Below are 72,089 nucleotides of genomic sequence, written 5' to 3' on the forward strand. Positions count from 1 at the left end.
TGTCCTAAACGGAAAAATATGTGTCTGGTTTGTCTCAAAACAGTAACGTTTCACAAAATTGAACAAAACTGTTGAAAACACACCTACTGGAGCTAACAAAGGCAGAGATTAGGTACAAATCAAAAGTAATGTGTTAAATATCACACTCACACCAGCTTCACATTCACAGAGTGACAGGTTGGTAAAAATTAAAATACATATAATGTGTTCAACGCTTTATTTAACTGAACTGTCATTGTCAACATATATATAAAAATTAAAAACAAAAAACACGTAACACTGAATTCAGGGAAATGTTTAGTTACTAGGGAGATTTAAAAAACGAAACGTCGGGACGTTTCGTTTTGAAGTTGTGGTAAACGTCATCATTTCGGGGGTCTCTCGCTGGAAAGGTGAAGGTCAACTGAAACGGAACGTGGAACGTCAAAACGCAGTCACGTTTTCCACCCCCAAAAAACGAACACTATTTCGTCAACTTTTGTGAGTATTTTTGCACACTAACAGTTTTATTTGTTGGCCATTTTATGCATTGCTAGATTCATCAACCCTTTCACAGTCTTTCAGCGCTGAGAATGTGTTCATTGGAGGTAGACAACTGTTGTGAACTGAAATATTTTGAAGGGTGCTGATCCTGGTACATTTATCCAACTTCATGGTGAGAAAGCAAATGGCGAAGCAGAAGTAGGTCATCGCATCGAATTTTTATTCTGGCTTCGTATGTGATTTTGTATAAACAAAGTCTGTGTGATTTATTTGGACTGAAAATAATCAAAGTATGCCCGATTCTGGACCACCTCCTAGGGTTTTTTTTCCATTCTGATCGAGGACAGACGTGACAAGTACAAAACAACCCCTAGTGATAATTTCACTTGAAGATTTATCGCCCTTCCTTCATTCCGAAACGAAACGTGAATACATCTAAATCTTGTCTGCGGCCTATGCCGTCTCGTTTCACGTTACCTTTCGCGGGGTGACTCATTCACCAAACGAAACGAGCTGCAAAACGAAACGTGCTGTCTTTTAAATCTCCCTACTGTCTTCAGCAGCACTAAAGTAAAACGAAATAGAAAAAAAAAGAAAGAAAAAAAACAAAAAAAAAACCACACACACATTACACATTTACAGGTTCACAATAAATGTTCTAAGGTAATATCAAAGTAAGCACTAAAGCAGACACCAGACTTGATCCCAAAAAGGAAAAAAGAATCGCTTCTCCAAACATAAACATACAAAGTTAGAAATACCATTTCTCGAATAACAATGAAATGAAAACTCACACACACTGAAGCAGAAATAATAGGTAATCTAAAACTAAAGAGCTTCACACATAAACATACAAAGTTAGAAATAGAACTACAAGTTCTTGAATAATAACAAAATGAAAACTCATGCACACACACTGAAGCAGAAATTATATGTTATCTGAAACTAAAGAGCTTCGGTCAATTTCTCCAAGTATCGCACTTTAGCAACGTCACTCAATGATGTAATGTACTTCTCTTTTGGCTGGTCGACCGTTTTTGTTCCTGATTTTGACATTATTCAATTAAAACACTCCCGAATCATCGAGCGGGGCACTGACGCTACTAGCCGTTCCGCTTCTTGCCCTCCAACCCATTTCTGCGTATCACGTGACACCGCTCCGAAGTACGCAAAAGGGAGACCTCCATTGCTACGCTGAAAACATAATAGCGATTATATAGTTGTTATGACCTTGATTTGTTGTTCCAAACTTACAAAATGACAATTTTTGCGTCGATGCGTTGATCTCAGGTTTTGATAGCAGACAATGTTCTTACGCGCATCATGTTCGCGCAGACATGCACACCGCTACACGCTTTCTGACTTTGGAAGAAAAACTGACTCCAAGTGCATTCGATTTCACAACACAGTTGTTGAAACAGCTTTTTAAGTTGTCAGTGTATGCTGTTGTCGATAGAAACATCGCCGCGTGGTACAGATGTGTAAACCGGAACCATGCGTCGGCCATTTTTCTCAATATGCTTTTGGATATTGAGTAAAATGGCGGACTTCGGCAGCAATATGCATTGATGATCTGGAGAGACCATCCAATCACAGCCCCCGAATTCCCCCACGTGTTCATCAGAATAGCTATATAACATATTTATATGTTTTTGGAATCAGCAAATGATGGAGAATACGATAAACGTAAATTTGGATCGTTTTATAATTTTTTATTTTTTTTTTACAATTTTCAGATTTTTAATGACCAAAGTCATCAATTAATTTTTAAGCCACCACGCTGAAATGCAATACCGAAGTCCGGGCTTCGTCGAACATTACTTGACCAAAATTTCAACCAATTTGGTTGAAAAATGAGGGCGTGACAGTGCCGCCTCAACTTTCACGAAAAGCCGGATATGACGTCATCAAAGACATTTATCAAAAAAATGAAAAAAAGGTATGGGGATATCATACCCAGGAACTCTCATGTCAAATTTCATAAAGATCGGTCCAGTAGTTTACTGAGTCTGAATCGCTCAACACACACACACAGACAGACAGACAGACACACACACGTTTTTATAAAACGATCCAAATTTACGTTCATCTTATTCTCCATCATTTGCTGATTCCAAAAACATATGAATATGTTATATTTGGATTAAAAACAAGCTCTGAAAATTAAATATATAAAAATTATTATCAAAATTAAATTTTCGAAATCAATTTAAAAACACTTTCATCTTATTCCTTGTCGGTTCCTGATTCCAAAAACATATAGATATGATATGTTTGGATTAAAAACACGCTCAGAAAGTTAAAACGAAGAGAGGTACAGAAAAGCGTGCTATCCTTCTCACCGCAACTACTACCCCGCTCTTCTTGTCAATTTCACTGCCTTTGCCGTGAGCGAGGATTGACGATGCTACGAGTATATACGGTCTTGCTGCGTTGCATTGCGTTCAGTTTCATTCTGTGAGTTCCACAGCTACTTGACTAAATGTTGTATTTTCGCCTTACGCGACTTGTTCAATTTTGGCATCGTTCACTCTAAATTTGACGCCTAAAACGGACTAGTTTCTGTCCACAGCCAAAGCTGTTATCACACAGAAATTGCTATATATATGACAGCTAAGACTGTATTTGTTACATTTTAGCAGTGTTGCCCCGAGTTTCTATTGCAAACAAAAAATATTAGCAAAATCTCAAAGTACGTGTGTGTCTCCTGATATGGACCACCTTCCATAAATCGAAGACAATAAAATCTAAAGGCAGTTTTAATCAATTTATTAAGATGCTTGCTGAAAATAACCTATTACTATCCCTCGAGCTTTCGAAAAAGTATAACAAACAGTCCTCTTTTCGTGGTTGTTGATAATTTTATTTTTATTTTCACTCTGTTTTAGATAAGTATCTTTAGTTTCCTGTTGAGCTTCAAATACTGTTCTTATCAAGCCAGAACAGGTCAATTTGAATCATATTTGAATTGGTCGGATTTGCAAAATAATTTGTACAGACAACGCCGCTTAACTCGAACTCGCTTAACTCGATTTTTCGGATACGTCGAAGTAAACCATTGGTCCCGGCCGGCAGCCTTCTTGTTATCACTAAAATTCCTTCACTTACCTCGACTTTGGATAGCTCAATTTTCTGCTCAACCCGATCTCATGCCAAGGTCCCACCTTATTTTCATCACATCGGTTAGCTCGATCTCCCACTTTTTTTTTTATCTCCATATGACGTCAAACGAGAAGTGACGCACAAATGTAAACGTCATTAGATTATGTCGCAAACAAAACATGGAAAATGTGACCCCCCACCACGAAATAGAAAGAAGAAAAACAAATGACGTTTTAAAATATGACGTCACAGGGCTATGCTAATAACGACAATGTAGTAGATCACATGCACTGGGAGAAGCGCCGATGGTCAACTTGGTGTATACTGTAAATGTTTTTGCAAGTGGGTACAGTATGCATTTAAAGATGGTTTTGATGTGTCAGTGGTGTTTGGTTTCCTTTGTTTGCGAGAATAAAGAGAAACAAGTCGCGTAAGGCGAAAATACAACATTTAGTCAAGTAGCTGTCGAACTCACAGAATGAAACTGAACGCAATGCAATTTTTCAGCAAGACCGTCAGTCCACCGCTCATGGCAAAGGCAGTGAAATTGACAAGAAGAGCGGGGTAGTACTTGCGCTGAGAAGGATAGCACGCTTTTCTGTACCTCTCTTCGTTTTAACTTTCTGAGCGTGTTTTTAATCCAAACATATCATATCTATATGTTTTTGGAATCAGGAACCGACAAGAAATAAGATGAAAGTGTTTTAAATTGATTTCGACTATTTAATTTTGATAATAATTTTTATATTTTTAATTTCCAGAGCTTGTTTTTAATCCAAATATAACATATTTATATGTTTTTGGAATCAGAAAATGACGGAGAATAAGATGAACGTAAATTTGAATCGTTTTATAAAAAAATATTTTTTTTACAATTTGCAGATTTTTAATGACCAAAGTCATCAATTCATTTTTAAGCCACCAAGCTGAAATGCAATACCGAAGTCCGGGCTTCGTCGAAGATTACTTAACCAAAATTTCAACCAATTTGGTTGAAAAATGAGAGCGTGACAGTGCCGCCTCAACTTTCACGAAAAGCCGGATATGACGTCATCAAAGACATTTATCAAAAAAATGGAAAAAAAAGTTCGGGGATATCAATCCCAGGAACTCTCATGGAAAATTTCATTGAGATCGGTTCAGTAGTTTGGTCTGAATCGCTCTACACACACGCACACACACACACACACACACACACACACACACACACACACACACACACACACACACACACACACACACACACATACACCACGACCCTCGTTTCGATTCCCCCTCTATGTTAAAACATTTAGTCAAAACTTGACTAAAAGTAAACAAGTCGCGTAAGGCGAAAATACAACATTTAGTCAAGTAGCTGTCGAACTCACAGAATGAAACTGAACGCAATGCAACGCAGCAAGACCGCATACTCGTAGCATCGTCAGTCACCCGCTCACGGCAAAGAGAGTGAAATTGACAAGAAGAGCGGGGTAGCAGTTGCGCTCAGAAGGATAGCACGCTTTTCTGTACCTCTCTTTGTTTTAACTTTCTGAGCGTGTTTTTAATCCAAACATATCATATCTATATGTTTTTGGAGTCAGGAACCAACAAGGAATAAGATGAAAGTGTTTTTAAATTGATTTTGACAATTTAATTTTGATAATAATTTTTATATATTTAATTTTCAGAGCTTGTTTTTAATCCAAATATAACATATTTATATGTTTGTGGAATCAGCAAATGATGGAAAATAAGATGAATGTAAATTTGGATCGTTTTTAAAATTTTTTTTTTTTACAATTTTCACATTTTTAATGACCAAAGTCATCAACTAATTTTTAAGCCACCAAGCTGAAATGCAATACCGAAGTCCGGGCTTCGTCGAACATTACTTGACAAAAATTTCAACCAATTTGGTTGAAAAATGAGGGCCTCAACTTTCACGAAAAGCCGGATATGACGTCATCAAAGACATTTATCAAAAAAATGAAAAAAACGTATGGGGATATCATACCCAGGAACTCTCATGTCAAATTTCATAAAGATCGGTCCAGTAGTTTAATCTGAATCGCTCTACACATACACACAGACAGACAGACAGACAGACAGACACACATACACCACGACCCTCGTCTCGATTCCCCCCTCTACGTTAAAACATTTAGTCAAAACTTGACTAAGTGTAAAAAGAGAGACGTAGCGAGAGAGAGAGAGAGAGAGAGAGAGAGAGAGAGAGAGAGAGAGAGAGAGAGAGAGAGAGAGAGAGAGAGAGAGAGAGACGCAGCAAAATAGAGAGAGAGGGAGAGATGAATGGATTGTTTAATTGTATAACCAGTGAATTGGTTTTTACAATGGTAAAACAAAAGAAAATGTACAAAAGCAGCATTTCACGTAATCAAATCAAAAGTATATACATGATATTACACTGACTTGATCGTTGATCGAAATTTTTTTTGACAGATGCCTGCTAATAAAGTCAGCATACAAGCACATACAAACACACACACACACACACACACACACACACACACACACACACACACACACACACACACACACACACACACACACACACACATACTCACACACACATCAGTGCCGCACGTAATATACGTACATATAAATATATACACCAGATATATATATATACTGGCCAGAAGGAGCTACACTGGAGACCAAGCTCTGGGGAACGTCAGAAGGACAACTCGGATGGTCTTCTGCGTAGTGGGTTGGCACGAGATTCTTTTTCTTCTTCGACAGTTCATCCTCCGATACTGTAGCAAAACGTCTAATCTTTTTTTCACTTTCGAGTATGCGGACGACTGAACTTGACCGCTAAAAAGTAGTCCTTTCGGAATCGTTACGCCGAGTCTGAACATGAGGTCTGAACATTGTTTTTAGGCAGGATCTAGATGAAAGCGAGGCTGTTCTTATCTCTGTGTACAGTCGAGAGAGAGAGAAATACATGTCGAGACATAGCTTTTTATTTTGACCCCTTCAGTGCCGGAAGAATTTACATACATGTACTTCTAAAACAAACAGAAACACATAACACACATCGTATGACAATCACACCAGGACTTAGAAAATGGCCTTCAAGGGAGGCAATCAACATGCTCCAACTTAAAGAGCAATATACAGCGGTTGTCTCCCATGTTCGAGTATTGATTTGTTGGTTCCTACCTGAGTACGTATCTGGTAGCTAGTGTGGCAGGCAAGGGGTTGAGTGAAAGGAGAGAGTCAGACACACAGACACAGACTGACACTAATTGTAGTTAGGAATACTAACTCCGCTCATCTCTTCTGATAAGACGTTACCCGGCCTCCGCAGGGCTGGTTACAAACTATTTGACTGTCGCAGGTCTGTACCAAATGGCTTGTCGCATGCGCAGTCAATCGACGCAAATGGAATCAGCGCGGAAAAGAGTTTTTCGCAAAATCCAACCTACTTGTCGCAAAAAATGAAACATAAAAGACAATGACCGTCTTGCCTTAAAGCTACGCTGGGTTGGTTTGCTAATCGTAAAATAACCGTTGGACCACGGTTGCAATTTCACAGCGAATGTAACCTCAGTAGTAGCTTGGTAGTAACAAACAGCCGATGGTCGGAAATAACTCTGTCGGGTTTGGATGGGTTGTGAAAGAGTGAATACTCTTGCTTTTAGTGAGGCAAACTTTCCCACGTGACATTATAGGCCAGTCACTTGCGAGGGGTGTGTCTGAAACACGTGACATTATAGGCCAGTCACTTGCGAGGGGTGTGTCTGAAACACGTGACAGTATAGGCCAGTCACTTGCGAGGGGTGTGTTTGAAACACGTGACAGTATAGGCCAGTCACTTGCGAGGGGTGTGTCTGAAACACGTGACAGTATAGGCCAGTCACTTGCGAGGGGTGTGTCTGAAACACGTGACATTATAGGCCAGTCACTTGCGAGGGGTGTGTCTGAAACACGTGACATTATAGGCCAGTCACTTGCGAGGGGTGTGTCTGAAACACGTGACATTATAGGCCAGTCACTTGCAAGGGGTGTGTCTGAAACACGTGACATTATAGGCCAGTCACTTGCGAGGGGTGTGTCTGAAACACGTGACATTATAGGCCAGTCACTTGCGAGGGGTGTGTCTGAAACACGTGACATTATAGGCCAGTCACTTGCGAGGGGTGTGTCTGAAACACGTCGAAAGGAGCTAGTGTTGATAGCTTGCATTACTAAACTAACAGCAACAAGAGGCGAAACCTTCAAGGTTCACGTAAGAAATCGACAAACAGTAACACAAACTCAATCACTCCGTCACACATACACACACACACACACACAGAAAGAGCATAGGTGAAACTGTGCAAGAAAGCGAGACACTAGAGCTAGATCTGTCTGTCTGCATGTAGCCTACTTACAGGGACACGACTGCTAGTCTCGGCCCGCTCAAAATAACAATGACCGAGACTTTCAGTAAATCCTTCGCGTGACGTCTAACCCTCTTACGTCATAATGTGACGTCAATGTAATGTGACGTCTTCAAATGTTAAAGTTTCTACCAGACATACACACTTACATACGCACGCACGCACGCACGCACGCACAGACAGACAAAAGTTAGCATCGCATAGGCTACACTTACTTACGTGAGCCAAAAACATTCACTCTTTCACAAGCCACACAAAACCTACTAAAGTTATTACCGGAGTTCGTCTATTGTGACCTAGCTTGGGATGTCAAGAAAATAAAGCCGACAGCTGCACCCTACCTGACATACACAGGCACACAGTAGCCATCCCCGGGGCAAAACAGGTGTGTGTCTGGACACACCGGGCCACCATCCGCCCTCTCCATGTCCAGCGGAGAGTACTCAACATTCCCACGGCCGTCGAAATTGACCAGGCGAGGAGGCGGTGGCAGGAAAATGTACTGAAAGAGCTTGACGTTTTTCTGACAGTCCGCCTCGTCCGACTCGTCAAGACACTGGACAATCTCGTCACAGCGCTGGTTGAGGGGCACGCACTGCAATGAAGAGTTCACACTTATAGGAACACACATCCACAACAATAACAACAAAGAAACAGACATCAATCACACACACACACACACACACACACACACACACAGACACACACACACACACACACACACACACACACACACACACACACACACACACACAGACACACACACACACACACACACACACACACGCACGCACGCACGCACGCTAACACGCACGCACGCTCGCTCGCACGCACGCAAAATCACGCACGCAAGCACTCACGCAAGCACGCACGTACGCACTCGCGCGCACACAACAACAAAAACAACAACAACAACAACACCACCACCAACAATAACAAAAACAACAACAACAGCACACAACAACAACAACAACAACAACAACAACAACACAAATCAAATGTCGGATAAGTGCAATATGTTGAACAAAAGGGAGGGCCCGATGGTCGTTTTTAAATGTAAACACATCTGACACCGTGGGGCCCAAATACCAACGTCTTGAGTATGTTGCTAACACGTTGCCTTGAGTATGTTGCTAACACGTTGCCTTGAGTATGTTGCTAACACGTTGCCTTGAGTATGTTGCTAACACGTTGCCTTGAGTATGTTGCTAACACGTTGCCTTGAGTATGTTGCTAACACGTTGCCTTGAGTATGTTGCTAACACGTTGCCTATGATAGCGACTTTCGAATATGCCAAGAATCAGATAAACGAGGGTTGTGTAACTTGATCAGGTATATGACCGAGTAATTCCAATCAAGGCTTAAAAACTACTTAACAAATTTGTCAATTAAACATGACTTGAAATCATAATCGCAACTACAAATGCAAACATTTATCATTTCCTAAATTCGAAAATATATACATTATGTTTTGTTATGATTGAAAACGTGATCAAAAATCCTGAACAATTTGTTTTATGCAAATTAGGTTTTGTTGGCTTCCATTTCCAAGACTACTGAATCAGCTTTGTCTCGGCGGAGGGTATTAAACCAACCAAGAAGTTACTGGTCTTGGTGAAACAAAACCTTTGCTGTTTGACCGATTGACTCATTTTTGGCTCACGTAAGTGTAGCCTATGCGATGCTAGCTTTTGTCTGTCTGTGCGTGCGTGCGTGTGTGTGTGCGTGCGTGTGTGATAGAAACTTTAACATTTGACTGAACACCGAAATACTAATTTTACCGAGTTATTATCCAAGCAACAGCTTCAAAGTATTGAAGCAATGATCAACATTTCGTCGGCACGTATGTAGATAAAGTGTGTATCCAAAGAAAACGGGTGGTGGTGGGGTTTTTTTTTGGGGGGGGGGGGGTAAAAACAGGTGACTGGTTTGTGTAGTGTGTGGTATGTAGACCAGATCAGGGGTCAAGGTTAGGTCAGATCGCGTGAAGCAATGTGGTATAGATTCACTTCTCAGTTCTAACCGAGCTGCATTCGCCGATTCGAAGAAGACGATTTCACATTGTTCGGTTTCGTAGCGGCTCCAGAAAAAATAGATAAAGAAGATACCAAAGGAGATTTCCTACAAGTTGATCTGCACATCCTCTTGTCAGTGTCTGCGCGAGGAAGCGCTGTCGTAAAAGGGCAGTGTCGATCTCAGTGGCAGTCGTGTCCCCGTAAGTAGGCTACAGACAGACAGATCTAGATCTAGCGTCTCCCACTCTTGCACTGTATCTATGCTTACTGTGTGTGTGTATGTGTGACGGAGTGATTGAGTTTGTGGTACTGTTTGTCGATTTCTTACGTGAGCCTTGAAGGCTTCGCCTCTTGTTCTTTATGAGACTTGTTTAATTTCTCTTCTCTCTTCCTCTTTCGCATTAAAGGCTAAAGCCCCAGTCCGTCTCAAATGGTTTACAGTACGATTTAACTCTTTTCATGAAAAAAGCAGTTCTAACCTTATTGAACACACTTGCAATAGCATTTAATAGCATACAATGACACAGTTCGTTTGATGGCTATTTAGCTCGCGTAAACCACACGCCTGTTTTCGTGGTTTATCTAACCCCTGAGCCATCGTGAACCCGTGTGATCCACTTTCCTTTTTATATTTAGTCAAGTTTTGACTAAATATTTTAACATCGAGGGGGAATCGAAACGAGGGTCGTGGTGTATGTGCGTGTGTGCGTGTGTGTGTGTGCGTGTGTGTGTGTGTAGAGCGATTCAGACTAAACTACTGGACCGATCTTTATGAAATTTGACATGAGAGTTCCTGGGTATGAAATCCCCATACGTTTTTTTCATTTTTTTGATAAATGTCTTTGATGACGTCATATCCGGCTTTTCGTGAAAGTTGAGGCGGCACTGTCACGCCCTCATTTTTCAACCAAATTGGTTGAAATTTTGGTCAAGTAATCTTCGACGAAGCCCGGACTTCGGTATTGCATTTCAGCTTGGTGGCTTAAAAATTAATTAATGACTTTGGTCATTAAAAATCTGAAAATTGTAAAAAAAAAATAAAAAATTATAAAACGATCCAAATTTACGTTTATCTTATTCTCCATCATTTGCTGATTCCAAAAACATATAAATATGTTATATTCGGATTAAAAACAAGCTCTGAAAATTAAATATATAAAAATTATTATCAAAATTAAATTGTCGAAATCAATTTAAAAACACTTTCATCTTATTCCTTGTCGGTTCCTGATTCCAAAAACATATAGATATGATATGTTTGGATTAAAAACACGCTCAGAAAGTTAAAACGAAGAGAGGTACAGAAAAGCGTGCTATCCTTCTTAGCGCAACTACTACCCCGCTCTTCTTGTCAATTTCACTGCCTATGCCGTGAGCGGTGGACTACGAGTATACGGTCTTGCTGCGTTGCATTGCGTTCAGTTTCATTCTGTGAGTTCGACAGCTACTTGACTAAATATTGTATTTTCGCCTTACGCGACTTGTTTTTTTCTTCTCACAATTTAGTAGTCAGTTTGGGATTTCAATGCGACTGCAATAGCACGTTATTGTGCACCTCTGAATCTAAAACGCAACAAACGGCTGCGAGTCACACGAAGCGAGCGGTGGCGGTTGACGGTTCAAAGAAACTGGCGACATGCAGAACATTCGTCAGCTACGAGAACCACGTTTTGCGGGGGACACACTTCCGGGCTATCTTTTTATATTTAGTCAAGTTTTGACTAAATATTTTAACATCGAGGGGGAATCGAAACGAGGGTCGTGGTGTATGTGCGTATGTGTGTGCGTGCGTGTGTGTGTGTGTGTGTGTAGAGCGATTCAGACTAAACTACTGGACCGATCTTTATGAAATTTGACATGAGAGTTCCTGGGTATGAAATCCCCGAACGTTTTTTTCATTTTTTTGATAAATGTCTTTGATGACGTCATATCCGGCTTTTCGTGAAAGTTGAGGCGGCACTGTCACGCCCTCATTTTTCAACCAAATTGGTTGAAATTTTGGTCAAGTAATCTTCGACGAAGCCCGGGGTTCGGTATTGCATTTCAGCTTGGTGGCTTAAAAATTAATTAATGACTTTGGTCATTAAAAATCGGAAAATTATAAAAAAAAATAAAAATTTATAAAACGATCCAAATTTACGTTTATCTTATTCTCCATCATTTGCTGATTCCAAAAACATATAAATATGTTATATTCGGATTAAAAACAAGCTCTGAAAATTAAATATATAAAAATTATTATCAAAATTAAATTGTCGAAATCAATTTAAAAACACTTTCATCTTATTCCTTGTCGGTTCCTGATTCCAAAAACATATAGATATGATATGTTTGGATTAAAAACACGCTCAGAAAGTTAAAACAAAGAGAGGTACAGAAAAGCGTGCTATCCTTCTTAGCGCAACTACTACCCCGCTCTTCTTGTCAATTTCACTGCCTTTGCCATGAGCGGTGGACTGACGATGCTACGAGTATACGGTCTTGCTGAAAAATGGCAGCTACTTGACTAAATATTGTATTTTCGCCTTACGCGACTTGTTTATATTTAGTCAAGTTTTGACTAAATATTTTAACATCGAGGGGGAATCGAAACGAGGGTCGTGGTGTATGTGCGTATGTGTGTGCGTGCGTGTGTGTGTGTGTGTGTGTAGAGCGATTCAGACTAAACTACTGGACCGATCTTTATGAAATTTGACATGAGAGTTCCTGGGTATGAAATCCCCGAACGTTTTTTTCATTTTTTTGATAAATGTCTTTGATGACGTCATATCCGGCTTTTCGTGAAAGTTGAGGCGGCACTGTCACGCCCTCATTTTTCAACCAAATTGGTTGAAATTTTGGTCAAGTAATCTTCGACGAAGCCCGGACTTCGGTATTGCATTTCAGCTTGGTGGCTTAAAAATTAATTAATGACTTTGGTCATTAAAAATCGGAAAATTGTAAAAAAAAAAAAAATTTATAAAACGATCCAAATTTACGTTTATCTTATTCTCCATCATTTGCTGATTCCAAAAACATATAAATATGTTATATTCGGATTAAAAACAAGCTCTGAAAATTAAATATATAAAAATTATTATCAAAATTAAATTGTCCAAATCAATTTAAAAACACTTTCATCTTATTCCTTGTCGGTTCCTGATTCCAAAAACATATAGATATGATATGTTTGGATTAAAAACACGCTCAGAAAGTTAAAACAAAGAGAGGTACAGAAAAGCGTGCTATCCTTCTTAGCGCAACTACTACCCCGCTCTTCTTGTCAATTTCACTGCCTTTGCCATGAGCGGTGGCCTGACGATGCTACGAGTAAAATGGCATTGCGTTTCATTCTGTGAGTTCGACAGCTACTTGACTAAATATTGTATTTTCGCCTTACGCGACTTGTTTAAACTTTCAAAACTTCGAGTTGTACTGATCTTGTTTTGATGAGAAAAGAATTCTTTTATGGTTTAAGAATGTTTGTGTAACAAGCTGTCAATTTATTATTTAGATTTTAAAAGGTAGGTCTAGCGCCAAAACGCGGCGGCTGGCTGGCCACGCAAAAATAAATTCTTTGAAAATTGCTCGCTCTTTACGTAGGGCACCTAGGATGTTCTCAAGCGGTGAGTGTTTAAACGAAAGGGTGTTTGTACTGTGTGTAAAAGCCTGACAGTGTCTGTGATGGTTTACGGAAGGCTGACTGTGCCCTTAAGTTGAAAATCTGCAGTTTAATATTCCGTGTACTGAGCGCCGAGCTGATGAGTATGATTGTCTTGGGAAGGAGGAAACCGAAGAACATTTCCCTGAAGAGGATTTTGTTTCCTTGATAAAGCGGTACTCGAGATTTGAGTCGCAAAAAAAAAGGGTACTATTAGCTCTTATTCCCCCCTCTGCTTCTTTACCTCTGTAAACTTGTAGGGGTAGTTATTTTTCGATAATGACCCAGCAACCAAACAAATAACGACCCAGCAACAGCCTGAATCCTCGATAGTGCAATGGGTTGAAAATTGTTCTGTTTCGGTACTACTTTTTGCGACTGAAAAGTTCCGAACGCTCTAACGTACGAAGTATACATGATCATCTCTGGAGCAAACAATACAAACATACCGCATTTAAATTCACAACTACAGGCCTGAACACATGAATCTTCATATAAAATCCATGAGTTCGGTTGTTTTCTGAATCTAGATTTGCCGTGCTCAAACGTTCATCACAAGCAATTTCCCGCAAGGCTCATACTTTGTCTAGCGACAAGAGTAGTTCCCCTTCATTTCACTCAGTTTCTTCGACAACAGACTGCAATCCGACGGTCAGTATCACACGCAACCAAATGCACACATCTCATCAATTTAAGCATATATAAAGCGGTTTCATACACTATTTTCCCCAGAAAACTGAACTTCATACAGTTTTTAACGTTGGAACACGGGTGCAAAAGTTCGTCTGCTAGTCCCATTTGACGAAAGAACAGTCATTATCCTAAGCGATACCAAAACATATACAGAACACACAATATCTGCCTTTGCCGCCACAGCAGAATAACAGCATATCTGTGTACTTGATTTTAGTCCAAAATAGGAAAACTGACAAGAAGTGTTAACAGAATGGAATGATTTGCACGGAACTATACAACCGCGCATTAATCGATCGCCTGCGCAGGTTGACTGGTTGAGTGAATAGGATTCGATCAAACTTTCGCAAAAAACCTCCTCTTTTCTTTGAATAACTGAAGAAAGGAGGAATAAAGAGGTTACACACCTCGTCTCAGTGATTATCAAAAATAATGGTCTCAGTTCGCGGTCATGAAAAAGCTCGCTAAAGCTCGCATTTTTCATGATCCGCTAACTTCGACCATTATTTTTGATAATCACTGAGACTCGGCATGTAACCTCTACATACTCGCCTGTTTGTTAGCGCACTGGTACTGATCCGACAAAACGCATGTCGGGAAGACACACACATCTTCGTCACTGCTGTCCTCGCAGTCCTGCAGATGGTCGCACACGAAGCTGTAGGGAACCCACTTCGCACTATTCTGGCACAAGAAGAGAGGTTGAAAACCTGTTTTGTTCGAGTCAGTACACGACTCATCAGCGCCGTGTTCTCTCGAAATGTCGTCATTGGAACTGACGTCATAGTCGAGCCAACACGCACTTTGAGCGTCACAGGCGAGGAACTCGTGCGTCAGGTGCTGATCTGGGCACGCAACACTGGGAAATGGAAAGGGATCCGCGGTGACATTTCTGACGTTAAGCTTGGAATGGGCCTTCTGCAGCAAGCTTGCTGGTCCTCGTGTGCTTTCTTTCTTGTCCGTCTCCCTCTTAGTCACTCTGACGTCACTCGATGACGTCAACTGACATAGCGCGGCAGTAGGCAGAATACTGTGTTCGGCGCAAGGAGTCAAGAAGACATAATATTTGACATGTATACGATTAAGTGCACGCCCGCAGACAGGCCTGCGAGTGGTAACCAGGTGACGTGAGTAATGGGCGATGGACCCGTCCTCCCATTGCAGCAAGTTGTCATACCTGTGGGACAGACAGACAGAGAGACGAACAGACAGATAAACAGTCAGTCAGTCAGACAAACAGTCAGACAGACAGACAGACAGACAGACAGACAGACAGACAGACAGACAGACAGACGGACGGACGGACGGACAGGCAGGCAGACAGTCAGTCAGTCAGACAGACAGACATACAGAGACGGACAGACAGACAGACAAACAGACAGACAGACAAAGAGTCAGTCAGACAGACAGTCAGACAGACAGACAGACAGACAGACATACATACATACAGACAGACAGACAGTTAGACAGACAGACAGACAGATGGGCGGACGGACGGACGGACAGGTAGACAGACAGACAGGCAGGCAGGCAGTCAGTCAGACAGACAAACAAACAGGCATACAGCAGGTAGGCAGACAACCGGGCACTTGCAGGCGTGCGTTTTACAAAGTATGTGTTCATGAAATCTGTGATGAACTCTCAACAAATGTATTGTTGTTTATTGGCTCACGTAAGTGTAGCCTATGCGATGCTAACTGTAATGATATCCATGGTACCTGTGAATCACCAGGAACCCAGTACCTCTGAGCTATAGCGGATACTGTTATATTATGCTGACTGAGAGTATCTCCCCTTTCCTTTTGGCTGTACTTCCTGCAAGATGGACACATCAATACAATGTTGAAACTGAAGTACTTCTCCTGAGTCTGCAGTGAGCGTGAGTGAATGACACACATACAACAACATGAACAGTAAACAATAACATCACATGGTGGCAGCGCGGGTAGTGAATATGTGCTCCCAAACCCCTGACATCGCCAGAGCGTAGTTTTAGGCAGCAGCACGAACCACGTGTCAAACTTCTAGCACATTTCACGTGTCACGCAAGCTTTATCATGGCAGAACGCGGTCCCATACCAGGCGGTCTACCCAACCCATCGATGGATTGGTCAAATCCAGACAGGGCTACAGCGTTAGCAGAATTCAAGCAGATGTGTGAGTACAGATTCACGGCAGAGCAAACGAAAGTGGAGAGACAGTACAGTCACATTTTTCTGTGGTCGGGATCTGAAGGTATGCGACTTTCAAACACGTGGGGGCTATCAGCTGAACAAATCAAGGATCCAAAGAACATTTGGGACAAATTTGCTGAAAGTGAACCCCAAGACAACTTCAGAATTCATCGCCTTGAACTTCAACAGTTTCGCCAGAATACTACTGAAACTGTAGATGATTTTGTCACACGGTGCAAAACCAAAGTGCTCAAGTGCAAGTTTTCTTCTGATGCAGCAAGAAATGAAAGACTGATCGAACAGATTATCTCTGGCATCAAGTACCCGGAAGTGCAGAGAAAACTCCTGCGCAAAGATGACACAATGATGCTGAAACAGGCACATGATCTATGTCGCTCACATGAAGCAAGTGTCACCCAGATGGAGAAAATGAGCAGCCTGAGCAAACCATTCACAGTTGATGCAGTCAACTCAAGAATCATGAACACCAAAGCATGTGGTAACTGTGGCATTAAGCACGCACCAAGAAAATGTCCAGCGTTCAACACGAAATGTGGTGCATGTGGCAAGATGAACCACTGGAAGAAGTATTGTCACAGTAACAAGACGAACAGCCACGGCAGCCAAAACTCGCCTCAACGAGGAAGAGGAAACCAACAAGGAGGCTTCTGGCAGAGAAGACGCTCCGGCACACCTCATCACCATCGCCGTCACGACTTCGTCAACGCCGAAGACGAAAACGACACAGACTACGACGAGGATAACATCACCTTCGAACCAATCAACTTCTCTACAGTCGGCAGCAGCGACGAGCGCACAGAAGTTTACGCCAATCTGTCTATCAAGCTCAGCAAGACCAAACATGCAAAACTCAAGGTGAAAGTCGACACAGGGGCGCAAGGCAACATCATGCCACTGAGAATATTTCGACGCATATATCCACAACAGCTGGATGAAGATGGTTACCCGAAACCAGGATCTACACAACAAAGAATAACCAGGCTGATTGCTTACAACGGCAGCGTCATCAATCAGTTCGGATCTGTTACTCTACCCTGCAAGTACGGAGAATCTAAGTGGCACACTGAAGAGTTCTACATCACAGATGCTGATGGACCAGCCATCCTAGGCCTACCAGGAAGTACAAGACTTCAACTAGTCACACTTCACTGTCCGATTCAGACGACACTAGTGAAAGCTGACCCAACTCCAATACAGGATGCGAAAGAACTCAAGCGTCTCTACCATGACAGATTTGAAGGCATTGGAGAGTTCCACGGAGATTTTCACATCACGCTGAAAGAAAATGCACAACCAGTCATTCAACCTCCACGCAAATACCCCATCCAACTACTACCAGAAATCAAAGCGGAGCTCAAAAAGATGCAGAAGAGTGGAGTGATCGTACCTGTTGTGGAACCTACCGACAGGGTGAACCCATTGGTATTTAGCAGAAAGTCCAGTGGTAGTATAAGAATATGCCTCGATCCCAAAGACCTCAACAAACGCATCAAAAGAACGCATCACAAGACGCCAACACTTGAAGAGATCACAAATCGATTCAGCGGAGCCAAACTTTTCAGCAAGTTGGATGCCCGACATGGCTACTGGTCAGTCAAGCTCGACGAAGAATCCAGTCGTCTCACTACGTTCAACAGCCCTTGCTGAAGATTTCGTTTCGTTCGACTACCTTTTGGCTTGAGTGTAAGCCAGGACATATTCCAAAACCACAATCACCAGATCCTCAGCCAGTGTCCGGGAACCCTTGGCATCACAGATGACGTCGTTGTCTATGGTAAAGACGAGGACGAGCACGATCGCAACCTCCGTCACCTGATGGAAGTGGCAAAAAAGATGGGTCTAGTCTTCAACGAGGACAAGTGCTACATCAAGCGCAAATAGGTAAAGTTCTTTGGCATGATCTACGACGCTGACGGTGTACACCCGGATCCTGAGACGACAACAGAGATCAAGAACCTACCATCACCAAAGAACCTCGAGGATCACCGAGCTACAGCAGTTCCTCGGTATGGTGCAATACATGTCTTCCTTCATCCCAAGACTGCCAGATCACACGGCAGCTTTGAGAGCACTCACCAAGAAAGACGTGCAGTGGGACTGGAACAGCTCTCACCAGAAAGCCTTTCAGAAGGTCAAGGACATGATATGAGAAGACACAGCGCTGACGTATTTTGACATCACCAAACCAGCTGTCATCCAAGTCGATGCATCACAGCAAGGATTAGGAGCAACCCTGATCCAGGACGACAAGCCGATTGCATTCGCCAGCAAAGCGCTCACAGAGACTGAGAAACGGTATGCGAACATCGAGCGTGAGCTACTCGCAGTCGTGTTCGGATGTGAACGTTTCAACACCTACGTGTTCGGAAAGCACTTCGCTGTGCAATCAGACCACAAACCCTTGGAGCAGATTCAGCAGAAGAGCCTAGCGAGCACACCTCCCAGACTCCAAAGAATGATGCTTCGCCTGCAGAAGTACGACATGAACATTGTCTACCGCCCAACCAAATAAGTGGTCCTAGCAGACATGCTATCCAGACTCCATCCTACCACAGGACCTGAGATCGACATTGAGAAGTCAGTCTTCGCCGTTCAGTTTTCAGCAGATAGACTACAGCAGCTGAAAGATGAGACGTGCAGAGATCCGCACATGACGGCACTCAAAAACACCATCATCAAAGGATGGCCTGAGAAACCAAAAGACCTACCCAAGAATCTCAGACAGTACTGGTCGCTCAAGGAAGAACTCACCGTTGAGGACGACATTGTTCTCCAAGGTGACAGAGTCATGATTCCAGAGTCCATGAAGCAGTACATTCTACAGACAATTCATTATGGTCACCAGGGAATAGAAAAATGTCGGATGAGAGCCAAACCGTGCGTATACTGGCATGGTCTAAGTCACGACATTGAAACCTTCGTAAAAACCTGCAAAGCATGCCTGAAACATCAGAAAAGTCAACCGCATGAAGAACTGTTGCAGCATGAGATTCCAGATCGACCTTGGCACACAGTAGGCACTGACATCATGACGATGGATGGTAGCGACTACATTGTCGTTTGCGACTACTATTCAAAAATCCCGTTCGTACGCCGCACAACAGGCCAAACAATAAGCACAGGCATCATCTCCGCCCTCAGTCAACTCTTTGGGGAGCAGGGAGTTCCAGAAAAACTTGTCAGTGACAACGGGAAACCATACATCAGCACTGAATTTCAAAGATTCAGAAAAGAATGGGGATTCCAACATACTACAAGCTCACCAAGATACCCAAGATCAAACGGACTAGCAGAGAGAACCGTGCAGACAGTCAAGAACATTATGACCAAAGCAAAAGAGTCTCACTCTGACATCAACATAGCACTTCTTGCTTTCAGGTCTACTCCCATCGACCACAAACTCCCATCCCCAGCTGAACTCCTATAGGCCTACTCCCGCAAACTCAAAACAAACCTTCCCTCTGTTATTCCCAACACCCTGTCCAAGAAGAAAGAAGTCAGAAAGTAGCTAGAAAAGCGTCAACAGCAGCAAAAGATGTACCATGACAGAACAGCAACACGCAGTCTCCAACCACTGTCAAAAGGTCAACCTGTCATGATGCAGAAAGAAGAAGGAGGAAAATGGACACCAGCAACAGTCATACAACTCAGCAACGAACCAAGATCATACGTTGTCCAATCACCCAATGGAGAAACCTATCGCAGAAACAGAAGACACCATGGGTGTTATGTATGAGTGACGTCGAAAGTACACGCCGACTTCAGCGAAGTCATGACTTGAAAGTCGCCGCCTACCGCAGGCGCTCAGTCGGTATGCACGGGTGACGACCAGACCGCCGACTTTCAAGTTGCCGTGTAAAGCAAGGTCACCAGTCAATCTATTTTTATAACGAGGAATTCCTTCCTTTGCGCATGCGCTAGGGTCATTCGATAACATCCTCCCGCTTCCTCGCACGGGGAGTTCGACTATTCAGAGACGGAGAGCAGTGAAATATGGGTCAGTGGGACGGAGAGCGTGGAGAAATGGAGGCGCAAAAGATGAAACGAGCAAGAGGGTACCTGTCGCGTAAAAGCTGAGAGTCAAAAACGGCACCAGTGAAATATGGGTCAGTGCTACTTTGCTCTGAAACGAATCAAAGATGTCTTCGCTAATCTTATCGGTGTTGGTTCTAAAATAATATGACAAGGGAAGTGAATCTCGCAAAAAAAAATTTTTTTTAGTCCAGCACTTCCAACTATTGGGTTCTGTCTAAAAACGATTACGGCGAAAAAATTCGTCGACTTTGATGGCGGAAAACCATGAAAATTGCCATTCTGTTCACTGAAGTCGGCGTGTAAACCATTTAGACGACCTCCGGAGCACGTCTAAATTTAGTCGCCAGTTTTGGTGGTACAAGCGTGTAGTCGCCACCCGTGCATACCGTGTATCTCGGGGTTGGCGGCACTCGCTGTTTGCACGCCGCCTAAACGTTTAGACGTCACTCATGCATAACTCCCCTGGGGCCAGTTTCATAAGATGGCAGTGAACCGACTGACAGTCGATCGACTGCCCAGTCGATAGACTGTGGTTGATCGCCGGGTCACCGAAAAGCGCGTTTCATGAGCGAATCACCGTCACCCGCGGACAACTGCAGTCGACCGACTGTACAGTAATCCGAATGGCCAAGTCGAGGGCTAAATTTAGCAACATTACCACTTCCGTTGGCTCATTCGCACGTGGAAATGGCCGATTTCAAAGAAAAAACTAGTCTCGGCCCGCTCAAAATAACAATGACCGAGACTTTTAGTAATTCCTTCGCGTGACGTCGAACCCTCTTACGCCATAATGTGACGTTTTCAAGACATAACCCTGACTTGTCTCCTGGATTACTGCGTCATGATAGATACATTTCGAAGAACAATCACAAGGTTTGGCTCCCAATCCAAAAAAGTGTGAACATTCTGCCATTGACTGTGCGGATAATTACATTTTCTTTCGGTTTACCGCAGTAAGCCGAACACAGTGTTGGGGGGGAGAGCATCACCGTGTCCGGCCGACTTCCGGTGAGACGACCCGCAGTCGGCCCAGAGATACTGTAGCAAGGGGATCGCCAACTCTGCGCGCGCCGCTACATAATACTGCTTGCGGGGTCTCGCACAGCGCCAAATAACGCGAAGTGTGCCCAGCTTACTTCCGGTGAAGCAGAAATGGATGGACCTCTGCTCGATATTATATCTAGAATTGTTCAGGTTGGTTGTTATTTTTATCCTCCTAGTGGTTAAAATCGAAGTTAACAATGGTAATATATATCTTAAGTGGATGCATTGTTTGTTCTTCAGCATTCGAGATGGTAGTGAAACGCGGAATTTCGAGTTTTAATCGCCACAGAAAAACGTAAACACTGAATCGGTGAATGCGAGCGATCGACATCGTTTTCGAAGCTAGACTACTGGGTATTTCTCTGTGTTGCTCCCAGTGATGAATTCGAAGTTAATACTAGAAATAAGTATTTCTAATGAACCCGATCAAACCGTTTGTTTACTTTAGCATAAGAAATGGTATTACGCTGATTTTTTTTTAGATCTAATCGCCACATGAAAACGTAAAACATTTGAAAGATCGACATCGGGTTTGGAGTCCCTTGCACTGGGTATATGTCTCGGGTCTACTCTTAAAAAATATTGAATAAAATCATAAGAATGACATTGTCTGTTTCTAAAAGGTATTCCTGATTCCATTTGAAGTTGAAGCTGTTGATCGATTATGCGATTGATTTATCTTCAGGAATCCTAACAAGATGACAGGCCTGAACCAAGACCAAAGGAACAACACTAGTAAGTGTGTGTGCGTCTGCATGCGCGTGTGTGTATGAGAGAGAGAGCATTAATGAAGCATACGAATGTGAGAATTCAGTGTGGCAACCTTAGTTGTTAATATAAAATATTAGAAAATGAATGCGGATTTAAGTTTAATATTCAATTTGAAGAAGCTTTCAGATGTTTATCAAGTATTTCATTGATTTTGTGATTTTGTCTTCAGGATCCCACACAAGAAAATGTCCCGCTGGAATCCAGGCCAAAGACCACAGGAATAACTCAAGTGTGTGTGTTTGTTTGTGTTACATTTACAAAGAGAGAGAGAGAGAGAGAGAGAGAGAGAGAGAGAGAGAGAGAGAGAGAGAGAAAGAGAGAGAGAGAGAGAGAGAGTTTAACATGCACACTAATCGATTTCATGCATACTTGCAAGCATTCATCATTTCATGCAGCATCAACAAGTGAGAATTCTGTCTGGCAACTTTAATTGTGAAATCTAGAGTTCCAACACTAAAGGCTATCCTTTCGAACATCTTCAAGTGTGAAGTAGTTGACTCTCAGGACTTCTGGTGGGGCTTGGCACCAAACCTGTAATTATAAAAATGCAACAGTGATGAGTGAATCTAGCGGAAAAGGAAGACCTTGATTCAAGAACCGTAAACTACCTTGTATACGCCCAGTATCGAGTAAACGCCCACCCCCTAGTTTTCGTCAAATTATGCGCACAGGGTACGGTGCCTAGTAAACGCCCACCCCCTATTTTTTTATCATTACATGGGTGCAACTCTGCCGGCTACACGCCGGCAACCGGTTTTTGGTTTCATTGGCTGCCGGCAGTGCCGGTTTTTGAAAAGTTGACGAGCATAATAATGATTCATGAATCACTAAGACTAGTAAGAGAGCACAAATTTTAGGATGAATAGTATGGTTTACTTTGTATGTTTTTGTTCCAGGAGAGGGGTTTTTTTGCATTTTAAATACTAAAAAAGCTTCAGCTTATGGGGGGCGAAGACTCCCAGACCCCCCCAACGGGGCGCTGCCCCTGGACCCCAACTTTTGCAGGTTTTTGGAATTGTCCAGGTTGCACCCATGTCATTAGACTTAGAGTAAGGTGAAATTAAAAATATTATTAAGTGTTCTGTTGTTGTTTTTCAGAAATTGAAAATATTTCGCGCGCGCTGCAAAGATCTCAGTGTGACAAGATGCCGCAAATGATTTCCTACACATTGGAGTTTAAACTCTCAGCGCTAGAGCAACTGGATAACAATGGAAGTGTTTCACAAATAGCACGTGAGTCAGTTAGTACCATGATAAGCAGAAGAGACCTTGACATGTGCACTTTTAAATGCAACACCTACTCGCCCTTGAATGTTGGTATGTGTTAAAATGGGGGTATGAATTTTAGCTCAATTGGTAAAGCACTAGACTTTGGTGTCCAAATTAAAGTATGGGTTCAAATTCAGGGTGGTCACCATTTTGTGCAGAATTTGGTTTCGCTTACAATTACATATATATATATATTATATATCTGACGGGCGCAGTGGCATGGTGGTAAGACGTCGGCCTCCTGGGTAGATCCAGCGACAACATTCGCAATCACAGTGTTGGCTTGTTTCATAGTATGATTGTGTGAAGTGGTTGTCTCCCTTGGGTTGTTAGCACAAACAAATTCAGAACATAAATGGATTTATGGGAAACCATAAATATAATTTATGTGAAGGAATGGTTGGCAAGAGTAGTGAACTGTTGAGGAATTCTCGTTTCGTACCCAATCCGAAAATTTCATACCATCGTTTAAATACCCATAAGGCAATGCTTTCTTCCACCTACAACATGTCAACAAGAAAGAACGCGTCCACTCAGTCCGCAAAGTTTTCCACCTCAACCCCGCCTGCCACCCAATTTCTTGAATTGTTGCTACTGTCAGGTGGCCGGTTCTGCAAATTGAGTGCAAGGTACATTTGGTGGCTTGCATTTGGTCTGCAGATAAGGCTAGTTACAATATCGCAAGATTGTTTTTCAATTGATATGTTAATAACACATAAGGTTCTGCCGATACTGACAACAATGTATATAATAATGCTTTTGTGGATAACAATTATGGGCATGATAACCTTTCTACAAATTGACTGTAAGGGCACATTTGGTGGCTTACAATAGGTCTGTAGATGGTGCAACGTATTACCATGGAAGGGAATGCCCATTGTTCATTTTTGTTACTGCTATGTGCTGTCTAAAAACAATGCACATGTTGGGTTTTGGGTTGTTTGTTTGTTTTGCGATACCTAGTAAGGCGCACGATAACATTATACAAATTCACTGTAAGGGTACATTTGGTGGCTTACAGTGGGTCTGTAAACAGGGCAAGTGAGGGCCAATAAAAGTGTTTACAAACTTTTTTCCTGCTGTACATACAATTTGAGGGCGTTTTACCGCCAGTGATGTAAAAAGAGGGGAAACTTGGTCCCCAGTGTGTAAAACAAATTTCAATGATGGTGATGTAAATAATGTTGCATTAACCTGTAAAACAAATTTCAATGATTGTGATGTAAATAATGTTGCATTTAACCTGCTGCCAGGTGACTGTAAGGCAGCTAGTATTTATTGTGAGAAGGCCGGTGTGATATAATAAGGGAGGCAATTGTCCATCTAGTCGACCGGATACTCTCACAATTTCGGGTACTTTATAATAACATGTTGCCTCGGATGAGATGAAAAACCGAGGTCCCTTCGTGTACACTACATTGGGGTGTGCACGTTAAAGATCCCACGATTGACAAAAGGGTCTTTCCTGGCAAAATTGCATAGGCATAAATAAAAATGTCCACCTAAATACGTGTGACTTGGAATAATAGGCCGTGAAAAGTAGGATATGCGCTGAAATGGCTGCGATCTGCTGGCCGATGTGAATGCGTGATGTATTGTGTAAAAAATTCCATCTCACACGGCATAAATAAATCCCTGCGCCTTGAATATGTGCGCGATATAAATTGCATACAATAAAAAATTTTTAAAAAATAAATCCCTGCGCTTAGAACTGTACCCACGGAATACGCGCGATATAAGCCTCATATTGATTGATTGATTGATGATGATTATGTATCCAAACAATTTGGTGCTAAACAGTATGCATTTTTGATTGATGATATGTATAAATACGTTGGTTTTCTCAAAAATGCAGTCGCTGGGTAGATCCAGCGACAACATTCGCAATCACAGTGTTGGCTTGTTTCATAGTATGATTGTGTGAAGTGGTTGTCTCCCTTGGGTTGTTAGCACAAACAAATTCAGAACATAAATGGATTTATGGGAAACCATAAAGGTAAGTTGTTGTCACAAATATGTCGACCCAACGGTCTTTTAAGTGCACAGCCACAGACAAGTAAATCAGCCAAGCTAAGTTCTTGTTGTTTATTGTTTGACTCTGCATATAACCGTTGGGTCAACATATGTAACGTAAAATTGTCAATAACAACGTTCCAACAACTTTCCCTTCTTGTTTTTTTAAGTCAAATACTTATTTTTTTTGGTAGTAATAAATTCATAATATCATCCAAACTGTTGATAAATGATAGAAATAGAATCGTGACTGAGCTACAGAACACCTGTAACAACAACATGGTTGTCTTGTAGCTGTAAAACTGCACTCCTGCAAAATAGGTATGTAATTGTAGACTGACGGGCGCAATGGCTTGGTGGAAAGACACCGGCCTCCAAAGCAGAGGGTTGTGGGTTCAAATCCAGGCAGCGCCTGGTGATTTCAGGTGGATATTTTCCCGATCAACTTATGTGCAGCCCTGCTAGTGCCTTATCCCCCTTCGTGTGTACACGCAAGCACAAGACCAAGTGCGCACCAAAAAGATCCTGTAATCTATACAGAGTTCGGTGGGTAATAATAGAAACACGAAAATGCCCAGGATGCTTCCTCCGAAAGTGGCGTATGGCTCTCTAAATGGCGGGGTAAAAACGGTCATACACGTAAAATGTTTAGCCCACAAACGCAGAAGAAGTAATTGTAGACTGTGTACACAGAAAACAAAGTCAAACACATGACAGTGGAACCCCTTTTTTAGACCTGATTTCTCTATTTAGATTCTTTTCAGACAGGAGAGGATGTCTAATACTTAATAGGAAATCTGACATACTGGGGGTTCTTTAAAAGAGGGGTCCACTGTATGTACAATTAAACCATACACTTACGGGTAGTTTCCGAAGCTGTGGTTGTGGCGTTTCAACAGATTTGACTGGCATACACAGTGTTGGCAAACAAACTTCCAGGTGTGAGTCTCATGTGGCCCTTGGGAGCTGTAAAGAGGCAAACAAGAAAAAATAAATTTTGATTTTATTCACTTATTGATCGATTTGAAAGCTATTGTAGTTGGTACACATCATAAGAATTAAGATGAAATCATGACACACACAAATCTTAAATTATCATAATTATTACTATCACTATGACAATTATGATGTAGTATACTGCAATTCATTATCACGTGTAAAGCTATGATATCTTTTTTTCTGTGTAATGTTGCACAATCAGTATGCCTCGCGTTGTGTTCAAATCCATAGGTGCTAACTAGTATTACTAGTAACACTACTGGCTGACCTTGGTATTTATAGGAAACCCAGTGTTTTTTAGTGTGCTAGATCGTTACCCTACTAACGTGGTGTGTGATTTAGATTAAGGTGAGCAGACGCAGAAGTCAGAACATGTAATCTTGAACTTTGCTAAAGCCTCAGTTTAGCATTGTAAATTCATCACATTCACAGTCAAGTAGCATATTTTACTTATTTTTGATGCGAGTCCCTGTACTTAAAGAATATTTGTCGTGAATATAATTGATAGATTGAGCTCCAAACTTAAGCAAATTAAAGTCATTTAGACATTTAATCGACAAAAATGATGAGAGAATGCATACGTGCAAAATTGGAGGCTTAAATGCCACTAAATAAAAATAGTGAGCAATGAATTTACAATGCTAAAGTTCAAGATTATAAAGCAATTCGCTCATGCTCTTACAATGATATCAACATAGTTACATTAACTCGTTGGAAACAGTTACATGGTAATGGTTTTATTTGAGCAAGAACTTGTTCAGCACTGCTCTTAATCCTGCACAGCTGACCTCTTTCATATGTACTCTCCAAAGTCTGCACTCAGTGACCGCTGCTGGCTGGCTGGCAGCGAAGTATGGGGGTGGGGGTAACAAGGGGCAGGTGGGGTTGACCTAGTGCCTGCAACTCTGGGCTAGTATTAGTTATATTAGTACTGCTTGCCAGCTACTGCATCACATTGACATTGCCAGTGTTAGGTTACTCACATAGAAATTCGGGCTGATTTCTCAGTCTTCCTTCGGAAAGCAGTACGACGCTAAGCGCTAAACATACTCTGCAAACCATTGCGCATTCAAAAACATCTGATATCTGATATATACTCACTTGTGTGGAAGCAAGATTGCAGAAAGTGTCGGGAACAAATGTTGGCAGTGTCTGGGTTGAACCCTTTCGACCGATCTTTTGCAAAAGTTGACTTCTCCACTCATCGTTCACACCTTTCTTAGGCACTTTGAAGAAAGATAGTCCACGATTGATGGTCCGTTTAGCTGGACAATTCACAAGTGCACAATTTGAGCCCATGGTGAGCGCGGTCTGCTTTATCCAAATTTCCAAAAACGTATCCGAATCTCCGCTGCAGAGAAACGAGCACGTTGTGCGTCTGTATTATCTCTGAACCGGAAGTGGCTTTGGCACATGAGGACGCGATTGCGCGAAACGGGACCTTTGTTGCGCAGACTGTGTCTCGGCGATCCCCTTGCTACAGATCTCTGGTCGGCCGACTGAAATTTTGTTCGTGAAACCCGATAACGTCGGATTACTGTGGTTCTCTCGGACAAGTGCAGTTGGTCGACTGTGTTTTTGGCTTATGAACTTGCCCCTGGGCCCAGTTTCATAAGCCAGAAACACAGTCGACCAACTGCAGTATGTATAACCCGACTATTCAGTATCAAAACACTGTTTATATTTGTGTAGGTTGTAGTCATCACAACTAATCGCATTTTGCCTTTTGTTTCAGAAAGGAGGATAAGCTACAACAAGATCGACGCTATGTCAGACATGCCTCAGCCACATGACGACTTCCGAATTTAGATCCACTCGGCATGGTGACAAGTCTTGATGAAAAGTATAAGACTGAGGACAGCAGTGGAAAAAGTGGCCACATGGCAGGTACTTATTGCTTTGTGTCTGCAGTGCAAGCTGATGGTAGATTTCCAAATGAACACAGTACCCGCAGATCTACTGCTGATTTACGACGGGCAAGCTACAATCCAGGGCAGAGAAAACTGCAGCATTGTAATCCAACTCTTCATTTGTTTCCATATCTTTAACTCTTAGTCGTATGACAATTCCAAGAATATATTATCTTGATACACAAGCTCTAGGGTAGGTTAATGATTGTAGTTAAGCTTTGCCATGATAATTATACTGATGCAGTTTAAAAGTGTGTATGTGTGTGTGTGTGTGTGTGTGTGTGTGCGTGTGTGTATGTGTGTGTGTGTGTGTGTGTGTGTGTGAGGATTGCACAAGATCTCCTTCAGGGACAACTACACCAACAACAAATACACAGTCATTTTATCTGTTTGCCTTCTTCTGAAAATTATACATGGAGTAGATATGATGCGTTAGTTTTAACTGTGTGTGTGTGTGTGTGTGTGTGTGTGTGTGTGTGTGTGTGTGTGTGCGTGTGACGGAGTGATTCAGTTTGTGTTACTTTTTGTCTATTTCTTACGGGAGCCTTGAAGGCTTCGCCTCTTGTTCTTTTTAGGCTAAAACCAACAGCATCTCAGGAGCATCTTCAACATCATACATGTGGATGTTAGTTTCGTAATTTATTGGGTAAAGCGTGGTTGGTTGTACCACGGGATTGGTTTTTGAACATTTCGAAACAGTCGTTGCGACTCCACGATCTCTGCTGATCTCTGCGATGCACAAGAACGAAATAAAACGAACTACAACGACCTCGGCGATTTTTTCCACGAATCCCAAATCGTTCTAGTTTGTCGTCAAAATTCGTCACAGTGGGACCTAGTCTTTACCTAACTGTTTGACAATATGTATTGTATCGTATTGTATCGTTTCGTTTCGTATCGTATCGAATTAATTGTATCGTGTCGTTTCGTATCGTGTCGTGTCGTGTCGTATCGTAACGTGTCGTGTCGTATCGTGTCGTATCGTAACATGTCGTGTCGTGTCGTGCCGTGTCGTGTCGTGCCGTGTCGTGTCGTATCGTAACGTCTCGTGTACTGTGTTACATTATTTTGCGCTCGGCTACTTACATGTGAGGAAATCTGGTTTCCGTGGATTGCAGCCCGATGCGGATCCCATGACCATCTGACAACAGCCAAGCCATCTGCTGAAGCAAGGAGAGGTGATACCAATGGTTGACTGTGGGGAAGGAAGCAAGCGTTGTTCCTTTTTGTTGGCACAATGTCTGCGCCTGGTTCCACGTATTACCGCGTGGCATTATGTGCAACATGTAGCACTTGTCATCAATTTGTAGGCCTCCTGGTTGTGTGATAATAGACGTGATCTTATCTTTCTTACTCCTGGACATAATTGCTGGGTTTATATCGACAAGGACCTAGCTCGACAGAGAGAGAGAGAGAGAGAGAGAGAGAGAGAGAGAGAGAGAGAGAGAGAGAGAGAGAGAGAGGGGGAGGGAGGAAGATGAGAGACACACACCCACACACACGCACACACACACACACACACACACACATATACACACACACACACACACACACACACACACACACGTGTGCACCACAGTCGTCGTTGTCATCATTATCATCATCATCATCATCATCATCATCACTATCATCCTCATCAACATCGCCGTCGTCGTCTTCCTCCTCATCGTCGTCGTCGTCAGCATCATCATTATTATCATCATCATCATCCATCACCATTATCATCATCATCATCATTGTTCACCTTGTTGACACGTTGTGTCGGGACACCACATCTCATCCTCCCCTCCAGCACACTCCACCGTCTGGTTGCACTCAAAGTGGGGGAGGAAGTTGGACGCGTAGGGCACAGAACAGTTCCACAGACCACTGGGGAGTCTCTCTGGTGCTGATTCCCGCTGCAACAGACGATGTTCGCATATTACTCTGTCACGATGTCCAAGCGGTGTGACAGAGTTAGGGCCCCAGAATGTTAAAGCCGACTTGTAAAACGTTTGCGGATTATTTGTTTCGAATTTGTAATTGTGTTCAGTATAAAAGACGATGTTTGGGGATAACTGTCAGGATTGTGAGGCGGATCTTCACGCTGCTGACGGCGGCTTTGACATTCTGTGGCGCTAGCTCTGTCAGGATTGTGAGGCGGATCTTCACGCTGCTGACGGCGGCTTTGACATTCTGTGGCGCTAGCTCTGTCAGGATTGTGAGGCGGATCTTCACGCTGCTGACGGCGGCTTTGACATTCTGTGGCGCTAGCTCTGCCGAACCGCTTGGAAATCCTGACTGACTTATTTCCGGAAACGTCTTTTATACTGAACAAAATTACAAATTCGAAACAAATAATCCGCAAACGTTTAGAAATTAACAGACTCTTAAAAGACCGACTTTTGTCAATATTTGCGAATCAGCTTTCAAGTTTGAAGGTAAGTTGACATTTCTTTCATTCATATTTTTCATCCTCTCCTGTTTCCATGTTTGTGTGTGTCTGTTCAACTTGTATTTTCTTCACTTCAAAGACTTGTATGTTAAAATATGTGACAGTTTTGTTTTGTGTTTCCAATTTGTTCCATAAACTTGTCTTTACTGTTGTGTGAGTCTTGGAGAATTCACAGCTATTGTGAATTACGAGACACATCACAATCAGACCTGACAAGCTGTCATTCAAGTAATCCGAAGAAAAAAAACCACACAACCAGTCATTGGTACCAAAATATGGATGGTTCTGAAAAGAGTTTTCTACGATGTTTTTAGATGATTAGACATTTCTAACTTGCGCAAGGTGAAACTGAAAGTTATGGAAAGGGTCTGTCCTTTGAGAATTTCAAATCGTCATTCTAAATTTTGTCATCGTTACATGAGATCTAAAAATACCCCATGCAGTTTTCTTTACGTAAATTCAACTGTCCTTTGGCATATCAAATTAAAATGTGTACACAGGTTAGCTCAAATGTATAACGGCGCGGGGTGGGCAGTCTGTCACCCGGTAAAAGATAACGGTTGTTGTTCGTTGAACACGGAAAACCGTTGACTGTTGCACAGATTACATACAGTGGAATAAAAAGTCCGTTCTTTTAAGCAATGTTTCTTATAAGCGGTATTGTAAGTAGGTTCGACTGTAATTTGTTGTGCTGGAAATATTGCCCAAAAAATCCAGTGTGGAACTTTTATCTTCAACGCAGCACTTGGGTTTAGTGTTCCTTTCATTTCTTATGATCTCAATGTTTTTCTTGAAAATATCAGATAAATCATTGTTTGATCAAAGGATTCTCGCATTAAGAGAAACAACCTAACTGGCATCTGTTAAATATGGTTTGAACAAGGACGATAAATTACCTTGTGGAAAGAGAACAGCACCCTGGCACCTGTGAAAAAGTTCCCAGCCTCCAAATCGTCGAACCTGACGTTGAATTCTGTGACGTCATGCTGTAGTTTTACGTCAGGAAAAAAGTAGTGGGGACCATACGAAGTGTATGAGTAGGTCATAGAGTTGTTCCTCATTCTTAACTCGATCCTGTTACCGTCAGACCGCCTCGAGGTACTCAAGAAAGTATAAACTATGCTAATCAAGGTCACGTGATCTGGAGGAACCGAGATTATGGCCGTGTCGTCAATTTCCAGAGGAGAAGGTAGTTTGTCGTAAGGATGCCAGCCCGGCGACTGGACGTAACCTAAGGGGTTTTATGCAAAAACGAGGTGATTATAAACATAAACAGAGGAGAAAGAATTCATCGTTGACTAAGAAATATCAAAGACACACTCGTTCGCGTGAAGACAGTTGGACTCCCCATCTCAGGTCTGGCGAGGGTTTTACACGGGGTATCACCATTCCTCCACTTCCACACATACCAACAGGCCAGGGTTTTACACGGGATATCACCATTCCTCCACTTCCACACATACCAACAGGCCAGGGTTTTACACGGGATATCACCATTCCTCCACTTGGACACATACCAACAGGCCAGGGTTTTACACGGGATATCACCATTCCTCCACTTGGACACATACCAACAGGCCAGGGTTTTACACGGGATATCACCATTCCTCCACTTGGACACATACCAACAGGCCAGGGTTTTACACGGGGTATCACCATTCCTCCACTTCCACACATACCAACAGGCCAGGGTTTGACACGGGATATCACCATTCCTCCACTTCCACACATACCAACAGGCCAGGGTTTTACACGGGATATCACCATTCCTCCACTTCCACACATACCAACAGGCCAGGGTTTTACACGGGGTATCACCATTCCTCCACTTCCACACATACCAACAGGCCAGGGTTTTACACGGGATATCACCATTCCTCCACTTGGGCACATACCAACAGGCCAGGGTTTTACACGGAGTATCACCATTCCTCCACTTCCACACATACCAACAGGCCAGGGTTTTACACGGGATATCACCATTCCTCCACTTCCACACATACCAACAGGCCAGGGTTTTACACGGGATATCACCATTCCTCCACTTGGACACATACCAACAGGCCAGGGTTTTACACGGGGTATCACCATTCCTCCACTTCCACACATACCAACAGGCCAGGGTTTTACACGGGGTATCACCATTCCTCCACTTCCACACATACCAACAGGCCAGGGTTTTACACGGGATATCACCAATCCTCCACTTGGACACATACCAACAGGCCAGGGTTTACACGGGATATCACCATTCCTCCACTTGGACACATACCAACAGGCCAGGGTTTGACACGGGATATCACCATTCCTCCACTTGGACATATACCAACAGGCCAGGGTTTTACACGGGGTATCACCATTCCTCCACTTGGACACATACCAACAGGCCAGGGTTTGACACGGGATATCACCATTCCTCCACTTGGACACATACCAACAGGCCAGGGTTTTACACGGGGTATCACCATTCCTCCACTTGGACACATACCAACAGGCCAGGGTTTACACGGGATATCACCATTCCTCCACTTGGACACATACCAACAGGCCAGGGTTTTACACGGGATATGACCATTCCTCCACTTGGACACATACCAACAGGCCAGGGTTTACACGGGATATCACCATTCCTCCACTTCCACACATACCAACAGGCCAGTGTTTTACACGGGATATCACCATTCCTCCACTTGGACACATACCAACAGGCCAGGGTTTTACACGGGATATCACCATTCCTCCACTTGGACACATACCGACAGGCCAGGGTTTTACACGGGATATCACTATTCCTCCACTTGGACACATACCAACAGGCCAGGGTTTTACACGGGATATCACCATTCCTCCACTTCCACACATACCAACAGGCCAGGGTTTTACACGGGATATCACCATTCCTCCACTTGGACACATAGCAACAGGCCAGGGTTTTACACGGGATATCATCATTCCTCCACTTGGACACATACCAACAGGCCAGGGTTTTACACGGGGTATCACCATTCCTCCACTTGGACACATACCAACAGGCCAGGGTTTTACACGGGGTATCACCATTCCTCCACTTGGGCACATACCAACAGGCCAGGGTTTTACACGGGGTATCACCATTCCTCCACTTCCACACATACCAACAGGCCAGGGTTTACACGGGATATCACCATTCCTCCACTTCCACACATACCAACAGGCCAGGGTTTTACACGGGATATCACCATTACTCCACTTGGACACATACCGACAGGCCAGGGTTTTACACGGGATATCACTATTCCTCCACAAGGACACATACCAACAGGCCAGGGTTTTACACGGGATATCACCATTCCTCCACTTGGACACATACCAACAGGCCAGGGTTTTACACGGGGTATCACCATTCCTCCACTTGGACACATACCAACAGGCCAGGGTTTTACACGGGGTATCACCATTCCTCCACTTGGGCACATACCAACAGGCCAGGGTTTGACACGGGGTATCACCATTCCTCCACTTCCACACATACCAACAGGCCAGGGTTTTACACGGGATATCACCATTCCTCCACTTGGACACATACCAACAGGCCAGGGTTTTACACGGGGTATCACCATTCCTCCACTTTCACACATACCAACAGGCCAGGGTTTTACACGGGATATCACCATTCCTCCACTTGGACACATACCAACAGGCCAGGGTTTACACGGGATATCACCATTCCTCCACTTCCACACATACCAACAGGCCAGTGTTTTACACGGGATATCACCATTCCTCCACTTGGACACATACCAACAGGCCAGGGTTTTACACGGGATATCACCATTCCTCCACTTGGACACATACCGACAGGCCAGGGTTTTACACGGGATATCACTATTCCTCCACTTGGACACATACCAACAGGCCAGGGTTTTACACGGGATATCACCATTCCTCCACTTCCACACATACCAACAGGCCAGGGTTTTACACGGGATATCACCATTCCTCCACTTCCACACATAGCAACAGGCCAGGGTTTTACACGGGATATCATCATTCCTCCACTTGGACACATACCAACAGGCCAGGGTTTTACACGGGGTATCACCATTCCTCCACTTGGACACATACCAACAGGCCAGGGTTTTACACGGGGTATCACCATTCCTCCACTTGGGCACATACCAACAGGCCAGGGTTTTACACGGGGTATCACCATTCCTCCACTTCCACACATACCAACAGGCCAGGGTTTACACGGGATATCACCATTCCTCCACTTCCACACATACCAACAGGCCAGGGTTTTACACGGGATATCACCATTACTCCACTTGGACACATACCGACAGGCCAGGGTTTTACACGGGATATCACTATTCCTCCACAAGGACACATACCAACAGGCCAGGGTTTTACACGGGATATCACCATTCCTCCACTTGGACACATACCAACAGGCCAGGGTTTTACACGGGGTATCACCATTCCTCCACTTGGACACATACCAACAGGCCAGGGTTTTACACGGGGTATCACCATTCCTCCACTTGGGCACATACCAACAGGCCAGGGTTTGACACGGGGTATGACCATTCCTCCACTTCCACACATACCAACAGGCCAGGGTTTTACACGGGATATCACCATTCCTCCACTTGGACACATACCAACAGGCCAGGGTTTTACACGGAGTATCACCATTCCTCCACTTCCACACATACCAACAGGCCAGGGTTTACACGGGATATCACCATTCCTCCACTTCCACACATACCAACAGGCCAGGGTTTTACACGGGATATCACCATTCCTCCACTTGGACACATACCAACAGGCCAGGGTTTTACACGGGGTATCACCATTCCTCCACTTCCACACATACCAACAGGCCAGGGTTTTACACGGGGTATCACCATTCCTCCACTTCCACACATACCAACAGGCCAGGGTTTTACACGGGATATCACCATTCCTCCACTTGGACACATACCAACAGGCCAGGGTTTACACGGGATATCACCATTCCTCCACTTGGACACATACCAACAGGCCAGGGTTTGACACGGGATATCACCATTCCTCCACTTGGACATATACCAACAGGCCAGGGTTTTACACGGGGTATCACCATTCCTCCACTTGGACACATACCAACAGGCCAGGGTTTGACACGGGATATCACCATTCCTCCACTTGGACACATACCAACAGGCCAGGGTTTTACACGGGGTATCACCATTCCTCCACTTGGACACATACCAACAGGCCAGGGTTTACACGGGATATCACCATTCCTCCACTTGGACACATACCAACAGGCCAGGGTTTTACACGGGATATCACCATTCCTCCACTTGGACACATACCAACAGGCCAGGGTTTACACGGGATATCACCATTCCTCCACTTCCACACATACCAACAGGCCAGTGTTTTACACGGGATATCTCCATTCCTCCACTTGGACACATACCAACAGGCCAGGGTTTGACACGGGATATCACCATTCCTCCACTTGGACACATACCAACAGGCCAGGGTGTTACACGGGATATCACTATTCCTCCACTTGGACACATACCAACAGGCCAGGGTTTTACACGGGATATCACCATTCCTCCACTTCCACACATACCAACAGGCCAGGGTTTTACACGGGATATCACCATTCCTCCACTTGGACACATACCAACAGGCCAGGGTTTGACACGGGATATCACCATTCCTCCACTTCCACACATACCAACAGGCCAGGGTTTTACACGGGGTATCACCATTCCTCCACTTCCACACATACCAACAGGCCAGGCTTTTACACGGGATATCACCATTCCTCCACTTCCACACATACCAACATGTCAGGGTTTTACACGGGATATCACCATTCCTCCACTTCCACACATACCAACAGGCCAGGGCTTTACACGGGATATCACGATTCCTCCACTTCCACACATACCAACAGGCCAGGGTTTTACACGGGATATCACCATTCCTCCACTTCCACACATACCAACAGGCCAGGGTTTTACACGGGGTATCACCATTCCTCCACTTGGACACATACCAACAGGCCAGGGTTTGACACGGGATATCACCATTCCTCCACTTCCACACATACCAACAGGCCAGGGTTTTACACGGGATATCACCATTCCTCCACTTCCACACATACCATAAGGCCAGGGTTTTACACGGGATATCACCAATCTTCCACTTCCACACATACCATAAGGCCAGGGTTTTACACGGGATATCACCATTCCTCCACTTCCACACATACCAACAGGCCAGGGTTTTACACGGGATATCACCATTCCTCCACTTCCACACATACCAACAGGCCAGGGTTTTACACGGGATATCACCATTCCTCCACTTCCACACATACCAACAGGCCAGGGTTTGACACGGGATATCACCATTCCTCCACTTCCACACATACCAACAGGCCAGGGTTTGACACGGGATATCACCATTCCTCCACTTCCACACATACCATAAGGCCAGGGTTTGACACGGGATATCACCATTCCTCCACTTCCACACATACCATAAGGCCAGGGTTTGACACGGGATATCACCATTCCTCCACTTCCACACATACCATAAGGCCAGGGTTTGACACGGGATATCACCATTCCTCCACTTCCACACACACAATAAGGCCAGGGTTTGACACGGGGTATCACCATTCCTCCACTTCCACACATACCATAAGGCCAGGGTTTTACACGGGATATCACCATTCCTCCACTTGGACACATACCAACAGGCCAGGGTTTTACACGGGATATCACCATTCCTCCACTTCCACACATACCAACAGGCCAGGGTTTTACACGGGATATCACCATTCCTCCACTTCCACACATACCATAAGGCCAGGGTTGTACACGGGATATCACCAATCTTCCACTTCCACACATACCATAAGGCCAGGGTTTTACACGGGATATCACCATTCCTCCACTTCCACACATACCAACAGGCCAGGGTTTTACACGGGATATCACCATTCCTCCACTTCCACACATACCAACAGGCCAGGGTTTTACACGGGATATCACCATTCCTCCACTTCCACACATACCAACAGGCCAGGGTTTGACACGGGATATCACCATTCCTCCACTTCCACACATACCAACAGGCCAGGGTTTGACACGGGATATCACCATTCCTCCACTTCCACACATACCATAAGGCCAGGGTTTGACACGGGATATCACCATTCCTCCACTTCCACACATACCATAAGGCCAGGGTTTGACACGGGATATCACCATTCCTCCACTTCCACACATACCATAAGGCCAGGGTTTGACACGGGATATCACCATTCCTCCACTTCCACACATACAATAAGGCCAGGGTTTGACACGGGATATCACCATTCCTCCACTTCCACACATACCGACAGGCCAGGGTTTGACACGGGATATCACCATTCCTCCACTTCCACACATACCATAAGGCCAGGGTTTGACACGGGATATCACCATTCCTCCACTTCCACACATACCAACAGGCCAGGGTTTTACACGGGATATCACAATTCCTCCACTTCCACACATACCAACGGGCCAGGGTTTTACACGGGATATCACCATTCCTCCACTTGGACACATACCAACAGGCCAGGGTTTGACACGGGATATCACCATTCCTCCACTGTCTTGGACACATACCAACAGGCCAGGGTTTGACACGGGATATCACCATTCCTCCACTTCCACAGATACCAACAGGCCAGGGTTTTACACGGGATATCACCATTCCTCCACTTCCACACATACCAACAGGCCAGGGTTTTACATGGGATATCACCATTCCTCCACTTCCACACATACCAACAGGCCAGGGTTTTACACGGGATATCACCATTCCTCCACTTCCACACATACCAACAGGCCAGGGTTTTACACGGGATATCACCATTCCTCCACTTCCACAGATACCAACAGGCCAGGGTTTTACACGGGATATCGCCATTCCTCCACTTCCACAGATACCAACAGGCCAGGGTTTTACACGGGATATCACCATTCCTCCACTTCCACAGATACCAACAGGCCAGGGTTTTACACGGGATATCACCATTCCTCCACTCCCACACATACCAACAGGCCAGGGTTTTACACGGGGTATCACCATTCCTCCACTTCCACAGATACCAACAGGCCAGGGTTTTACACGGGGTATCACCATTCCTCCACTTCCACACATACCAACAGGCCAGGGTTTTACAGGGGGTATCACCATTCCTCCACTTCCACACATACCAACAGGCCAGGGTTTTACACGGGATATCACCATTCCTCCACTTCCACACATACCAACAGGCCAGGGTTTTACACGGGGTATCACCATTCCTCCACTTCCACACATACCATAAGGCCAGGGTTTTACACGGGATATCACCATTCCTCCACTTCCACACATACCAACAGGCCAGGGTTTTACACGGGGTATCACCATTCCTCCACTTCCACACATACCAACAGGCCAGGGATTTACACGGGATATCACCATTCCTCCACTTCCACACATACCAACAGGCCAGGGTTTTACACGGGATATCACCATTCCTCCACTTCCACACATACCAACAGGCCAGGGTTTTACACGGGGTATCACCATTCCTCCACTTGGACACATACCAACAGGCCAGGGTTTGACACGGGATATCACCATTCCTCCACTTCCACACATACCAACAGGCCAGGGTTTGACACGGGATATCACCATTCCTCCACTTCCACACATACCAACAGGCCAGGGTTTGACACGGAATATCACCATTCCTCCACTTCCACACATACCAACAGGTCAGGGTTTGACACGGGATATCACCATTCCTCCACTTCCACACATACCAACAGGCCAGGGTTTGACACGGGATATCACCATTCCTCCACTTGGACACATACCAACAGGCCAGGGTTTGACACGGGATTTCACCATTCCTCCGCTTCCACACATACCATAAGGCCAGGGTTTGACACGGGATTTCACCATTCCTCCACTTCCACACATACCAACAGGCCAGGGTTTGACACGGGATATCACCATTCCTCCACTTCCACACATACCAACAGGCCAGGGTTTGACACGGGATATCACCATTCCTCCACTTGGACACATACCAACAGGCCAGGGTTTTACACGGGATATCACCATTCCTCCACTTCCACACATACCAACAGGCCAGGGTTTACACGAGAGAAAGGGGGAATGTACGTTCTGGCTCACCGATTCCGACAGACCCTAAATATTAACGCAAAATAGGCTTCTGGACTAAACTTTTACTAAAATGAAACATGCGACAAAATCAGAAAAATACTGCATAAATCCATACCCAAAAAAAATATAGTAAAGTAAGGTTGTTTTGAACCAATGCCGGGTCTGTCGGAATCAGTAACCCAGAACGTACATTCCCCCTTTCTCTTATACAACATTCTTAAGCTCAATACGCTCTCTCATTTACAAACTTTACTTCATGTGTTCTTTCACTGTTAGAATTATATCTGATACATGCAATGTGACTGTCTAAACGAATAGTTAACTCTTTACAAGTGATTCTATTTTTACTTTTTCTTCCCGTCCTATTTGAATCCCCTTTTTTAAAAACTGCTTTTTCAGATCTTCTATATCGAGTGGCTTGTTATATTCAGCTCGTGTTTTTGTTTGAATACTTGCTTTCTTACTTTTGTAGTCATCAAAGTCTGTTTGTATCTGTTTGAATTCTTCGTCAGAAACTTTTGAATCTTCAAGTGCTTTACTGATAGACAGTTTTAGGCTAGACAATTTTGATGATGCAAGAGTGGAAATGGATTCGTGTTTTTCAAGCTTTTTCACAATTTTTTTCATTATAGCTGATGCTATAAATGATAAACCACCAACTGCTGCTGCGACACCACCTAGGATTAGAGAAACTGGAGTCCCTACTCCGGTAGCTAACAGAATTGTTCCCGTTACACCTGCAGCTGATGCAAGGATAGTAGAACCAGTGCTGGCATTAGAAAGGCTGTTGTAAGTTGTTGAGTACTTACGTCTAGCGCGAGAATATTTTTCTAATTCATCTTCTAGTTGTTTTTGTATATTACTAATGTGTGCCAGTCTGAATTGTTGACTTTCTGCTGCACTTTCATCAATATTAGGATAAAGCTTCACACTGCTAGTCATCTTTTTAATGCAAAATATAAAATATTTATCTTAATTCTCACTGGCCAGTGTTTCTGCTAAGCTTTGAAGCTGTTCATTGCTTAACACCTTATCTGTATAGTAGAAAGCAATCAAATCAAGATAAGTAAGATTAATACTTCTTATTTCTGTTAAATTATTTATATCTGCGTTAACAACAACATTTTGGTTTGACGTCTGTTTTTTTATTGTGTTAGAATCCTTTTGAACAGCAATAAATACTCTGACTTCTTCAACATTTAATGGTCTCCAGTTGAGATTTATTCCTCTCATTAGAACAGTGTTTGTGGTTTCTTCCCTTTTCCTGACAACTATATCAAATATCATAGTTGCATTCTGCCCTATTGGAAGCTTGGGTATAAAATCGACAATGGTGTCAGCGTCCTTTTCAACACTTTGTTTTCTGTGAATGAGATAGTTGTTCTTATGGAAAGGTTTAACTGCAACTTCTCCCCTGCTGTTAATCGCAGGAACAAGGCTAACAATTAGTGGTTTAGCATTGATTGACTTACGGAATGTGTCGTCTTTTCCAACAAGAGTGTATGGACTCACAAATTCAAACTTCATTTCCCAGTCAATCTTTTTCATAACAGGACTAAGTACCCATTTTTTATTCTGATGTTTCCACATGTAGAATGTGTCATCGACAATTGGATCAGGTACATTAACATCACGGATTTGACCTAGTTTGAGGAATCTTGGTTTCTTTTCATCGTCGATTTCCTTTCTCTTGTAATAACCGGTGTCTGTAAACTCGAATGCATACACTGCACCAACTTCAGCATTGCTCTCAAAGTCGATAGCGTCTGCTAAATCTTTCAACTCTATAGTTGAACATGCAACAGGATAAGCTATTGTAGGTCCACTCGACATTTTAATACTCAATATTTTATGGAACTATTTCCAATGTAATGTTAAACAAACAATCAACTGGTTGTCCACTTTGATTTTTCAGATCAATGTGTAGGAATTCATGACACCCTTCCTCCAAGTCCTTGAACTGAAGTGTCTTAAATGTTGGCACGTGCATTTTACAAAAAGAGGCATCACTCGGTGGAAGAATCCTAAGCAGATCAGAACGCTGATCATTAAACAGATTATAGGATGTGTTAAGCTCTCTCATGTGAACAAACAGTACACTGTTAACATCCATGTCAATGGGACGTGTTCCCTTGTATATTTTTGTAATTCCAAGCATATCAAGGAGTTTGGTTGGAAACTCAACGTTTACTTCTCTAGTTTTGGGCATAGTAAGAGTAGCAATGAGACTTGCATGATTTAAACTCGCTGTAATACCTACTGGAGCAAACAATTCTTTCTCTAAAGTGCAGAAGTCATAGTAACCATCTTCTACAGAATGTGTTTTACCATTAATTCTAACCCAGTTGTTAGCCTTTTTTTTACTGATATTATACCAAGTAACTTTGTACATAATTTCATGCAGTGCAACTTTCATTCCTCCATTTTGATTGTTGATAGGGTTTGCAAGTTTAACTGGCACACTAGTCTTCACATTTGTTAGTGTGATAAACATTTTTTATTCAACAACAAAAATGATTCAGTATAAATTCAACAAAGACGTTAAATACAAAACTGGACCATATTACAATCCAAAGACTATTTCTTTCCATGAGTTGGACTTTGCTGTAACAGAAACAGAATCCATTCGCGTTAAAGTGCCTGACCCATTCCATTCTTACCTAAATCCCCCAATCAAAAATGATAGTGTTCCAAAGATGTGGAACTCTCACCCAATTCAGTTCTATCAGAATCAGTTAAACTTTGCAATATTCTGTGCAACCACAGGATGTGGAGTGTCCTATGCAGACCACATGAATAATTCAAACTTACTGACAAAGTGTGTGTACACATTTCACGTTTACTATCAGTGCAGGAGAATCTTGTCTGAACTTCAGGCACCAATGCCGCATGAAAAGAGCTGGAACCCATTCAACAATAGGATAAACATGAAAGTGTATGAGCGTCTCTGCAATGAATTCAATATAGATTTTAAGACCGACTTTAGGCAAAAGCAAGACAAAAACCATGGCATGGGAACACTATATTTATGGGGTGTCCACAGGAGGTATAATTTTGATTACTGGCCAGGTCATACATCTTTTTCTTCAAATGTGCAGGTACAGTTAGGATCAATAGAACAAGAGCACCACAATGCATGGACTACTTTTATATTAGACACCGGCAAAGGTTTCACTGGATCAGGTGTTGAAAGGATCAATGAATCTATCCGAACATATGCGTGGTGCTTGCTAGGCTCGCAGGCACAGACACGATCAAACATAATGAGAACAAGCACAGGGTTTGGTGCACAGAAACAGTTGTTATCAAATTTAGAAGATGTCATAAACTCTGCAGTTGATCTGCCTTCCAGCATCAAAAGGTATCAAGACTCTCTCCGTTATGCAAGATCAAAAGTTGACTTTGCTGTTGGTAACGGCCTTTACATGTTACCTTCTGATCTCCAGCTGCAGATTGGAACAATAACAAATTATAACAATGAAATCATTATTGCTAGTGACACCCAGCCGCTTGGAAAGGGTGAAGAACTGAATTCAGAAATCAGAACGATGTTACAGCCATATCACAATGAACAGAAACAAAGCGTGACAAGTGAAGATCACGCTGCAGGTGAAGATCATTCTGTCACTAGTGATGATCAAGCTGTTAGTATTAGTGATGATCATGAATCGCAGAAGACTGCTCTAGTAATTGGTGGAGTGGGTGTAGGCTTACTTTTGCTTTATTCTCGTTAGCAGAACACCTGCAATTAAAACTATTAGAGTCCAGAGATGTTCAGCCATGAAACCAACAACTTTACCTGCAAAAGATAACAGCCAGCTAACAATTGAACCAATGATTCCTGGAAGTGCACCCAAAGCTTTTGCTGCTAGTTTCTTTAATAGTTCTGCAATGTGTTTGAGTTGTTTCTTTACCCATCCCGGATCAGATGGAGATGAAGGTGAAGGTGGAGGTGGAGGTGTGACAGTGCCACCTGTGAGTGTTAACACTAATGTGCTTATTGCAAATCCTAACGCAGTTAGTATACTAGCTATTGTGATTCCCTGCTCTCTGAAAAGCGTTCTAATTCTTTCAGCAAGAGTTGTGTCTTCGTAAAGGATTCTTTGAATTGTATTTTTTATTCTGCTGACCTGTGTTCTCAGTTGTTCTCTATTGTTACTTAGAACTTCTAACCTTATGGCTTTCTCCTCCTGCAAATCTTTTAAACGCTTAGAAATTCTGTTTTTTACTTCTTGTTCTAGGTTCAAATCATCAGCATCAGCAAGTTTTTGTTTCTCTTTGTTTATATCTTCATCCAGCTGACCTAGTTTTGACAGATTATTTGCTATTTCACCTCTGATGGTTTGTAGTGATTGATTAAGGGCTTCTATTTCTCTCATAGGTAATAGTTCATGTGGAGTCTTCAGTGAAGTTTCCTCAGAAAAAGAAGTCTCTATCTCTTGTATAAGTTGATCAGCCTCTTCTGCAAGTTTATTAAGATCTTGCAATGGAACAGATTCTATTTGAGTAGCAGTTGGTAGTCCTAGTTCTGCTTGTTGAAGTAAGGAAACAACATGGGAAGATGATGACCGTGTGCTAGGCACAATATCTAATTGCCTAAGTCGATTAGCAGTAAGTTTTTGTTTTAGTGAAACTTTTGATAGAAACTTAGCAGGATTAGATTTATATGTAAGTTGGACTTTTTCTCCTTTATCGCTAGTTGTATATAAATGATTTGCTTCCATTTTGAACTGGTTTGGATCTAAAACATCAGGTTCTTCTCCTAAACTTTTGTAGAAATCTCTAACTTTACCTTCCAGAAGTTCATGTCGTGCCACCTCATAATGCAGTGAATGATGGTAGGGAACCAAAGGGATTGCTTCGCTCATGTCGTCCGCTGGCTCAAATAAATCTTCAAATCCACCTTCTGCCATTTGTAACTTATTTTTTATTTTGAAAATAAAAAAAGATGGCACAATCGTTCGGTTCTGTTCTTGATCCTTACAGAAGGCTGAAAGAACCTCTCGGGGTAAAAGGAATAAGGCAAACAGTTATAGTTACAAATAATCCTTCTACTATTGATCAGAATGAAATACTTACTGTTAGGTTTCCTAATCTAGGTAAGAACGATGTTATTGTACCAGGCACTGTAAGACTATCATTCAAATTAGAATTAGAATCTGGCTCAGATGAAAATAGGACTTTGGCTTATAATGTAGGAAGAGCAATTGTGAGGAAGATTACTGTCAAACTGGAAGGGCGGGAAGTGATGTCATTGAATAATGCAGATGTATTTTTAGTTTATGCAGATAATTGGTTGACTGACAATGAAAAGAAAAACAGAGTGTTTCAAGGGATTCAGTCAGACAATGGGATAAAAGTTAGAATAGGAGCCGGAGATAAAGCTGACAACAAAAAAGATAACGCTGTCAATGTTGCTTTTGGAAACAAATTTTGTATTCCACTTGACTTTGAACTCATAAATTCACATCCTCCCTTCTATCAAGGAGCATTGCGTGACAGGCTGTCATACGACCTGACTTTCAATAGTTATGATCGTGTTATGCTTTCAGAAGACCCGGAAGCAAAGTATAAGGTGTCTGGAATTTCTTTAGAGTTTGATGTTGTAAACCATCCTGAACTGGCTAGACTTATAGAAAATCAGTACAGTTCTAAGCTGCCTATCTATTATGAAAGAGTGTTGAATCACAGTACACTTTCAAAAAGCCAGGCTGATCCAATCTGGAACATTAACTTGAATACACCAGCTAGGTCAATGAAGGGAATACTTATGTTGTTTGAGGAACCAAAAGATTCATATGAAAGGCAAATAGAAAAGTTTTACAATCCACTAATCAATAGAGTATATTGCACAATTGAAGGGCAGCCAAACCAAATATTTGCATCTGGCATGCTGCCATACCAACACTATGATGAAGCAAGAAAGTACTTTACTGGAGGAAGATTGAAAGACCCAACATCTGATCTTGTGGCTAAAGATCTGCATTTACACGGTGTTGGCGTAGAAGATTTCTTGACAAATAAATATGCGTTATGGCTGGATCTCAGAACAACTGACGACAACAAACTGCATGGAAGTGGAAGGCGAATTGAAAACGGATCAGAAGGAATCACAATACAAATTGAAAAGGAAGTAGGGAGTAGTAGTAAATCAGTTAAGATCTACGTGTTTGTTGTGTCAGATGCGCAGTTAAACATCTCTGAAAGCAGATTACAGGATATTGTTTATTGAACGTGTTAAAATGAAGTATCTAGATTTTCTTCCAAAAGATCCACACTGTTCTTTGATTTGTGGGGCAACAGGTTGCGGCAAAACAAGATATGTTTTGGATTTATTACAGACTGTTTACATAAATCACTTTGAACACATAGTCATATTCTGTCCAACCATAAAGCATAACAGAACATACAAGGAGAGAAAATTCATATGGTCTGATCAAAATATATTTATTGTAAATCCTTCTGATCGTCTAAATGTTTGCTTGGAGCATTATTTCGATCTTTTTCAGAACACGCCAACACTGTTTATTATTGATGACTGTGCAGCAGAACGTGACATTGTTAGAAAGAAAAGTGCACTAGCAAAGCTTGCATTCAGTGGACGACATGCATTAATATCAGTTTGGATATTAACACAAAAATACAATGCAGTTCTGAAAGACTTTAGAGAGCAACTCAAAACAATAACATTGTTCTATTCAAAGGACCGTGACAGTTTTGAAGAGTGTCTTCGAGAAAATGATGTCATTGAAAACAAACAGGAGAGAGAAAGAATAAAGAATAATCTGAAATCTTCTAAGCACTCGAAACTGGTTTTAAAAACTGATCAACCAGTTCAGTATGTATGTTTGTAGAAATCCTTGCTAAGTTCTTGTCAAGTTCTTACTCAAGTTCTTGACAAGTTTGTACTAAGTTCTTACCAAGTTCTTGTCAAGTTCTTACTCAAGTTCTTGTCAAGTTTTTACTCAAGTTCTTACCCAAGTTCTTACTCAAGTTCTTGTCAAGTTCTTGTTAAGTTCCTACCTAAGTTCTTACTCAAGTTCCTACCTAAGTTCTTGTTAAGTTCCTACCTAAGTTCTTACTCAAGTTTAATTACTAGATTTTAATTTTATTCTGCATCAAAATAAAATGAACTGTGATGAATTGCTGATGCAGACTGCTACAGATATTGAAATCTGTGACAGTAGGACTATACCTGATAAAAAAGAAAGATTGTATTCACTTGCTGTTTGTGGAAAAACAAAACACTACCTTGGGCAGCAGTTAACTGTGGAAGAAGTACAACATCTTTCCTCAGAAGATATAGAAAAGTATCATGGACGGTATGAATCAGTGCTTGGTTCTAAGATGGTTAGAAGTATTGGACAGACTGTTATAGGTTTGTACACAAAGATTTTTGGACATTTTACACCTCTCGACTCGGAGGAAGACTTAACACATGATCTAACTCATGACCCTGTTGTTTCCAAGTCCCTCGAATCTCTTGCCTGTGGCCTGTATTATCGATTTGGTGCTTTATTAGTACCATTTGTTGCTGGATTAATTACTTTCAAACACATTAATTTTCAGAATAAAAAAGATGACAGATCAGTTGAAGCAGACAGTGGAGCAGACGAAAATACCAGAAGTGAACACAGTGACAAAGAAACCTGGTAGAGTAGAAGCAGGAAAAAAACTAGCCGAATGGAACAGACAAAAAAAGTTAAATCAAAAGGCAAAGCAGAACATTATGTCTGAAGTTGAGCAGACACCAAACATTCCTGAAGTGACTAAGGTCACACAAACTGATCAAGAATTAAAATCTTCATTTCTATCATACAGAAAAGTAGCTGTAGCAGCTGTTGTTGGAGGAGGTGGATACTTGCTTTACAAACTTTGGCAAGGCAAATATAAAGTGTCAGAAAGACCAAAATCAGAAACACCAAAACCAACAAACAAAGCAGTACAAACAATAACAAAGCCCACAGTAGTACCTGCAGTGGATTCATTTCATATGGAATAATTTTAATATTTTAATTTTGATAACATAAAAATGAGTTCTGAAAAGACAATAGTTAATCTTGTTTATCACGCTGCAGTGATTGGAGGCTTGAGTGTAGGTTACACAATGCTGGGTAAAAGTCTCCTCAGAATGAAACCAGCCGACTTGGGAAAGTTAGACTTCGAAGACGGTGCTAAACTAATTGGTGTTGTGACAGCTTCCTTTGCAACAAAAGACTTCCTGGTGAAGCAAGGAATTATTCCAGAAAATATAAACATGTAAGACAATAAAATGGCTAGCTTGGTTATGATGGTGGGAGGTGCGATTGTAAATGCGCTTGCATTTTCTGGCAGCAACTATTTGTTTTCTAAACTGCAAAATGGTGAAGAGAGGGAAAGGCACAACAAAGCCATGGAACAACTGGCGAAAGCACAGGATGAATACGAGAAGAAACGAATTGCGCAGTTAGACTTTATGAATGATAAACTCAGGCAGCAAGGACATGCAAACAAAACCTTTGCCAATGTTGATGCAGCCATTCAAGAATACTATCTTGTAACTGGAAAGAAAATGAAGACAAGTGCTCCTCCAAAACTGGGTGACTTTTATCAGCCTTCAGAAGAGCAGAAGGTGGGCGAGATTGTTTTCATTGTTATTGGTATGGCTGTTGTTTACTTTATTGCGCGTGCTGTCAAATCTTAATATTCTGTCATTTAAAAAACCATGAGTGATGCTTTGTTATCTAAAATATATTATTCCCCAAAAGGATACTGGAAAGGAAGAACTGCTATTGACAAGCTCAGTGACGCAGCAGGTGTTTCTCAAGATACAGCAAAGAAATGGTTGTCAAAGCAGGCAGTTTGGCAGATCTATTTACCTGCACCAAGAAAAATTACACGACCACACTTTGTTAACATTAAACCGAATGACACTCATCAAATAGACCTGCTGTATTTACCGCATGACACAGTCAGAAGGAAGAAATATAAGTATGCACTGACTGTAGTTGATGTTGCAACAAGATACAAAGATGCTGAACCGTTGACAGAGAAAAGTGCTATAGCTACAGCTGTTGCCCTGCAAGAAATTTATAGACGTGGACCACTAAAGTATCCCAGAATGATTCAGTGCGATGATGGTAAGGAGTTTAAAGGAGCTGTCAACCAGCTTCTGTTAAAACATCATGTTACAGTGAAGAGAGGTATTCCAGGAAACCACAGGTCACAGGCTATTGTTGAGAGCTTTAACAAACAGTTGGCAGAAAAACTGTTTTCATATCAGTACCATCAGGAATTTTTGGACACAGAAAGTAAATTGCGTAACACTGAATGGGTCAAAAGATTACCATCAGTACTTAGAGCAATGAATCTGGAGGTATTTAAAGCTACAGGGTTAAGACCAGTTGATGCAATCAAACAGAAAACAATACCTGTTGCTCCAAAGTCAACAACACCAGTGGCATTACTACCTTTCAATCAGAAAGTCAGATATTTATATGCACCCGGTGAAGCTGAGGGTGACAGCAGGAAGCGTGCAACGGATCCAATCTGGAGTATTGACATTCATGAAATCAAGAGAGTAGTAGAGACAAATCCACCTATATATTACTTGAGAGAACCAGCACCGCAAAGAGCCTTTGTAAAAGAGGAATTACAATTAGTTCCACGTGGTACAAATGTTAAATGATTTTTTATTTCAGATTTTATAGTGTTAACAAAAATGGAAGCTCTGAGAAAGAATTCTAAGCAACTTCATTTTTTTAATTTATATTTTTATTTTGAGTTATAAAATCAAACTCACAGCGATGGAAGACTCTGTATTAGAATCTTTATCGACAGTATTTGACACCGTTGAATTACAAGTAACGGATCCTCAAAATGTGCAGTCCAGTGTGCAAGACGCCATTGAACAAATTCCAAACAATTTGTTGATTGAACCTCCAGTAAAAGTGCAGATAGTCAGTTTAATAAAATACAAAACAGTCAGTGATGAGGTGCTAGAAGTTCATGTTTCAACCAGACAACTAGCACTTAATTCTATGGCAGAATTGAATGGAAACTGGGCAGATGAAATGATGAAACGGTTTGAGCAAGCTGCAGAGGATGCAAAGATGAAAGGATCCGGATGGTCAGAAGGTGAAATTTTAAAAATAGAATTGAAGCTAAGTAAATTTGCCCCCATCAGAGGTAGAAGTTACATACCTTTACCTCCTGCTCTTGTCAAAAAACGTGCTGTGCTGAACATAAAGAATGATGATGACAAATGTTTTATGTGGTGTGTTCTGGCAAGACTGTACAGTGTAAAGAAAAATGCAGAAAGAGTGTCTAACTATCATGCATACAGAAATAAACTAAACTTTACTGGTATTGAATTTCCTGTCAGCATTACAAGCATTGACAAATTTGAACAGCAAAACAAACCCATCACCGTAAATGTTTACACGTGGGATGAGGAAGATGAACTGAAACCAGTCAGAATATCAAAGAACTCACCAACGATTGGTGATTGTGATACTAACCATGTTGACATGTTACTAATGACTGATGGTGTAAAATATCATTACACTTTGATTCGTACAATGAGTAGACTGATGGCGAGCACAAGCAATCACAATAGTAAACAAGACTTTTGTAGGCGATGTCTCTTGCGTATTCCATCAATTCATGCAGCACTTATACACAAGCAACATTGTAAGAGCGTTGATGATGCGGTTGTGAAGTTAACAACACCACCGCCAGACAGCAAAGTGTATTTTAAGAATGTATGCAAACTACAGAAAAATCCTTATGTTGTTTATGCTGACTTTGAATCTATCATTGTGCCATATGAAGGACCTTTACCAAAAGACCTACCTAAAACAGTAACTCTAAGTAATCATCAAGTCTGTTCATATGCATTTATTGTTGTTAGTTCAGATGGTAAACATTCTAAACCGCAATTGTACAGAGGACCTAATGCAGCAAAGAACTTCTTACAGCAAATGAACCAAGTGCGAAATGACTGCTCCAAACAACTGAATCTTTCAGACATTGTTATGAAACCTGAAGACCAAGAACAGTTTAACTCTACCACACAGTGTTGGATATGCGAACAAAGTCTAACACCAAACACAGACAATCCAATAGTAAGAGATCATGATCATGTAAGTGGGCAGTTCCGAGGAGCAGCACACAGCAAATGTAATCTACAATTAAAGTTTGATCCTAAGACTTGGAAGCTTCCAATCTTCTTCCATAACTTGCGCGGTTATGATTCACATCTGATCATGCAGGCAGTAACTGATGAATACAAAGCAAGATGCATTGCGCAGTCTTCAGAAAAGTACATGGCCTTTACTCTGAATAGTTTACACTTCTACGATTCTGCTCAACATCTGATGGGAACACTTGAGTCTTTATCTTCATCACTAACTGCTTTCCCAATCACATGTAAGTACTTTGACAGTGACTTAGTTAGAAAGGGAGTCTATCCATATGAATACATGGATTCGTGGGAGAGGTTTGATGAAGATGAGTTACCACCAAAGGATGCTTACTTCTCACGGCTGAAGGGTAAAGGTATAAGTGACGAAGACTATGAACACGCTAAGACTGCATGGAATAAATTAGGATGTAATACAATGGGTGATTATCATGATCAATATTTGTTGGCTGATGTTTGTTTACTTGCAGATATATTTGAGAATTACAGAAGAACATGTATGAAGCACTACAATCTAGATCCTTCACATTACATATCTGCACCAGGCATGAGCTGGGATGCATTTCTTAGATTTACAGGAGTAAAGATTGACTTGCTATCAGATCTACCTACACTTCAGATGATTGAAAATGGACTACGTGGAGGAATCAGTATGGCTTCACACAATTACTGCAAAGCCAACAACAAATACTTGGACGACTTTGATCCTATGAAACCTTCTAATTACATCATGTATCTAGATGCAAACAATTTGTATGGTTGGGCAATGTGTCAGACGCTTCCACTTCGGAACTTTAAGATCTATTCAGGACCATTTTCACAATGTGTTGTGCTGACAATATTAAAAGCAGGCCCAGACAGTCGAAAGGGATGGATACTAGAAGTTGACTTAGACTATCCACTATCACTTCATGATCTACATAATGATTATCCTTTAGCGGCTGAGAGGTTAAAAGTAAACCCAAGAGAACCTCCAAAGCTGGTGCCCAATCTGTTTCACAAAAAGAAGTATGTGTGTCACTACAGACTGTTACAGTTTTACATTAGACATGGATTAATTTTGAAGGCTGTTCATCGTATAATTTTATTTGATCAAGAACAGTTTATGAAACCTTACATCATGAAAAACACAGAACTGAGAACCAAAGCCGATGATGCATCAGAGAAAGACTTTTTTAAACTGATGAACAACAGTTGCTTTGGTAAGACAATGGAAAACCCACACAAGAGAAAGGATGTTAGACTTGTTACAAGAGAAAATGAGGCCATCAAGCTGACATCCAAACCACAGTATCAAGACTTTAAATACTTTCATGAACAGCTGTATGGTATCTTAATGAAAAAACTTGTAGTCAAGCTTGACAAACCAGTATTCATAGGCTTTACTGTGCTAGAGTTGTCAAAACTGTTGATGCTTGAGTTTTTGTATGATTATTTGAAACCAAGATATCCCAAATCGAGAGTACTTTACACAGACACAGATTCATTCTTACTTGACATTCCAGCGGATGACATTTACAAAGATCTAGAAGCTGAAAGTCCTGCAGTAAAAGGAAAAGATTCTTTTTATGACACTTGCGACTACCCTAAAGAATCACCATTGCACTCAAATGTTAACAAGAAGGTTATTGGAAAGATGAAAGATGAAATGAATGGGAAGATAATTAAGGAGTATGTTGGATTGCGTGCAAAGATGTACAGTGTTGCAAGTGAGAAAGGGGTGGTTAAAAAAGCAAAGGGTGTAAGCAAACAGGTTGTAAAGTCGAGCATATCGCATGATAACTACAAGGAAGCACTGTTTCAGAAGCGAGTGTTTCACCATGACAACCCTAAGATCAGTTCCACGCTTCATCAGATCAACACAACTATTGTAAACAAGAAATCTTTAGATGCTAATGACACAAAGCGCGTTTATTCATCACCAGAATATTCTTATGCAATTGGCCACTGGAGAATAAACGCAAATAGTATGAGTGTGTAATAAGAATTTTTGTCAATCGGGAAAACCCGCTATGACAGCTTTGTTCTGACTGCAGCGGGGAAAAGGAAGTTGCTTGCGTTTGGGAAGTGTTTGTGAAAGGGGAGTACTAGGCTTTGTTGAGTTTCAAAGCAGCCACCAAGTACACTTGTCAAAGCTTGAATCAATAAACAAGTCATTTGCATAAAGTGCACTCGGCGGCCGCCTGAAAAGGCAGCCTTTAGAAGTTGTTTGACGGGTTGGAAGAAACATCAATAGCAGGCAATACAAAGACCTGGCGCTCCAGCCTGGAGCGCTCTGCTCAACCGTGACTGACTTCTCACAACTGAGTGTTTTCTACCTGAGAGGATCGTGTTTGGAGTTGTAGTGGTTCTTGCATGGGAGAAGTCCAATATTTTCTGATCTCCTCATTACTTTCAAACATTGTCTTCAAATCTTTTCTCAGAGAGTAGATTTCAATGAAAGACAGACCAACTGTAGAAAACCTGCTAAAGTATGGTTTCAGCAAACGAGCAATCTCTCTCAGTTTGCGTGAATAAGCTGGTGAGATGCCAATGTTTGCCTGCAACCACTCTTCCCACTTGTTTTTGTGAATTCCTCGTTCCTTTTCTTCCTGAAAGAATTTGAAAGATGCATCCAGAAGAGAACCATACTGAAGGTTAAAACACATACTGGTGGCCTCCTGTCTTTGAATCTGCCTGTATCCTTCCTTCAGCTTTTCAATAGCAGCATCTGATGACCCTATTTTCTCTGAGGAAAAAAAGAAAACTTCTTTCCTAACTGTCTTACTCACATCAACCTCTTTTGACTGCAAGTATTGATGGAGTTCTTCTGGTGACATAACCTTTCGTTTTTTCACCTGCTCCCCATACAGAGATGTCAGTTTTCTTTTTGGTTGGGAGAGAAATCTAGGTAGTTTCCTACTTTCTGATGGCCCTTCTCTTTTCATTCTATTCAATACATCAACATAATTATTATGATGAAATATATGCTCCTCAATGATGCCAAGTTGTTCTACACTCCATCTGCTTTGTTGATCCATATCTTGAGGAAGAAGTTCTCTCTCTAATTCTTCAGAAATGCTATCTTGACTCTCACAGAAAACACAACTGCACGGTGGGCGACTACGGAATGAAATGGCAAAATCACCAGGCTATGTTACAATCAATACCAAGTGGTGGGCGGACGTGACGTAACTGTTGCTATCACATGATTTAATCTTGTCTTGCCATTGGAGGAATCAGTATAGAAGACAAGCTTGCTGTTTGTTTTTACCAGATCAATACGGTAGTTATGGCTAGCCGACCGACGGGCAGATTGGATCAATACGCACGCTGGCTGCAACTAGTTAATATTTCAATGGAAACTAAATTTAGCGTTGCACAGAGAGAAAGGGGGAATGTACGTTCTGGGTTACTGATTCCGACAGACCCGGCATTGGTTCAAAACAACCTTACTTTACTGTATTTTTTTTTGTATGGATTTATGCAGTATTTTTCTGATTTTGTCGCATGTTTCATTTTAGTAAAAGTTTAGTCCAGAAGCCTATTTTGCGTTAATATTTAGGGTCTGTCGGAATCGGTGAGCCAGAACGTACATTCCCCCTTTCTCTACACGGGATATCACCATTCCTCCACTTCCACACATACCATAAGGCCAGGGTTTGACACGGGATATCACCATTCCTCCACTTGGACACATACCAACAGGCCAGGGTTTGACACGGGATATCACCATTCCTCCACTTCCACACATACCAACAGGCCAGGGTTTTACACGGGATATCACCATTCCTCCACTTCCACACATACCATAAGGCCAGGGTTTTACACGGGATATCACCATTCCTCCACTTGGACACATACCAACAGGCCAGGGTTTGACACGGGATATCACCATTCCTCCACTTCGACACATACCAACAGGCCAGGGTTTGACACGGGATATCACCATTCCTCCACTTGGACACATACCAACAGGCCTGGGTTTTACACGGGATATCACCATTCCTCCACTTCCACACATACCAACAGGCCAGGGTTTGACACGGGATATCACCATTCCTCCACTTCGACACATACCAACAGGCCAGGGTTTGACACGGAATATCACCATTCCTCCACTTCCACACATACCAACAGGTCAGGGTTTGACACGGGATATCACCATTCCTCCACTTCCACACATACCAACAGGCCAGGGTTTGACACGGGATATCACCATTCCTCCACTTGGACACATACCAACAGGCCAGGGTTTGACACGGGATTTCACCATTCCTCCACTTCCACACATACCATAAGGCCAGGGTTTGACACGGGATATCACCATTCCTCCACTTCCACACATACCAACAGGCCAGGGTTTGACACGGGATATCACCATTCCTCCACTTCCACACATACCAACAGGCCAAGGTTTGACACGGGATATCACCATTCCTCCACTTGGACACATACCGACAGGCCAGGGTTTTACACGGGATATCACCATTCCTCCACTTCCACACATACCAACAGGCCAGGGTTTACACGGGATATCACCATTCCTCCACTTCCACACATACCATAAGGCCAGGGTTTTACACGGGATATCACCATTCCTCCACTTGGACACATACCAACAGGCCAGGGTTTGACACGGGATATCACCATTCCTCCACTTCCACACATACCAACAGGCCAGGGTTTTACACGGGATATCACCATTCCTCCACTTCCACACATACCATAAGGCCAGGGTTTTACACGGGATATCACCATTCCTCCACTTGGACACATACCAACAGGCCAGGGTTTGACACGGGATATCACCATTCCTCCACTTCGACACATACCAACAGGCCAGGGTTTGACACGGGATATCACCATTCCTCCACTTGGACACATACCAACAGGCCTGGGTTTTACACGGGATATCACCATTCCTCCACTTCGACACATACCAACAGGCCAGGGTTTGACACGGGATTTCACCATTCCTCCACTTCCACACATACCATAAGGCCAGGGTTTGACACGGGATTTCACCATTCCTCCACTTCCACACATACCAACAGGCCAGGGTTTGACACGGGATATCACCATTCCTCCACTTCGACACATACCAACAGGCCAGGGTTTGACACGGGATATCACCATTCCTTCACTTGGACACATACCAACAGGCCAGGGTTTTACACGGGATATCACCATTCCTCCACTTCCACACATACCAACAGGCCAGGGTTTACACGGGATATCACCATTCCTCCACTTCCACACATACCATAAGGCCAGGGTTTTACACGGGATATCACCATTCCTCCACTTGGACACATACCAACAGGCCAGGGTTTGACACGGGATATCACCATTCCTCCACTTCCACACATACCAACAGGCCAGGGTTTTACACGGGATATCACCATTCCTCCACTTCCACACATACCATAAGGCCAGGGTTTTACACGGGATATCACCATTCCTCCACTTGGACACATACCAACAGGCCAGGGTTTGACACGGGATATCACCATTCCTCCACTTCGACACATACCAACAGGCCAGGGTTTTACACGGGATATCACCATTCCTCCACTTGGACACATACCAACAGGCCAGGGTTTTACACGGGATATCACCATTCCTCCACTTCGACACATACCAACAGGCCAGGGTTTGACACGGGATATCACCATTCCTCCACTTCGACACATACCAACAGGCCAGGGTTTGACACGGGATATCACCATTCCTCCACTTCCACACATACCATAAGGCCAGGGTTTGACACGGGATATCACCATTCCTCCACTTCCACACATACCATAAGGCCAGGGTTTGAAACGGGATATCACCATTCCTCCACTTGGACACATACCAACAGGACAGGGTTTTACACGGGATATCACCATTCCTCCACTTCCACACATACCAACAGGCCAGGGTTTGACACGGGATATCACCATTCCTCCACTTCGACACATACCAACAGGCCAGGGTTTGACACGGGATATCACCATTCCTCCACTTCCACACATACCAACAGGCCAGGGTTTGACACGGGATATCACCATTCCTCCACTTCGACACATACCAACAGGCCAGGGTTTGACACGGGATATCACCATTCCTCCACTTCCACACATACCAACAGGCCAGGGTTTGACACGGGATATCACCATTCCTCCACTTCCACACATACCATAAGGCCAGGGTTTGACACGGGATATCATCATTCCTCCACTTCCACACATACCATAAGGCCAGGGTTTGACACGGGATATCACCATTCCTCCACTTCCACACATACCATAAGGCCAGGGTTTGACACGGGATATCACCATTCCTCCACTTCCACACATACCATAAGGCCAGGGTTTGACACGGGATATCACCATTCCTCCACTTCCACACATACCATAAGGCCAGGGTTTGACACGGGATATCACCATTCCTCCACTTCCACACATACCGACAGGCCAGGGTTTGACACGGGATATCACCATTCCTCCACTTGGACACATACCAACAGTCCAGGGTTTGACACGGGATATCACCATTCCTCCACTTCCACACATACCGACAGGCCAGGGTTTTACACGGGGTATCACCATTCCTCCACTTCCACACATACCAACAGGCCAGGGTTTTACACGGGATATCACCATTCCTCCACTTGGACACATACCAACAGGCCAGGGTTTACACGGGATATCACCATTCCTCCACTTGGACACATACCAACAGGCCAGGGTTTGACACGGGATATCACCATTCCTCCACTTGGACATATACCAACAGGCCAGGGTTTTACACGGGGTATCACCATTCCTCCACTTGGACACATACCAACAGGCCAGGGTTTGACACGGGATATCACCATTCCTCCACTTGGACACATACCAACAGGCCAGGGTTTGACACGGGATATCACCATTCCTCCACTTGGACACATACCAACAGGCCAGGGTTTACACGGGATATCACCATTCCTCCACTTGGACACATAGCAACAGGCCAGGGTTTTACACGGGATATCACCATTCCTCCACTTGGACACATACCAACAGGCCAGGGTTTACACGGGATATCACCATTCCTCCACTTCCACACATACCAACAGGCCAGGGTTTTACACGGGATATCACCATTCCTCCACTTGGACACATACCAACAGGCCAGGGTTTTACACGGGATATCACCATTCCTCCACTTCCACACATACCGACAGGCCAGGGTTTTACACGGGATATCACCATTCCTCCACTTGGACACATACCAACAGGCCAGGGTTTTACACGGGATATCACCATTCCTCCACTTCCACACATACCAACAGGCCAGGGTTTTACACGGGATATCACCATTCCTCCACTTGGACACATAGCAACAGGCCAGGGTTTTACACGGGATATCATCATTCCTCCACTTGGACACATACCAACAGGCCAGGGTTTTACACGGGGTATCACCATTCCTCCACTTGGACACATACCAACAGGCCAGGGTTTTACACGGGGTATCACCATTCCTCCACTTCCACACATACCAACAGGCCAGGGTTTTACACGGGGTATCACCATTCCTCCACTTCCACACATACCAACAGGCCAGGGTTTACACGGGATATCACCATTCCTCCACTTCCACACATACCAACAGGCCAGGGTTTTACACGGGATATCACCATTACTCCACTTCCACACATACCGACAGGCCAGGGTTTTACACGGGATATCACCATTCCTCCACTTGGACACATACCAACAGGCCAGGGTTTTACACGGGATATCACCATTCCTCCACTTGGACACATACCAACAGGCCAGGGTTTTACACGGGGTATCACCATTCCTCCACTTGGACACATACCAACAGGCCAGGGTTTTACACGGGGTATCACCATTCCTCCACTTGGACACATACCAACAGGCCAGGGTTTGACACGGGATATCACCATTCCTCCACTTCCACACATACCAACAGGCCAGGGTTTTACACGGGATATCACCATTCCTCCACTTGGACACATACCAACAGGCCAGGGTTTTACACGGGGTATCACCATTCCTCCACTTCCACACATACCAACAGGCCAGGGTTTTACACGGGATATCACCATTCCTCCACTTGGACACATACCAACAGGCCAGGGTTTACACGGGATATCACCATTCCTCCACTTCCACACATACCAACAGGCCAGTGTTTTACACGGGATATCACCATTCCTCCACTTGGACACATACCAACAGGCCAGGGTTTTACACGGGATATCACCATTCCTCCACTTGGACACATACCGACAGGCCAGGGTTTTACACGGGATATCACTATTCCTCCACTTGGACACATACCAACAGGCCAGGGTTTTACACGGGATATCACCATTCCTCCACTTCCACACATACCAACAGGCCAGGGTTTTACACGGGATATCACCATTCCTCCACTTGGACACATAGCAACAGGCCAGGGTTTTACACGGGATATCATCATTCCTCCACTTGGACACATACCAACAGGCCAGGGTTTTACACGGGGTATCACCATTCCTCCACTTGGACACATACCAACAGGCCAGGGTTTTACACGGGGTATCACCATTCCTCCACTTGGGCACATACCAACAGGCCAGGGTTTTACACGGGATATCACCATTCCTCCACTTCCACACATACCAACAGGCCAGGGTTTACACGGGATATCACCATTCCTCCACTTCCACACATACCAACAGGCCAGGGTTTTACACGGGATATCACCATTCCTCCACTTGGACACATACCGACAGGCCAGGGTTTTACACGGGATATCACTATTCCTCCACAAGGACACATACCAACAGGCCAGGGTTTTACACGGGATATCACCATTCCTCCACTTGGACACATACCAACAGGCCAGGGTTTTACACGGGGTATCACCATTCCTCCACTTGGACACATACCAACAGGCCAGGGTTTTACACGGGGTATCACCATTCCTCCACTTGGGCACATACCAACAGGCCAGGGTTTGACACGGGGTATCACCATTCCTCCACTTCCACACATACCAACAGGCCAGGGTTTTACACGGGATATCACCATTCCTCCACTTGGACACATACCAACAGGCCAGGGTTTTACACGGGGTATCACCATTCCTCCACTTCCACACATACCAACAGGCCAGGGTTTACACGGGATATCACCATTCCTCCACTTCCACACATACCAACAGGCCAGGGTTTGACACGGGATATCACCATTCCTCCACTTGGACACATACCAACAGGCCAGGGTTTTACACGGGGTATCACCATTCCTCCACTTCCACACATACCAACAGGCCAGGGTTTTACACGGGGTATCACCATTCCTCCACTTCCACACATACCAACAGGCCAGGGTTTTACACGGGATATCACCATTCCTCCACTTGGACACATACCAACAGGCCAGGGTTTACACGGGATATCACCATTCCTCCACTTGGACACATACCAACAGGCCAGGGTTTGACACGGGATATCACCATTCCTCCACTTGGACATATACCAACAGGCCAGGGTTTTACACGGGGTATCACCATTCCTCCACTTGGACACATACCAACAGGCCAGGGTTTGACACGGGATATCACCATTCCTCCACTTGGACACATACCAACAGGCCAGGGTTTTACACGGGGTATCACCATTCCTCCACTTGGACACATACCAACAGGCCAGGGTTTACACGGGATATCACCATTCCTCCACTTGGACACATACCAACAGGCCAGGGTTTTACACGGGATATCACCATTCCTCCACTTGGACACATACCAACAGGCCAGGGTTTACACGGGATATCACCATTCCTCCACTTCCACACATACCAACAGGCCAGTGTTTTACACGGGATATCACCATTCCTCCACTTGGACACATACCAACAGGCCAGGGTTTTACACGGGATATCACCATTCCTCCACTTGGACACATACCGACAGGCCAGGGTTTTACACGGGATATCACCATTCCTCCACTTGGACACATACCAACAGGCCAGGGTTTTACACGGGATATCACCATTCCTCCACTTCCACACATACCAACAGGCCAGGGATTTACACGGGATATCACCATTCCTCCACTTGGACACATACCAACAGGCCAGGGTTTTACACGGGGTATCACCATTCCTCCACTTGGACACATACCAACAGGCCAGGGTTTTACACGGGGTATCACCATTCCTCCACTTGGGCACATACCAACAGGCCAGGGTTTTACACGGGGTATCACCATTCCTCCACTTCCACACATACCAACAGGCCAGGCTTTACACGGGATATCACCATTCCTCCACTTCCACACATACCAACAGGCCAGGGCTTTACACGGGATATCACGATTCCTCCACTTCCACACATACCAACAGGCCAGGGTTTTACACGGGGTATCACCATTCCTCCACTTCCACACATACCAACAGGCCAGGGTTTTACACGGGATATCACCATTCCTCCACTTCCACACATACCAACATGCCAGGGTTTTACACGGGGTATCACCATTCCTCCACTTCCACACATACCAACAGGCCAGGGCTTTACACGGGGTATCACCATTCCTCCACTTCCACACATACCAACAGGCCAGGGTTTTACACGGGATATCACCATTCCTCCACTTCCACACATACCAACAGGCCAGGGTTTTACACGGGGTATCACCATTCCTCCACTTGGACACATACCAACAGGCCAGGGTTTGACACGGGATATCACCATTCCTCCACTTCCACACATACCAACAGGCCAGGGTTTTACACGGGATATCACCATTCCTCCACTTCCACACATACCATAAGGCCAGGGTTTTACACGGGATATCACCAATCTTCCACTTCCACACATACCATAAGGCCAGGGTTTTACACGGGATATCACCATTCCTCCACTTCCACACATACCAACAGGCCAGGGTTTTACACGGGATATCACCATTCCTCCACTTCCACACATACCAACAGGCCAGGGTTTTACACGGGATATCACCATTCCTCCACTTCCACACATACCAACAGGCCAGGGTTTGACACGGGATATCACCATTCCTCCACTTCCACACATACCAACAGGCCAGGGTTTGACACGGGATATCACCATTCCTCCACTTCCACACATACCATAAGGCCAGGGTTTGACACGGGATATCACCATTCCTCCACTTCCACACATACCATAAGGCCAGGGTTTGACACGGGATATCACCATTCCTCCACTTCCACACATACCATAAGGCCAGGGTTTGACACGGGATATCACCATTCCTCCACTTCCACACACACAATAAGGCCAGGGTTTGACACGGGGTATCACCATTCCTCCACTTCCACACATACCATAAGGCCAGGGTTTTACACGGGATATCACCATTCCTCCACTTGGACACATACCAACAGGCCAGGGTTTGACACGGGATATCACCATTCCTCCACTTCCACACATACCAACAGGCCAGGGTTTTACACGGGATATCACCATTCCCCCACTTCCACACATACCATAAGGCCAGGGTTTTACACGGGATATCACCAATCTTCCACTTCCACACATACCATAAGGCCAGGGTTTTACACGGGATATCACCATTCCTCCACTTCCACACATACCAACAGGCCAGGGTTTTACACGGGATATCACCATTCCTCCACTTCCACACATACCAACAGGCCAGGGTTTTACACGGGATATCACCATTCCTCCACTTCCACACATACCAACAGGCCAGGGTTTGACACGGGATATCACCATTCCTCCACTTCCACACATACCAACAGGCCAGGGTTTGACACGGGATATCACCATTCCTCCACTTCCACACATACCATAAGGCCAGGGTTTGACACGGGATATCACCATTCCTCCACTTCCACACATACCATAAGGCCAGGGTTTGACACGGGATATCACCATTCCTCCACTTCCACACATACCATAAGGCCAGGGTTTGACACGGGATATCACCAATCTTCCACTTCCACACATACAATAAGGCCAGGGTTTGACACGGGATATCACCATTCCTCCACTTCCACACATACCGACAGGCCAGGGTTTGACACGGGATATCACCATTCCTCCACTTCCACACATACCATAAGGCCAGGGTTTGACACGGGATATCACCATTCCTCCACTTCCACACATACCAACAGGCCAGGGTTTTACACGGGATATCACAATTCCTCCACTTCCACACATACCAACGGGCCAGGGTTTTACACGGGATATCACCATTCCTCCACTTGGACACATACCAACAGGCCAGGGTTTGACACGGGATATCACCATTCCTCCACTGTCTTGGACACATACCAACAGGCCAGGGTTTTACACGGGGTATCACCATTCCTCCACTTCCACACATACCAACAGGCCAGGGTTTTACACGGGATATCACCATTCCTCCACTTCCACACATACCAACAGGCCAGGGTTTTACACGGGATATCACCATTCCTCCACTTCCACACATACCAACAGGCCAGGGTTTTACACGGGATATCACCATTCCTCCACTTCCACACATACCAACAGGCCAGGGTTTTACACGGGATATCACCATTCCTCCACTTCCACAGATACCAACAGGCCAGGGTTTTACACGGGATATCGCCATTCCTCCACTTCCACAGATACCAACAGGCCAGGGTTTTACACGGGATATCACCATTCCTCCACTTCCACAGATACCAACAGGCCAGGGTTTTACACGGGATATCACCATTCCTCCACTTCCACACATACCAACAGGCCAGGGTTTTACACGGGGTATCACCATTCCTCCACTTCCACAGATACCAACAGGCCAGGGTTTTACACGGGGTATCACCATTCCTCCACTTCCACACATACCAACAGGCCAGGGTTTTACAGGGGGTATCACCATTCCTCCACTTCCACACATACCAACAGGCCAGGGTTTTACACGGGATATCACCATTCCTCCACTTCCACACATACCAACAGGCCAGGGTTTTACACGGGGTATCACCATTCCTCCACTTCCACACATACCATAAGGCCAGGGTTTTACACGGGGTATCACCATTCCTCCACTTCCACACATACCAACAGGCCAGGGTTTTACACGGGGTATCACCATTCCTCCACTTCCACACATACCAACAGGCCAGGGTTTTACACGGGATATCACCATTCCTCCACTTCCACACATACCAACAGGCCAGGGTTTTACACGGGATATCACCATTCCTCCACTTCCACACATACCAACAGGCCAGGGTTTTACACGGGGTATCACCATTCCTCCACTTGGACACATACCAACAGGCCAGGGTTTTACACGGGATATCACCATTCCTCCACTTCCACACATACCAACAGGCCAGGGTTTGACACGGGATATCACCATTCCTCCACTTCCACACATACCAACAGGCCAGGGTTTAACACGGGATATCACCATTCCTCCACTTCCACACATACCAACAGGCCAGGGTTTGACACGGGATATCACCATTCCTCCACTTCCACACATACCAACAGGCCAGGGTTTGACACGGGATATCACCATTCCTCCACTTGGACACATACCAACAGGCCAGGGTTTGACACGGGATATCACCATTCCTCCACTTCCACACATACCATAAGGCCAGGGTTTGACACGGGATATCACCATTCCTCCACTTCCACACATACCAACAGGCCAGGGTTTGACACGGGATATCACCATTCCTCCACTTCCACACATACCAACAGGCCAGGGTTTGACACGGGATATCACCATTCCTCCACTTGGACACATACCAACAGGCCAGGGTTTTACACGGGATATCACCATTCCTCCACTTCCACACATACCAACAGGCCAGGGTTTACACGGGATATCACCATTCCTCCACTTCCACACATACCATAAGGCCAGGGTTTTACACGGGATATCACCATTCCTCCACTTGGACACATACCAACAGGCCAGGGTTTGACACGGGATATCACCATTCCTCCACTTCCACACATACCAACAGGCCAGGGTTTTACACGGGATATCACCATTCCTCCACTTCCACACATACCATAAGGCCAGGGTTTTACACGGGATATCACCATTCCTCCACTTGGACACATACCAACAGGCCAGGGTTTGACACGGGATATCACCATTCCTCCACTTCGACACATACCAACAGGCCAGGGTTTTACACGGGGTATCACCATTCCTCCACTTCCACACATACCAACAGGCCAGGGTTTGACACGGGATATCACCATTCCTCCACTTAGACACATACCAACAGGCCAGGGTTTTACACTGGATATCACCATTTCTCCACTTCCACACATACCAACAGGCCAGGGTTTGACACGGGATATCACCATTCCTCCACTTCCACACATACCAACAGGCCAGGGTTTCACATGGGATATCACCATTCCTCCACTTGGACACATACCAACAGGCCAGGGTTTGACACGGGATATCACCATTCCTCCACTTCCACACATACCATAAGGCCAGGGTTTTACACGGGATATCACCATTCCTCCACTTCCACACATACCAACAGGCCAGGGTTTGACACGGGATATCACCATTCCTCCACTTCCACACATACCAACAGGCCAGGGTTTGACACGGGATATCACCATTCCTCCACTTGGACACATACCAACAGGCCAGGGTTTTACACGGGATATCACCATTCCTCCACTTCCACAGATACCAACAGGCCAGGGTTTACACGGGATATCACCATTCCTCCACTTCCACACATACCATAAGGCCAGGGTTTTACACGGGATATCACCATTCCTCCACTTGGACACATACCAACAGGCCAGGGTTTGACACGGGATATCACCATTGCTCCACTTCCACACATACCAACAGGCCAGGGTTTTACACGGGATATCACCATTCCTCCACTTCCACACATACCATAAGGCCAGGGTTTTACACGGGATATCACCATTCCTCCACTTGGACACATACCAACAGGCCAGGGTTTGACACGGGATATCACCATTCCTCCACTTCGACACATACCAACAGGCCAGGGTTTGACACGGGATATCACCATTCCTCCACTTGGACACATACCAACAGGCCAGGGTTTTACACGGGATATCACCATTCCTCCACTTCGACACATACCAACAGGCCAGGGTTTGACACGGGATATCACCATTCCTCCACTTCCACACATACCATAAGGCCAGGGTTTGACACGGGATTTCACCATTCCTCCACTTCCACACATACCAACAGGCCAGGGTTTGACACGGGATATCACCATTCCTCCACTTCCACACATACCAACAGGCCAGGGTTTGACACGGGATATCACCATTCCTCCACTTGGACACATACCAACAGGCCAGGGTTTTACACGGGATATCACCATTCCTCCACTTCCACACATACCAACAGGCCAGGGTTTACACGGGATATCACCATTCCTCCACTTCCACACATACCATAAGGCCAGGGTTTTACACGGGATATCACCATTCCTCCACTTGGACACATACCAACAGGCCAGGGTTTGACACGGGATATCACCATTCCTCCACTTCCACACATACCAACAGGCCAGGGTTTTACACGGGATATCACCATTCCTCCACTTCCACACATACCATAAGGCCAGGGTTTTACACGGGATATCACCATTCCTCCACTTGGACACATACCAACAGGCCAGGGTTTGACACGGGATATCACCATTCCTCCACTTCGACACATACCAACAGGCCAGGGTTTGACACGGGATATCACCATTCCTCCACTTGGACACATACCAACAGGCCAGGGTTTTACACGGGATATCACCATTCCTCCACTTCCACACATACCAACAGGCCAGGGTTTGACACGGGATATCACCATTCCTCCACTTCGACACATACCAACAGGCCAGGGTTTGACACGGGATATCACCATTCCTCCACTTCCACACATACCATAAGGCCAGGGTTTGACACGGGATATCACCATTCCTCCACTTCCACACATACCATAAGGCCAGGGTTTGAAACGGGATATCACCATTCCTCCACTTGGACACATACCAACAGGCCAGGGTTTTACACGGGATATCACCATTCCTCCACTTCCACACATACCAACAGGCCAGGGTTTGACACGGGATATCACCATTCCTCCACTTGGACACATACCAACAGGCCAGGGTTTGACACGGGATATCACCATTCCTCCACTTCCACACATACCAACAGGCCAGGGTTTGACACGGGATATCACCATTCCTCCACTTCGACACATACCAACAGGCCAGGGTTTGACACGGGATATCACCATTCCTCCACTTCCACACATACCAACAGGCCAGGGTTTGACACGGGATATCACCATTCCTCCACTTCCACACATACCATAAGGCCAGGGTTTGACACGGGATATCATCATTCCTCCACTTCCACACATACCATAAGGCCAGGGTTTGACACGGGATATCACCATTCCTCCACTTCCACACATACCATAAGGCCAGGGTTTGACACGGGATATCACCATTCCTCCACTTCCACACATACCATAAGGCCAGGGTTTGACACGGGATATCACCATTCCTCCACTTCCACACATACCATAAGGCCAGGGTTTGACACGGGATATCACCATTCCTCCACTTCCACACATACCAACAGGCCAGGGTTTGACACGGGATATCACCATTCCTCCACTTGGACACATACCAACAGTCCAGGGTTTGACACGGGATATCACCATTCCTCCACTTCCACACATACCAACAGGCCAGGGTTTGACACGGGATATCACCATTCCTCCACTTCCACACATACCAACAGGCCAGGGTTTGACACGGGATATCACCATTCCTCCACTTCCACACATACCAACAGGCCAGGGTTTGACACGGGATATCACCATTCCTCCACTTCCACACATACCAACAGGCCAGGGTTTGACACGGGATATCACCATTCCTCCACTTCCACACATACCAACAGGCCAGGGTTTGACACGGGATATCACCATTCCTCCACTTCCACACATACCAACAGGCCAGGGTTTAACACGGGATATCACCATTCCTCCACTTCCACACATACCAACAGGCCAGGGTTTGACACGGGATATCACCATTCCTCCACTTCCACACATACCAACAGGCCAGGGTTTGACACGGGATATCACCATTCCTTCACTTGGACACATACCAACAGGCCAGGGTTTTACACGGGATATCACCATTCCTCCACTTCCACACATACCATAAGGCCAGGGTTTGACACGGGATATCACCATTCCTCCACTTCCACACATACCAACAGGCCAGGGTTTAACACGGGATATCACCATTCCTCCACTTCCACACATACCAACAGGCCAGGGTTTGACACGGGATATCACCATTCCTCCACTTCCACACATACCAACAGGCCAGGGTTTGACACGGGATATCACCATTCCTCCACTTCCACACATACCAACAGGCCAGGGTTTTACACGGGATATCACCATTCCTCCACTTGGACACATACCAACAGGCCAGGGTTTTACACGGGGTATCACCGTTCCTCCACTTCCACACATACCAACAGGCCAGGGTTTTACACGGGGTATCACCATTCCTCCACTTCCACACATACCAACAGGCCAGGGTTTTACACGGGATATCACCATTCCTCCACTTGGACACATACCAACAGGCCAGGGTTTTACACGGGATATGACCATTCCTCCACTTGGACACATACCAACAGGCCAGGGATTTACACGGGATATCACCATTCCTCCACTTGGACACATACCAACAGGCCAGGGATTTACACGGGATATCACCATTCCTCCACTTGGACACATACCAACAGGCCAGGGTTTTACACGGGGTATCACCATTCCTCCACTTGGACACATACCAACAGGCCAGGGTTTGACACGGGGTATCACCATTCCTCCACTTCCACACATACCAACAGGCCAGGGTTTTACACGGGATATCACCATTCCTCCACTTGGACACATACCAACAGGCCAGGGTTTTACACGGGGTATCACCATTCCTCCACTTCCACACATACCAACAGGCCAGGGTTTACACGGGATATCACCATTCCTCCACTTCCACACATACCAACAGGCCAGGGTTTTACACGGGATATCACCATTCCTCCACTTGGGCACATACCAACAGGCCAGGGTTTTACACGGGGTATCACCATTCCTCCACTTCCACACATACCAACAGGCCAGGGTTTTACACGGGGTATCACCATTCCTCCACTTCCACACATACCAACAGGCCAGGGTTTTACACGGGATATCACCATTCCTCCACTTGGACACATACCAACAGGCCAGGGTTTACACGGGGTATCACCATTCCTCCACTTGGACACATACCAACAGGCCAGGGTTTGACACGGGATATCACCATTCCTCCACTTGGACATATACCAACAGGCCAGGGTTTTACACGGGGTATCACCATTCCTCCACTTGGACACATACCAACAGGCCAGGGTTTGACACGGGATATCACCATTCCTCCACTTGGACACATACCAACAGGCCAGGGTTTTACACGGGGTATCACCATTCCTCCACTTGGACACATACCAACAGGCCAGGGTTTACACGGGATATCACCATTCCTCCACTTGGACACATACCAACAGGCCAGGGTTTTACACGGGATATCACCATTCCTCCACTTGGACACATACCAACAGGCCAGGGTTTACACGGGATATCACCATTCCTCCACTTCCACACATACCAACAGGCCAGGGTTTTACACGGGATATCACCATTCCTCCACTTGGACACATACCAACAGGCCAGGGATTTACACGGGATATCACCATTCCTCCACTTGGACACATACCGACAGGCCAGGGTTTTACACGGGATATCACCATTCCTCCACTTGGACACATACCAACAGGCCAGGGTTTTACACGGGATATCACCATTCCTCCACTTCCACACATACCAACAGGCCAGGGTTTTACACGGGATATCACCATTCCTCCACTTGGACACATAGCAACAGGCCAGGGTTTTACACGGGATATCATCATTCCTCCACTTGGACACATACCAACAGGCCAGGGTTTTACACGGGGTATCACCATTCCTCCACTTGGACACATACCAACAGGCCAGGGTTTTACACGGGGTATCACCATTCCTCCACTTGGGCACATACCAACAGGCCAGGGTTTTACACGGGGTATCACCATTCCTCCACTTCCACACATACCAACAGGCCAGGCTTTACACGGGATATCACCATTCCTCCACTTCCACACATACCAACAGGCCAGGGCTTTACACGGGATATCACGATTCCTCCACTTCCACACATACCAACAGGCCAGGGTTTTACACGGGGTATCACCATTCCTCCACTTCCACACATACCAACAGGCCAGGGTTTTACACGGGATATCACCATTCCTCCACTTCCACACATACCAACATGCCAGGGTTTTACACGGGGTATCACCATTCCTCCACTTCCACACATACCAACAGGCCAGGGCTTTACACGGGGTATCACCATTCCTCCACTTCCACACATACCAACAGGCCAGGGTTTTACACGGGATATCACCATTCCTCCACTTCCACACATACCAACAGGCCAGGGTTTTACACGGGGTATCACCATTCCTCCACTTGGACACATACCAACAGGCCAGGGTTTGACACGGGATATCACCATTCCTCCACTTCCACACATACCAACAGGCCAGGGTTTTACACGGGATATCACCATTCCTCCACTTCCACACATACCATAAGGCCAGGGTTTTACACGGGATATCACCAATCTTCCACTTCCACACATACCATAAGGCCAGGGTTTTACACGGGATATCACCATTCCTCCACTTCCACACATACCAACAGGCCAGGGCTTTACACGGGATATCACCATTCCTCCACTTCCACACATACCAACAGGCCAGGGTTTTACACGGGATATCACCATTCCTCCACTTCCACACATACCAACAGGCCAGGGTTTGACACGGGATATCACCATTCCTCCACTTCCACACATACCAACAGGCCAGGGTTTGACACGGGATATCACCATTCCTCCACTTCCACACATACCATAAGGCCAGGGTTTGACACGGGATATCACCATTCCTCCACTTCCACACATACCATAAGGCCAGGGTTTGACACGGGATATCACCATTCCTCCACTTCCACACATACCATAAGGCCAGGGTTTGACACGGGATATCACCATTCCTCCACTTCCACACACACAATAAGGCCAGGGTTTGACACGGGGTATCACCATTCCTCCACTTCCACACATACCATAAGGCCAGGGTTTTACACGGGATATCACCATTCCTCCACTTGGACACATACCAACAGGCCAGGGTTTGACACGGGATATCACCATTCCTCCACTTCCACACATACCAACAGGCCAGGGTTTTACACGGGATATCGATCACCATTCCTCCACTTCCACACATACCATAAGGCCAGGGTTGTACACGGGATATCACCAATCTTCCACTTCCACACATACCATAAGGCCAGGGTTTTACACGGGATATCACCATTCCTCCACTTCCACACATACCAACAGGCCAGGCTTTTACACGGGATATCACCATTCCTCCACTTCCACACATACCAACAGGCCAGGGTTTTACACGGGATATCACCATTCCTCCACTTCCACACATACCAACAGGCCAGGGTT

At 44.2% G+C, this 72,089-nt stretch overlaps 2 long non-coding RNA genes across 2 annotated transcripts; one reads left to right on the forward strand and one right to left on the reverse strand.

Moving 5' to 3' along the window:
• Positions 1–21,583: 21,583 nt before the first annotated feature.
• On the forward strand, positions 21,584–24,232 carry LOC138963273 (uncharacterized). Its single transcript, XR_011454763.1, has 4 exons — positions 21,584–21,746; positions 22,282–22,331; positions 22,537–22,596; positions 23,466–24,232. It is a non-coding gene; the product is annotated as an uncharacterized lncRNA (long non-coding RNA).
• Positions 22,702–28,137, reverse strand: LOC138963272 (uncharacterized). The gene is made up of 3 exons (XR_011454762.1): positions 27,750–28,137; positions 26,511–26,615; positions 22,702–22,898 (listed from the first exon to the last, which is right to left on the reverse strand). It is a non-coding gene; the product is annotated as an uncharacterized lncRNA (long non-coding RNA).
• Between the last annotated feature and the right edge of the window lie 43,952 nt (positions 28,138–72,089).

This window comes from Littorina saxatilis, linkage group LG3 (assembly GCF_037325665.1).
Source record: "Littorina saxatilis isolate snail1 linkage group LG3, US_GU_Lsax_2.0, whole genome shotgun sequence".
NCBI classification, from domain to species: Eukaryota; Metazoa; Mollusca; class Gastropoda; order Littorinimorpha; family Littorinidae; genus Littorina; species Littorina saxatilis.